General features: G+C 46.8%; 2 protein-coding genes and 1 long non-coding RNA gene across 5 annotated transcripts; 1 reads left to right on the plus strand and 2 right to left on the minus strand.

Moving 5' to 3' along the window:
* Positions 1-3,419: 3,419 nt before the first annotated feature.
* Positions 3,420-14,351, minus strand: SDE2 (SDE2 telomere maintenance homolog). Its single transcript, XM_069484617.1, has 7 exons — positions 14,175-14,351; positions 10,993-11,110; positions 9,519-9,630; positions 9,019-9,188; positions 7,786-7,906; positions 5,544-6,048; positions 3,420-3,817 (listed from the first exon to the last, which is right to left on the minus strand). Exons 1-7 carry the CDS (start codon positions 14,292-14,294, stop codon positions 3,596-3,598), a joined length of 1,368 nt encoding a protein of 455 aa, XP_069340718.1. The 5' UTR covers positions 14,295-14,351; the 3' UTR covers positions 3,420-3,595.
* A 6,239-nt stretch (positions 14,352-20,590) lies between these two features.
* Positions 20,591-39,710, minus strand: LOC138393381 (uncharacterized). The gene is made up of 6 exons (XR_011235176.1): positions 38,752-39,710; positions 32,555-32,719; positions 31,525-31,645; positions 23,340-23,483; positions 22,286-22,923; positions 20,591-21,706 (listed from the first exon to the last, which is right to left on the minus strand). It is a non-coding gene; the product is annotated as an uncharacterized lncRNA (long non-coding RNA).
* Positions 39,711-40,056: 346 nt separating this feature from the next.
* Positions 40,057-49,478, plus strand: H3-3A (H3.3 histone A). Of its 3 annotated transcripts, none has more exons than XM_069484619.1 (5): positions 40,057-40,164; positions 40,514-40,590; positions 42,152-42,297; positions 43,831-43,984; positions 48,823-49,478. In XM_069484619.1, exons 3-5 carry the CDS (start codon positions 42,170-42,172, stop codon positions 48,949-48,951), a joined length of 411 nt encoding a protein of 136 aa, XP_069340720.1. In that variant the 5' UTR covers positions 40,057-40,164; positions 40,514-40,590; positions 42,152-42,169; the 3' UTR covers positions 48,952-49,478. The 3 variants fall into 3 exon arrangements, with proteins under 3 accessions (XP_069340720.1, XP_069340719.1, XP_069340721.1); XM_069484618.1 differs by lacking the exon at positions 40,057-40,164 and adding an exon at positions 40,226-40,268 and having other exon boundaries at positions 42,147-42,297; XM_069484620.1 differs by lacking the exon at positions 40,057-40,164 and having other exon boundaries at positions 40,511-40,590.
* The last annotated feature ends 17,014 nt before the right edge of the window (positions 49,479-66,492 follow it).

Genomic DNA, 66,492 nt, shown 5'->3' on the forward strand with positions numbered 1-66,492 from the left:
TGGGTGTCTCCAAATCAAAACATGTGGGTTAAATGACATGGACCCACAGCAAAAGCCCACTAACATCCCGACGTGCGGACCAGTGAGGGCTGGGAGAGCCACAGCCACACGGGAGAGGGGCAAGACGGGCGGTTTCCATTCATTGCGAAGCTGCTCACTTCTCGTTCTAACGCTCCGAGAGAGGCAATTACAGAATCAGTCTTTCCACTTGGCCAGGGAAGGTCCGTTTGCCTGTGGGAAGCAGGCCAAGGGCTGCTCACATGTCCGTGCTAGATAAAGCGGGGCACAGCCGGAGCTCCGGCAGCCTGAGGAGGACACCCAGGCCGATCAGCACAGGGGCACCAGCCCAGCAACTCCATGCTGCCGCAGAGCAAAGGAATCCTTTCAGCATGGCCGCTCCAGCCTCCCAGAGGTGAACCTCTAATCTTGCAAAGCAAACCTTCGCTGAATCTCAATGCTTCCCTTCTCCCTTCGAGCGTGCTTTTAAAGATCTGAACAGGTATCCACCTAATGTGAAGCAAACTCTTTGCAACTGCCCAAGCTAGAAAGATAAACCTTCCCTAAGCCACCAGGTTGACACCCAGGCCTCACTTTCTGGGGACTCTTTCTAGCCAGCGAGCACAGTGCGGTACAAACGCAGGCCCACTCTGGCGAGATGCTGACTCCTCCAACAGTGACGTCTGGCTTGGGGATTCTCCACTGACCACCTACGTTACAGAAATTATCTCAAGAACAGAGAGAAATGTTTGGAGGGGAAAAAAAAGAGACACAGACTTTGGGACTTAAGAGATTGTACAAAGTAAAGTTTGGCATAGTTGTAAATGAAGTCGCAGGAGAGAAAATATGGGACAGGAAAGAACTGAAGAAATAATGGTCGAGATCTTCCCAAATTTGATTAATGGCATAAATTTGCAGAGCCAAGAAGTTCAAACTCCAAGGTAAATACACAGAAAACCTCCCCTGGGCACCCCAGACAGCAGCCAAAGAAAGAGACACATTATATAAAGCCCCAACCACCATGTGAATCCCACAGACGTGTCATCAGAAACAAGGCAGGCCGGAAGTCACTGGAACAAGATCTTCAAAGAGATGGGGAAAAAAAAAACATAAACAGAATTTGTTGCCAGGGGACCTGTGCTATAAGAAAATGCTAAGGGAAGTTCTTCAGGCTGAAGGGAAATACTAGACCCTCCAGAAGGAATGAAGACTATCAGAAATGGTAAATATGTGGATAAATATAACTATTTTTCCTCTTAATTTCTTTAAAATACATGATTATTTAAAGCAGAAATTATATTATAGAGCTTATAATGTATATAGATTTAATATGTATGACAACTACAGCATAAAAGAAAGAGATAGTAAATGGATAAACACAGTTGTGAGGTTTCTACATTTTATGTGAAGGGGTACATTAACTCTAGATAGACTGAAAAAGAATATATGTTAATCCCTAGAGCATCCACTAAAAAAATTATGCAAAGAGTATAGCTAAAGAGCCAATAAATTAAAATGCAATTCTAAAATAACTAATCCAAACAGAAAAGCAGTAAAATGTTAGAACTAAATCTACCAATAATTAATGTTAATAAACACTCTAATTAAAAAGTAGTGACTGGCCAGGCGCAGCACACCTGTAATCCTAGCACTTTGGAGGGTCAAGGCAGGAGGATCACTGAGCCCAGCAGTTTGAGTTTGCGGAGAGCTATGACGACGCCACTGCACTCCACTACCTGGAGAAAGAGAGCAAGACTCTGCCTCAAAAAAAAAAAAAAAAAAAAAATTAGACAACTTAATTTATCCCATTATATTAAGAACTTTTTCTTTTTAACAGACTATTTTTAAAAAAAGGCAGAGACAGTGAGAATAGATAAAAACGCAAGACCTAAGTATATGCTGTTTGTAAGAAACTCACTTTACATAGAAAGACACAGACAGGTAGAAAGTCACAGTAACAAAAGGAATACTGGCCAGACAGGAGGCAGAGTAAGCATAAGGCCGGAGTGGCTAAATTCACACCAGATAAAGTACACTCTGAACCAACGTGTATTACCAGAGATGGAGGGAAATTTCATCACGATAAAATGGTCAATACATTAGGACGTAACATAACCTTATAACAGAGATTCAAAATATGAAGCAAAAATTGGTAGAATTAAAAAAGAAACGAAAAAAAAAAAAAGAAAAAAAAAAAAAAGAAAAAAGAAACGGACAATTCCACAATCATAATTGAAGATTTTAACACCCTCTCTTACCTGATAGAAATAAACAAAAAATCATTTAAGACACAGATGATCTAAATACTATCAACCACCTAATCTAATTGATATTATAGAACATATTCACCCAGCAATTCAAAATACATATTCTTTTCAACTGTACATGGTACATTCACCAAGACAGACAATATACTGAGTCATAGAATAAGTCTCAATAAAACTAAAAGGATTGAAACCATGAAGAAGGTATTTTCTGATCTCAATGGAAGAAGAAATCAGTAAGATATTTAGGGGAAAAAAACAAAACTTGCTAATTAGACAACATACATCTGATAACTCATGGGTCAAAGAACTCAGAGGAAATCAGAAAATAATTAGAACTGAATGATAATGAAAATATATTAAAATTTTCAAGATGCAGCTAACATAGTACTTAAAAAAGAGTAAATGAAACCCAAACTAAGTAGAAGAAAGGAAATAATATAGAAAATTCAATGAAATAAAAAACAATTGAGAAAAGGTAATAAAGCCAAATGTTAGTTCTTTAAATATCACATCCACAAAATTGATAAACCCCTACTCACACTGAATGGGAAAGAGAGAACAGAAATTACCAGTATCAGAATGAAAAGGAAATTATCACCACAGCTTCAACAGACATTAAAAGGGTAAGATGAGATTATTATTAATAATCATAATAATGTTATTAACCTAGTAACTTGGGTCAAATGGATAAATTTCTTTTTTTTTTTTTTTTTCTTTTTTTTTTTTTTTTTTTGAGACAGAGTGTCGCTTTGTTGCCCTGGCTAGAGTGAGTGCCATGGCGTCAGCCTAGCTCACAGCAACCTCAAACTCCTGGGCTCAAGCAATCCTACTGCCTTAGCCTCCCGAGTAGCTGGGACTACAGGCATGCGCCACCATACCCGGCCAATTTTTTCTATATATATTTTAGTTGTCCATATAATTTCTTTCTATTTTTAGTAGAGACGGGGTCTCGCTCTTGCTCAGGCTGGTCTCGAACTCCTGACCTTGAGTGATCCACCCGCCTCGGCCTCCCAGAGTGCTAGGATTACAGGCGTGAGCCACCGCGCCCGGCCGATAAATTTCTTGAAAATGTAATTTACCTAAATGACACAATAAAACAGAAATCTATATTTATTAAATTAGATTAAGTATAAAAATTCTTCCCAGAAAGAAAACTTCAAGCCCAGATGGTTTCACGCATTAATTCTATAAATGTAATAATGAAAAAAGGGATAGTTAGAATTAGGTTGTTAAAAAGTCAGCTTTTACTATCAACGGGAATACAAGAGTCCACATTATGCAGGTTATAAATACTAGTCTCTAAAGAAACAGGAAATCAGCTGTGATGAAAGTCATTTCTTCTTCCCTTTCACGGGCTTGGCAAACAGAGCGGGGTCGATCTGTTCCCTTGCCAGGCCCCTGACGGAGAAGAGCCGCGCGGCCCGCTCCTGCAGGGTCCCCCCGCACTTCAGCCCCAGGGCCACCAGCTCACACTTGAGCCTCTCCAGACCCAGTGGCTCCAGGTCTTCGGCAGAGTCGAAGGCCAATAAATCTACAGTGTCCTTACTGACAACCTGGGGGAGAAAGAGAAAACATTTAGAACAGGCTACTTCCTCTGAATAAATACTTTAACTGTCAACTACATTCTATTTTTTTAAGGGATTTTCATTTAGTTTACCATAGCTTGCTACTGAATTTTAATAGTCATCTAGATGTTATTCCATGGGTATTCTCAATATACATAATCAATGAACTAATTTTTCATCTATATATTTAGAAACAAGCATTCAAAACAGTAACAGAAGTATGAACAGATGCGTAAAATTACTTTTTTCTGACTTTTCCAAAATTTTAACAGTAAAATATACTCAGCCTGTCCCTACACTATTACCACAGAAAAGACCAGGCACCCTAAAGCTTAATTCTAATGAGATTACCACGCCTCTGAATCTATCAATTCCATAATCTTAATGCTTTCTATTCTAATAACAAAGATTGATTGAGTTCCCACTTACATAACTCAAATTGAAATGATGTTCAACAGATCTGCAACTGTTCTATCCACCAAATGCCTTTACAGATTTTTAGACTAAAATTAAATACTTCTAACAATGCTAAGCAAAGAACCAAAATATTTATGTTTAGGTGATTTTTTTAAAAAAATATATTCAAAGAACAGTAACTTTCTCTCATGCTATTTTTTAAAACAGTAAAGCACTCTGGGGCCAGACTCTTTATCTCTCTAGTCCATCTTTGTTTGAAAAAACTATTTTGTTACATTTCTGGAGTGAACCTTGGCTTCATTATTACGGCCAAATCTAAAACACCAATTATGTGTTTTTGAAGACTCAGGCCTGGTCATTAAGAATACAGCAGAGGGCTGGGCGCCGTGGCTCACGCCTGTAATCCTAGCACTCTGGGAGGCCAAGGCGGGAGGATCGCTCAAGGTCAGGGGTTCGGGACCAGCCTGAGCAAGAGTGAGACCCCGTCTCTACTAAAAAATAGAAAGAACTTAGCTGGACAACTAAAAACACATAGAAAAAATTAGACGGGCATGGTGGCTCATGCCTGTAGTCCCAGCTACTCGGGAGGCTGAGGCAGGAGGATCGCTTGAGCCCAGGAGTTGGAGGTTGCTGTGAGCTAGGCTGATGCCATGGCACTCACTCTAGCCCTGGCAGCAGAGTGAGACTCTGTCCCAAAAAAAAAAAAAAAAAAAAAAATGATCAACTATGGAATCAAGGACACCACCTAGTGGCACTATAGTATAAATTCAAGAGCTTAAAAAAATCTTTTTCGGGGAACAAGGCAAGCTTCCCCATCATCTGTATTTCTTAATATTTTTTTTTTTTTTTTTTTTTTTGAGACAGAGTCTCACTCTGTTGCCCAGGCTAGAGTGAGTGCCGTGGCGTTAGCCTAGCTCACAGCAACCTCAAACTCCTGAGCTCAAGCGATCCTCCTGTCTCAGCCTCCCGAGTAGCTGGGACTACAGGCATACGCCACCATGCCCGGCTAATTTTTTCTATATATATTTTTAGCTGTCCATATAATTTCTTTCTATTTTTAGTAGAGATGGGGTCTCGCTCTTGCTCAGGCTGGTCTCGAACTCCTGAGCTCAAACGATCCGCCCACCTCGGCCTCCCAGAGTGCTAGGATTACAGGCGTGAGCCACCGTGCCCGGCCCTTAATATTAAACAGAGCCTTTCACTAAGCGGCTGATGGGAGAAGGCACATTTTCATTCTGATGACTGACTATGAAGATTAAATTGCCGTGGCTCTAGACATCGACCCCCAATCACTTACTGCGCGTCCTGGCCTGCTCTCCTCCGGTTCGGCGATGGGAACTGTCCCCACGTCTTCTCCGGGTGCTACCTCGGCAGCTCCTTCCCCGTCAGTCATTGCTTTTGTCCCTTTCTCCCTGTTCAGTCCGGCCCCAACTGCCTCCTTGTCTATGGGTTCTGCACTCTCTGCCTTCTTTCTCTCCTGGGTCTCTTCTGTTTCTAAAACCACCTTGTTTTCCGTGCGCTCCTTGGCAGATGTCTCTCCCAGCCCAGCACACGAGTCTTCTGAAATATCCCTTCTGGAGTCAGTCCCTGGGATTGGTAGTTTTTCTGGTGATCCAAACTCCATACTCGCTACTCCTGCCCTCTGAGGACTGCTAGGAAATTCGCCTGCCATCTCGACGCCACCACTGCCACTTTGGGGAGCATGAGAGCTCGTTTCTGAAGTACTAGGAGCTTCTTCACCGTCATCGTCTGAGCTCTCAGAACTGGACCCTTCTGCAGGCCCCAGTCCTTCCATGCCCAACCTGTCAGAGCAACAGAAAGGTTTAACACTATTTACGGCTTCTCTGTAAAGCAAAGACTTCCAGTTTTTCCAGGAAACAGACTCTGAAAAAAAGTCGGTAGCTTGAGTTGGAATGTAGGTAAATTTCAGAAAAAGACATTCATTCCAGAGGTATAAACAAAAGGAAAAAAAAAAATCAATGAGTTTTCCCCTATATTACATTAATTTCAACTGCTGGAAATTAGATAAAATAATCAATAGTTATAAAGAAAAGAAAATCTTATGCTTCATTCATAATTGCTCAAACCTGGAAACTATGCTAATATCTATCAAATGGAGAACGGACAAACTGTGGTACAACTATACCATGCAACGATACTCAGCAATAAAAAGGAATGAACTACTGATACATTGTACTACCATGGATGAATCTTTTTTTTTCTTTTTCTTTTTGAGATAGGGTCTCGCTCTGTCATCCAGGCTGGAGTGCAGTGGCACAATCATAGCCCACTATAACCTTGAACTCCTGGACTCAAGTGATCCTCCCACCTCAGCCTCCCAAGTAGCTGGGACTACAGGTGTGCACTAACAAGCTGGGCTAATTTTAATATTTTGTAGAGAAGGTCTCACTATATTGCCCAGGCTGGTCTTGAATTCCTGGCCTCAAGCTGTCCTCACACCTCAGCCTCCTCAAGTGCTGGGATTATAGGCATGAGCCACCACGCCAGGCACATGGATCTTAAAAGCATTACGAGCATTACACCACATGAAAAAAGCCAGACCCTAAAGGCTATATGACATCCTAGAAAAGACGAAACCATGGGAACAAACATCACATCTGTGATCAATAGTTGCCAAGGTCTGGCGGTGGGGGAAGGGGGTTATCTACAAAGGGGCACATGATAATTATTTAGGGTGATTAAAATACTCTATATCTCAATTGTGGTGGTGGTTACGTGAGTGCTTATTATACATTTTTCAAAACTCACAGAACCAATCAACCAAAAAGGGTGAATTTTACTATATATAAATTATCCTTCAATAAACCCGATTTAAAAAATAAAGGTAGTGCCACTGACTTTTCTCTCAGGAACATTTAATTCCCATTTCAGAAAGAACACAGAATTCTATGCTGAACTCACAGCATTACATGATCTTTGGTTAATAATTATCTTTCTATCCCCAACGGGGAGGCCAACAAGGAAGCAAGATCCATTTGCACTTATTATTTTCTAGAACTTGGCCCAAGGGAACTGAGCCAGCAACCAGACGACCAACCAGGAGGGGCGAGAGAACCATCAGAAGAATGGGCAAGAAAAAGTGCTTTTGTGCTTTTCACCTCCATGCGCAAAAGCGGTGAAGAGAAGTCTGGCAAAGTGACAAAAGATCTCAACAATGACTATGAAAAACCAGAGAAAACAGAACCACCTGGACAGTGTAGCTTGACTTCTGCCTGGAATTTTTGAAAGTTAACTCCTTTAACACCAGAAAAGTAACTCAAATATAAAGCTATTTTATGTGATGTTCACCAAAAAAAAACCCAGTATCCTCTAGATTCTGTTAATGGCATTCACAGCAGAAACCATTCCTAGTACGTACAATGTGACAATCATTCAACCTGAAGACTGAAGCAGTCTGGATATTTTCTGAGCTCCCATCAAACATTACACAAAAATATGTTTATGCCAGACAGACAAGAAGGAAATACATCCTGTCAGTCCTCAAAGATCAATCTGGAATACGAATGAAACACACTTACCATAAGCACTGCCTTTTCCCCGCACTGGCTCCTTGGTCTGGTTTTGATGTGGGAGGCCGGGGCCGCTTCCGACTCTCACTAACTTCTGCCGACACCATCTTGCTGGAGGCAGCCTGCATACCTAGCCAGAAACTTGAACAACTCAGTTTCCACTAGAAGGACTGGGGTTAAAGAAATTATAAGTAATACTGATTGCAAAAAGAGCTGCAATCTAAAGCTCTAGATTTAAATTTCTTTTTTATTTCTGTTCCCCGGACTAGAGTACTATGGTGTCAGCCTAGCTCACAGCAACCTCAAACTCCTGGGCTCAAGCGATCCTCCTGCCTCAGCCTCCCAAGTAGCTAGGAATACAGGCATGCACCACCATGCCTGGCTAATTTTTTTTTATATATATTTTTAGTTGTCCAGCTAATTTCTTTCTATTTTTAGTAGAGATGGGGTCTCGCTCTTGCTGAGGCTGGTCTCGAGCTCCTCAGCTCAAACGATCCACCCGCCTCAGCCTCCCAGAGTGCTAGGATTACAGGCGTGAGCCACCACGCCCGGCCTAAATTTCTTAAGATACCTAAATTTTACATTGTTGAAGTGAAATTAATCTCAAATTTACACAGATTTAAAATAATAAGACGCTGGTTCCGGGACCAGATTTTTAAAGCACCACTGCCCAATTTGTAACTTTGAGGCTGACAGGTTCATACCTAACCCTCCCCAAACCTAATTATTTATCCTCTTGTGCTAGTTATTTGTATACATTTGTCTTTTTCCTGTTATGTCATAACCTTTTAGATGGAAAAAGATCCTTTTATTCAATTGTACTCATAATGGGCCTAGCACAATGCTTTGGATGGTAAAAATAAAAGTTAATGAGAGTCATTCTCATTAAAAACCATTTTTTAAAAAATGACCTAAAACTGGCAGCAAATGCTTGAGGTCTAGACAGCTCCTGAAGACTGAGCTTATTCCTAAACAAAGACACAAAAACTGTTCTCACCTGGAGCCCACAGTCCCATGGAACTCAGGGGTTAAATATGCTGAATGTTGCGTGGGTATGTGTTCCGTTTAAAAACTATACTGTGTTATCTTTTGAGGGGAGAGGTTCCAAGGCTTCCATTAGATGCTTGGACGTCTCTAACCCCCAAAAAGCTTAAGAACTGCTCTCTGTGTGTAGCGCGGAGCAGTCTGGAACAGCTGGCTTGAGGCTGCCTGCTGCCCACACTAAGCAATCCTCACTCTCACCTTTGAGGACAGAATCCTCCAGGCGCTCCGCCATCTCGTGGCACTGCCGCTGGTAGTCGGGGCTGGCGAAGCAGTGCTTGGGCTCCGCCAGCTTCCGCTGCAGGCGCTCCAGCCGCTTCTGCTCCTTCTCAGCCTCGCGCTCTGCTTGCTGTTTTACCCACTCCGCCATTCTGGGGATGAGAGAGGAAGAGAGAAAACTGAACGGATGCATCTTACACACAGATGCTTTTATATATCAAATGCCCCGACAAATTAATGCACTGGTGTTCGCATTGTGATATTCTCAGAAAGGTGAGCCATGCCTATGACCAGCATACAGTAATGGTCTTAACTGAATCCCAGAGATAATTATTAAATTATGGAAAAGGTTAAATCTGATAACAGTAAATTAGAGCATAAATACCTCAAGTTTACATTCCCAACACCCATGGTATTTGCATAATCACTATTGATAAGAAAGTATATCTCAAAAAAAAACCAAAAAAAGGTGGGCATCTTACGCTTTTTCATGATTGACATCTCGGAGTCTCCTTCCGCTGAGATCCCGGCAAGCTTCTCGATTGGTTGTCTTCTCAATCTGAGCACCGAGTGCTCGCAGCATAGACCCAAAACCTGGGCAGATACATTTGGAGAAAGCAGGTTAAAATGCGTTCAAGGATAAATAAAAGCTGAATTTGTGAATACGGTCTATATTACAAGATTAACAATGATCTCTACTTTATACTTTTTAAAGGAGATGGACAGATTGTCATCAAGGTTTTAACCCAGGCAGCAAAGGTAAAAAGACTGATTCAACCTCAGACCTTTCATCCTTCATTTTATATTTCTGAAATATCATGCCTGTACAGCTGGGATTTTTATTTTATTTATTTATTTTTTTTTGAGACAAGGGTCTCACTCTGTTGCCCTGAGTAGAGTGCTATAGCATCAGCCTAGCTCACAACAACCTCAAACTCCTGGGCTCAAGTAATCCTCCTGCCTCAGCCTCTCGAGTAGCTGGGACACCTGCAGCTCATTTTTTTATTTTCAGTAGAGACGGGGTCTCGCTCTTGCTCAGGCTGGTCTCCAACTCCTGAGCCACTGTGCCTGGCCCCAGCTGGGATTTTTAAAGGGCTATGCAATGCCAGAGATCCCAAGATTCCCAGATTAAGTACTTAAAAATTATATGGTAGGCTGGGCACAGAAGCTCATGCCTGTAATCCTAGCACTCTGGCAGGCCAAGGTGGGAGGACTGCTTGAGCTCAAAAGTTGATGACGACACTGTTCTCTAGCCCAGGAGAAAAAGCAAGATTCTGTCAAAAAAAAAAAAAAAAAAAAATTATATGGTGAGAAACTTTCAATGAGTTTAAAAGGAAAGGCAATTTTAAGCTGTCACCTGCTGATATAACATGCTTCATTCTTGATACAGTTTCAAACAGAGGATGATTATACTCTGAGATATCAGCTCTCTGATAAGAAAACCAAATCACTACGGATTTTGAGAAAGCTTAGGGATTACATGTTAGTGCATCAGGAGAAATACCAAGAACTGTTCATATTCTTAAGGTGACTTTAGACTTCTCCTGAATTATAATACAAGACAAAATCTTGATCAAAGCGGGAGACTTTAAAAAAAAACTTTCTTTAGTAAATTGGACAGAATGGTCATTTTTCTTCATCTAACCTCCAAAGTTTTATTTTTTTAAATATATTTTTTAAATTTCCATCTGAGTCTGCTTGCTAGAGAATCTCTCAAAGTTTTAGAGCCTAGGTTCCTTAAGAGCTATCTGGCTGGAGAAGATAACCAATGTATCATATATTTCTTCCTTACAAAGAATAAAAGAGAAAATATTCAAATTTAGCTAAGTAAATAAAAGATTTCGTAAGACAAAACAAGACTGACATACTGCAGACACCAAGGACTTTGTTAATTTAATACTTATGGCTAAAGACTACAAATGTGCTACAACCAAGTAGTCAACTTTCACGTCTTACCTCCTTTTCCACCAAGAAGTCTGGGTTCCAAACTATACACAGCTCCATGCTGCACTGTGTCACTGGTGTTAATGAGTGCGCCATTGCATTTCACAAAGAAGTATTCCACTGGAACGTCCTAGAGACAAGTTTGAGGGTTTTTTTAGTGCCTTTTATGAGACAATACAAGTTCCTTATAGGAAGGGACCTAGCTCATCTTTTTATTATTCTCATTACAAGCAGATAGTATTTGCTCAATTAACATTTGTTGAATTGAAACTGTAAACTACTAAAACAAAAAAAGTCATTAATGTGATGTATTCTGGGTATAATTTTTTCCTTATATTACCTAATCATCATATATAGAAAAAACTTCAGTCTTTTTTTTTTTTTTGGAGACAGAGTCTCACCCTGTTGCTCTGGCTTAGAGTACAGTGGCATCATCATAGCTCACTGCAACCTCAAACTCCTGGGCTCAAGCAATCTTCCTGTCTCAGCCTCCCAAGTAGCTGGGACTACAGGCACGCCTCACGACACCTGGCTAATTTTTCTATTTTTAGTAGAGACAGGTCTTGCTCTTGCTCAGGCTAGTCTCCAACTCCTGACCTCAAGCCAACCTCCCGCCTCAGCCTCCCAGAGTGTTAGGATTATAGACGTGAACCACCAACACCCGGCCCGCTTCAGTCTTTTTGATGAACATAAAAACCGCTTCTCTGTCCTTCTCTAATATGTAATCTGAGTCGAAGCAGAAGATTATAGAGGGCTCAGATCCAATATCTCTGGAAGTCTCATTTCCTGACTTTAACAGGTAAAATCAAGTTGAATATCAAAAGTAGTCAACAAATTTAAAATTGACAATATACATCCTGAAAAGTGTAGGTAGGAATAAGTGGGGAAGGAGACGAGAGTATGGTTTTATACTCCTACGGAAGCTTGAACATTTTTAGGACCCGCTGGCAGCCAGTGCTCGTCTCCTCTGCTCGCATCCCCCTGACTTACAGCCAATCATCGCAAAAGCCGAGGGCCTCCAAAAGCACTCTGTACGTTTCAAAAATTCTCAGACCCAGTAATGAAAAGAAAACATATCCTCTTCACCTTGTTACGGGACAATGAGATTAAAAGAAAAAAAACTGCAAATCTTTCTAAACAAGCTTCTGACGCTATAAAGTAAAACAATAGAGGAGTAGTCTTCAAAGTTATATACAACTAGGGTGTATAAAGTTAAATCTACAGTATCAAGAATGAAGAGACCTAGACACCAATGGTGAAGGAAAAACACATTATTGGCATCTTCCTGAAACAGAAACTACAAACAATTCATTCTGACCATATCACACAGCTATGTCAAAGGGATCTCATTCATCCAACAAATTTTTTTTTTTTTTTTTTTTTTTTGAGACAGAGTCTCACTTTGTTGCCCAGGCTAGAGTGAGTGCCGTGGCGTCAGCCTAGCTCACAGCAACCTCAAACTCCTGGGCTCAAGCGATCCTCCTGTCTCAGCCTCCCGAGTAGCTGGGACTACAGGCATGCACCACCATGCCCGGCTAATTTTTTCTATATATATTTTTAGCTGTCCATATAATTTCTTTCTATTTTTAGAGGTGGGGTCTCGCTCTTGCTCAGGCTGGTCTCGAACTCCTGAGCTCAAACGATCCGCCCACCTCGGCCATCCAACAAATTTTAAGTGCCTACTATTTGCCAAGTACTTTTCAGGTGTTGGTATATTACAGTGAGTAACAGAAAAATTTCCCCTTCATGGGACTTGCTTTCCAGTGGGGGAAGACAAATAATGAACAAATTACATATTACGTCAAGTGGTGGTAAGCAGGATAAAGGGGACAGGATATGTGGACAGCTGTGGTGGTGATTTATTTTATATAGCTAGTCAAGGAAAGCCTCTCTGATTAAGCGACATTTAAGCAGAGAATTAAACAAAGTGAGGAAACAAGCTGTGTGTCTATCTGGGGGAATAGCATTCCAGACAATGACAACAGCAAATGCCAAGACTTGAAGCAGAAATAAGTTTAGAGTATCCAAGACACACCACAACAGCCTATGTGGCTGAATGAAGTAAATACACCAGAGTGATAAGGCCTTAAGATCCTATTTTTTCTGGTCTCACTTTGGATCAATGTGAGTTTGAAAACTGTACTAATGAGATAAGAGTTATTTTCAAAGATATTAAAATGCAACTATTTTGGAAAATATTCATTCAGACGGTCAAAAATAGTTCTGCTGACAATATTTAGACTGTATTACAGAGCAGGAAGAAAACTGGGGAAGGTGAAAAACCACATTATTTGCAAATACACATTGCTTCTTCGTGGAACTGGCCCAAGTCTTTTGAAAATATGGTTTACATTGCAGTGTTAACATTTGTTAAGCTTATAAATAGCAAGCAGAGGTAACAGCTTAGGAGAGCGAGGATGAGGTGTGGTTATAAAGAAAAACAGAATTCCTATCCTGGCTGAATATGACAGCGACTTAAAAAAGACAAAACAGAGCTCTAGATAAAAGGCCAAAATTAAAATTAGATTCAGGGAGATCACTAAATTCTTCAGACAACTGAACAAGTTTAATGTATCAGAGTTGGTAAAAGGTTACTTAGTTGGTAATTAAGTAAAGGCACACAAGTAACTTTAAAAGTCCCTGATAGGTTTTCAAAAACATGCGTGGACGAAGGAGATAACCAAATAATTGGTGAAAACATCTACATAACAGGCCCTAAAAACCCATGCTCTCAACAGGACACATTTGTGAATACTTGGCCCCGAATCCATTTCCCTGCCAACCATCCTTTGGCCTTGGTTTGAATACGACATGCTTCTGTAGGTTGGAGCTAACAAGGCTGCGCGATCAGTGACCAAAATGCACGTCACACAACCCCAGTAAGAAGGTAAGGACGGGAGCCTTAAAGGTCATCTGGCCCAACTGCATATTCACTAATAAAGAAATAGAAACAAAGTGTTTGTCACTGAGGGCTGGACTAAGCGCCTCTAACCGGAGTGAGACAGAGCCACCACCACGAAACAAAGCAAAGGAAGGTCTCAGTGTCAGCGTGAAGCACCTTAAAACTGGGGACCTCTTAGCCTCAAGAACTGAAAACCCCAGAGAACAGACGCACCTTCGACAGACCCACTCCGCACCCAGCCCTGCCCCTTGTCTGCCTTTTTCTCCTTCCTAACCGGCACCGCGATCCTGACCTGATCCTGGCAGTGTCGATGGACAAACTCCCGGACGGAGCACCGAGCCGAGGCACAACGCACCGCTCTGCAACCGAAGCCGGGGCCGCGAATCCACACCAGCGCCGCGGCCTCCGCCATCTCGCCTCGTCCCTGAGCCTGGAGGCTCCCTGACACGATAAGCGCCACGACTAGCCCGACGCATCTCGATGACGTCACTACGGCTCCCAGCGCCCCGCCCCTCACGCTTCTGTTCGCCCCGCCCCTCCCCCGGGGCGGGTCACGTGAGCAGGCCCCGGAGGAGGCGCGGGCGAGGGGGAAGGGAACAGGAAAGGCCTGGCCGGGGCCGATAAGACGGAGAGCGCCCGGGCGAGGCGTTGCTAGGAGACGTTGCTAGGGCGGGGCCCGGGGGACTGGCTATAAAAGGCTGGCGGGGGGTTCGGTTTCGGGCGTCTTGGCTGGGAGCGATAAGGCTGTAACCGAGCACCGCCCTGTGCCGCAGGCCTTGGCCCTTTTCCCTGACATCTGTGTGGTTATTTTTGGGTCTTAGAGAATCGTGGCCTGAGAACGCGCTGCTCCCTGGGGGTGTGAAAAGAGAAGCTGCAGTCCCGGAAGCGTTTTTTGTGGGGGGCCGCTTCCTTCGCCCGGGGGAGCCCCCCCCCCACCCGAGGGGCCAGGGGAAACGACCCTAGGAGGTCCCCAAACAACGGCCCGCGTGGTTTCCCTCCAGGTTTACAGAGCGTTCTCTTCCTGTCCAGAAACTGCTTCCTGCCAGCCACGCTCGGTTTATTCTTATTTCAGCCTGTTTGCGCTCTGCGTTATCTCCACTTTGGCTCTGTTTTCAAAATATTTCACAGCAAGTGAGCCCTTGTGAAGGCAGTGGCAGGAGTGACGTTTATAGTCACGCTGCTTCAAAAAACCCTCCCATAACTTTTATTCTGCACCATGGAAACACGCTCGGGCGGATTTGCATGACATAACTTTAGGCTTGGGGAATCTGAGGGAGTCCCTTAATATTTAATATGCTGAGATGATGGTGTTTCTAAAATGCTGAACAATTTGAAAGCCGCTAGCGTGAAGATAGTTGGGTTATCAGGAGATAGCTGTGGCTCCTAAGCAAATGTATTGGCCCGCTGAATCGCAGTCTCTGCTGTTAAGATGCTTGGCAATTGAAACTCCTTGCTGAGGTGAAAGCAACAAAAAAATTCAGAAATCGTTTAAGTGTGGCAGTATGAGCAAAAATAGAATCTCAAGGCCTGTGAGGTTGGAGCTTCTGTTGTCTTTATTTCACACAGGAGGGAAAGTGAGAGAAAGGACCTCCATTGGGATTCAAGCAGATAAAGAAAAATTACAAAAAATAATAAGGATATGTTGTGCCTAGAAAGCACTATTTTGCAAAGGTGGTGTCACAGTGACCCTAGGTGTGAGGCTGTCTCACCAGGTATATGTAATCAGCGCAAACTGCAGAAACGTGGAGGCCCTCCGTATCCCCCCAGCTCTCCATCCTCAGGGTTCCTGAGCAAGTAATCCAGGGACCTAAGCCCTAAGTCTCTTTGTTTATTCCTGATTTTTTTCTTTCTGGGGATCAAAAATGACTATTTCAAAGGTCCAGAGTCTTCCTCCACTACAAGTAACCATAAAAAGATCAGTTTAGATTTACATAATATTTTTGTGTTGGGATAATGCTTTGTATCCTATAAGATTAATTAGTACTTTCTAATAAGTAAAGTCCACATCATTAATTATTAACATTATTTCTAATCCTCTCAAAATCTGAAGTTTGAATGGAATTGCTCACTTTTTATCCCTCCGTTGCATTTAAATTCCTATTATTTGAAAAACCCCAACCATGGTATAGGCATTTGTCATTTAAAATATGAAATAAATATTGTTATTAGCTTTTCAACGACACAAATTTCCTGAGCAATCTATAATCTGTTGTTAAACCTTCCCAATGAGCACTCAGTACCATGATCCTTTACAGAGTAGACATTAAGTACATATTATTTAGATAGTTGATAAATTCCTAAGGCATTAAGTCAAATTAGTTCTTCCCAATGTATATCAGAAGAAACACAGTTTGTGCCAATATAACACATTCTATCCCAAGGATGCAGAATTCAACTTGGATTGCTCACTGTTAGTTCATTTAAACAATGGGGAAATTGAGGCACCTGAAGTTGGGGCTACAGCCAAGAACGCAGTGCACATGAGTGGGAAAAAAATCTATTAAGACAGCCAATTAGCTGGGTTACTGAGGGTGTGTGGGGGTATCCAGTAGACGGTGCTATGTGGCCAGGCTGGTCAGTGATTATGGAAAAGAGCCCACTGCTGCCCCCTTCTCTACCTCATGGTGTCAGGGAAGGACAGGAAGGCACGTGTACAGTTATGACAAATAAATGGTGAGTGGGAGGGGGGGGCCACTTCCTCTATTGTCAAAATAATGTAGTCCTGCAGCCCTGCTCCTAGGACCATATTTGGTATTTGGTGTACTTTCCAATAAATCACACTGGCTTTGTTCCTACCTATGTTCCCCAAAAGAATGCTGTAGCCATACATTTGCTTTTTGAGGACGGGTTCAGCCACCACGAGAGGGACACTGAGAGCATCCTGAGACAATATGGAATAATTGTTCATTGCCAGGAAATGACAGCACCAGACAATGTTTGTGTGGCAACCCATGACAGAGGCTCAAATGAGCCAAATGTCATGCTGGTCTGCAAAAACCAGCAGCAGAGCTGTATGTCGGCGGTTTTCATAAACAACAGCAAGGCTCCTAAACTAGTCAATCTATATCCATGTGTGACATGCAAGTCACACTTCTGTGTGTTCAGCCATGTTCATGCTCAGAGGAGAGAAAAGGTGGTTGTTAATACCTTCACTTTGTCCCTTCGACAAAAGACAATGGGACAGCCTGACTCCTGTGCCACACAGGCAAAACGGCCGTAAACTCCCAAATTGGCAAGTGTTGCCTTATAGATGGCTGCGGCCCCAGGGACAATGAGGTCAGCTCCTGGGATGGAAAAACAGCTTCTGGGTAGGAGCTGTGTAGTCCACACCAGGTGGGGGACGGTGTGGGGCGGAGCCTGAAGCAAGCCCCAAGATGCCGGGGAAGACACAGTTCCACCCCCCTTCGTTTACTGGGTGGACTTCCACCAATAAATCCTATCACTCCTAATTGCCCTAGTTATTGCCTTATTTGCATTATCATGACAACACTTGTTTACAAAGCTTCATAGATTATCTTTTTAATTTTTTTGAGATGGGGTATCGCTCTGTCACCCAGGTTAGAGTGCAGTGGCATCATGATAGCTCACAGCAACCTCAGACTCCTGGGCTCAATTGATCCTGGGCTCAGTTGATCCTCCTGCCTCAGCCTCCCCAGTAGCTGAGACTACAGGCACATACCACCACGTCCAGCAAATTTTTAATACATTTTTAGAGATGGGGTTTCACTGTGTTGCCCAGGCTGGCCTTGAATTCCTGGCCTAAAGGATTAATTACAAGCATGAGCCACCTCGCCTGGCCCGGTTATCATTATTCTTACCATCACTATCAAATAATGTTTTTTCATTAAAAAATTATAATTTCTGTCATGCTACTCACTGTATCAGAATTGTAAAGCAAAACTAGCATAGTGCCTATCTTCCAAAAATTTAATATCTCAGTACTGGAATTTTTTCAACATTGAATTTGATTTCTCTCCAGTCAATAAAAATCCATGATCCTGTATGAATTCTGCATAGCCAAGCCTTTTAAAAGGAGATTTTCTTGCTAAAGAAGTGGTAGGTGCTTGGGGGTATTGTTCTTTAATTAGCTAACATTGGTGCATGTCTATTGTAGTGGTCAGGGTTTTCCGGAGAAACAGAACGAACAGAATGAGTAAGTAGACGGTTGGATGGATAGATAGCTAAATAGATAATAAGGAATCAGTTCACGTGATTATGGAAGCCGACAAGTCTGAAGATCCGCAGGGTGAGCTGGCAAGCTGGAGACCCAAGAAAAAGTCTATGTTTCAGTTCAAGTACTCAAGTCCAAAGGCAGCAAAAAGCTGATGTCCCAGTTCAAAAGCAGCTGGGCAGAAGGAGTTCTCCTTTACTAGGAGGAGGGTCAGCCGTTTTGTTCTAGTCAAGCCTTCAACTGATTAGATAAGGCCACACACTAGGGAAGGCAATTTGCTTTGTTCAGCCTACTAATTTATTCTTTTTTTTTTTTTTAAGAGACAGAGTCTCGCTCTGTTGCCCAGGCTAGAGTGTAGTGGTGTGATCATGGCTCACTGCAGACTTGAACTCCTGGGCTCAAGTGATTCTCTTGCCTAAGCCTCTTGAGTAGCTAGGACTCCAGGCCTGCACCACTGATTGAAATGTTAATCTTGGGGTCAGACATGGTGGCTCATGCCTCTGATCCTAGCACTTTGGGAGGCGGAGGTGGTAGGATCGCTTGAACCCAGGAGTTGGAGACCAGGCTAGGCAATAGGGAGACACTGTCTCTACCAAAAAAAAAAAAAAATAGCTGGGCGTGGTGGTGGTCACCTATATTCCCAGCTGCTTGGGAGACTGAGGTAGAAGGATCACTTGATCCCAGGAGTGTGAGGTTGCAGTGAGCTATGATCGTGCCACTGAACTCTAGCTTGGGTAACAGAGTGAGACCCTGTCTCAATTAAAAAAAAAAAAAAAAAGTTAACCTCATTCAAAAACACCCTGATAGACACATCCAGAATAACTTTCAACCAAATATCTGGGCACTCCATGGCCCAGTCAAACACATAAAATTAACCATCACAATCACTAACTGGGGTATTTTTGGTAGAGAAATAACCTTCACTATTTTATTTAAATTTAGCTGTGGCAAGCGAAGAGGAAATGTTATTAAGCAAATAGAGAGAAGCTAACCAAAAGTCAGATGTTTCTTGCTACCCAAAGGCTTTGCTGTGTGAGCTCAGAAAACTCATCTCACCATTTTTTACACATTTGTTTCCGAATAGTTGAAGAGCTGTGACTACTACAATTGTGGTTAGAATTTACCTTCCTCCCCACAGGGTGTGGTCAAAGTTCCAAACTTGAATTCTTTGAGATTTCTAAAATAAAAGGTGTTGTACCTTATCAATTAAAAGGTCAGGTGTCATTGAGCAACTGAATTAGGATTCAGCTTTGAATATATTAACTAAATGTATCTTTTTTTTTTTTTTTTGAGACAGAGTCTCACTCTGTTGCCCAGGCTAGAGTGAGTGCCGTGGCGTCAGCCTAGCTCACAGCAACCTCAAACTCCTGAGCTCAAGCGATCCTCCTGTCTCAGCCTCCCGAGTAGCTGGGACCACAGGCATGCGCCACCATGCCCAGCTAATTTTTTCTATATATATTTTTAGCTGTCCATATAATTTCTTTCTATTTTTAGTAGAGGTGGGGTCTCGCTCTTGCTCAGGCTGGTCTCGAACTCCTGAGCTGAAACGATCCGCCCACCTCGGCCTCCCAGAGTGCTAGGATTACAGGCGTGAGCCACCGCGCCCGGCCTAAATGTATCTTAATAACAAAATAAGTGGCCAACTCACCTATTTGGAACACTTTTTTTTTTTTTTTTTTGAGACAGAGTCTCACTGTGTTGCCTGGGCTAGAGTGCCGTGGTGTCAGCCTAGCTTGCAGCAACCTCAAACTCCTGGGCTTAAGCAATCCTCCTGCCTCAGCCTCGAGTAGCTGGGACTACAGGCATGTGCCACCATGCCCAGCTAATTTTTTCTATGTATTTTTAGTTGTCCAGCTAATTTCTTTCTATCTTGTTTTTTTTTTTTTTTTTTTTTTTTTTTTAGTAGAGACAGGGTCTCGCTCTTGCTCAGGCTGGTCTTGAACTCCTGACCTCGAGCGATCCTCCCGCCTTGGCGTCCCAGAGTGTTAGGATTACAGGCGTGAGCCACCGCGCCCGGCCTTATTTTTTTTGAGACAGGATCTTGCTCTATCTCCCAGGCTAGAGTGCAGTGGTGTCATCATAGCTCACTGCAACCTCAAACTCCTGGGCTCAAGTGATCCTCCCCCCTTGGCCTCCCAAAGTGCTAGGATTACAGGTGTGAGCCACTGCGCCTGGCCTCCGTTCATTTTAATTTGTGGACACACACTTTTTTCTCCACACACCATCAAAATTCACTTTACCGTGTGCTTTTTTCTAGTTGTTAGAAGAGATGCTGGTGAGCTCCGTCTTTCTTCTTTCTGCCACTCGGAGGATAAGGTAATAACTGAACACAACGGCGTTACATGTCCTCTCCATGCTCATGGGCAGAGTCAATAACCACAAAGGAATTTACTGTGTAAAGATGAAAGTCTGTATCATCACAGCTCGCACTGAAGATTTAGAGGCCTGCAGTATGAGTGGCTTGTTCAATTCAATTTAACAACCATTTATTTCTTACCTCCTAAGTGCAGGAAAAGAGGGGTGAGAGGGAGGGAACCTGACAGAGAGACCAAGATAAAAAAGATAAGGGCCTACTCTCTAGATGTTCTAAAACCATAATAAATTAAAAATCATTCTTCAAACATCTCAGATCCATAAATGCTATAATAGACACGCAGGCACACACAAGCTGGATCCCAAAGGCACTTAGGGGAGAGAGAGACAAAGAATTGGGGTTTTGAAGGGGTGTGCGTTGGGTAGACGGATTAGGTAAAAGAAAGCATTCGTGCCGCACACAGACGCACAGACACACTATGGAAAGGTGCAGAGGAGGAGAGCACAGGGTTTGTTCAGGGAATGGAAAGAAGCCTGATGTTACTGCAAGAGCGTACGCGGCAGGGGACCGGGGTGGACGCCATAGAAGACAATGGCTGCAGAGGCAGGTTGGGCTTTAGACGCCAGGGTGACACCCCCGGATCTCACTCCATGAGGAAGCAGAGACCACAGCAGGTTTTGAACAGAAAGGAGGTATGGTCAGATGGGAGTGTTGCGACAGAAAAGTACCCCTGGGGAGAGACTGGAGGCGTTAGCAACAACAACGATGACCGCCATTTATTAAGTATTATCTCTATTTTACAAGCAGACCCAGAAAGGTGAGGTCACACAGCAATAAGGTCTCAGAACCAGGACTTCAGCTCAGGTCTGACCGATTCCACAGCATAAAGCCCATGAGGCGACCGCCGAGGTCCAGAGGGTCCTGCGTGCTGTCAGTGGCCGCAAAAAAGAAGTGAACAGGCTGGAGACCCTGAGGAAGCAGAACGGCTAGATGGCTCCGCGTCCACTCACGGTGACTTGGCGTCCTCCGAGAGAAAGCACATCCCAGAGGGTAGACGGCCATGGAAGAGGACACAAGGAGACATCTGGCCAATCTAGAGTGTCGTCTTCCTGCCAGAAACCTGCCAGTACGATCACTACCAGGTACCCAGCAGGGAAACTCAGGTTCCACTGTGTCTTTGTCTTCAGTGTACTTCTTGCCAGGTTCCTTTTCTTTGCCTTTCCCTTTATACATCTGGGTTCCAGGTGCAGCCCGTCAGCGTCTGCGTCATGAATTTGTAATGATATTCTGTATTATCTGCGTGAATCTGGAAAATGCCCGTGTGTTTGTATCATAAAGCCTGTGTGAACAGAAAAACCCGATGAGAAGGACCCACGTGGTTATATTAACGGGATGCAGATGAAGACATCAGGCCTGCACCTGCCCTCCTGAGTTCCGTTCCTTTGTGTGATTCTTGCAAATTTGGAAATATACCTTATTTGTGCATCAAAACTGTCATTTGCAGCTGGGCGCGGTGGCTCACCCCTGTAATCCTAGCACTCTGGGAGGCTGAGGCGGGTGGATCGTTTGAGCCCAGGAATTCGAGACCAGCCTGAGCGAGAGCAAGACCCCCGTCTCTACTAAAAAAATAGAAATTAACTGGATAACTAAAAATATATATAGAAAAATTTAGCTGGGCATGGTGGCGCATGCCTGTAGTCCCAGCTACTTGGGAGGCTGAGGCAGGAGGATCCCTTGAGCCCAGGAGTTTGAGGTTGCTGTGAGGTAGGCTGACACCACGGCACTCTAGCCTGGGCAACAGAGTGAGACTGTCTCAAAAACAAAAAACAAAAAACAAACAAACAAACAAACAAACCCGTCATTTGCTGTCGATGAGGTGAGAGGGACTGTTATAATTTCAGCACTGTCTAGGATTTACCTTAGTGTAGGAGTGGCTTCCTGGAAACACCGATACCTTTCCTTTGAAACTTCAACACCCAGACGATGTAACACATGAAGACGAGATTCCTCCATCAGATATTTTCAAATATTCCGATTCTGCTGGCATCTTTTTCACAGTCTGGTTACATATTTATGTTTCACACGTCTTAAACTTAAAAACCCCCCTCAACCCTGTGCCTTCTGTCACTTCCACTCCAGTTCCCTTCCCTCTTCGCCAGGTTCTTCAGAGGTTTCTCGGGGCTCGCCCTGCCCCTCTCCGTGCACGGCTCCTGGGCATGCCACCGTGGGCCTCTTTCTCAGCTCTCTGCCATCTGGATGTCCCGTGTGTATCTCAAGAATGCCAGGTGCGGTGGCTCACGTCTGTAATCCCAGCACTTTGGGAGGCCAAGGTGGGAGGATCGCTTGAGGCCAGGAGTTCAACACCAGCCTGGGCAACATGGCAAGACCCCACCTCCACAAAAAATTTAAAAATTAGCCAGATGTGGTGGCACATGACTGTAGTCCCAGCTACTAGGGAGGCTGAGGTGGGAGGATTATTGCTTTGAGCCCAGGAGTTCGAGGTGGCAGTGAGCTATGATGACACCATGCACTCTGGCATGAATAACATAAAAGACCCTGTCTCAAAAAAAAGATTAAATAGTTTCCTCCCTAAATTTGCTTTACCTTTTGTATTCCCAAACTCAGCGGGTGGTACCAGCATCTGTCTGCCTGGGCAGCAATTTATAAAATGGAGAGTTGTCCTAGATCCCCAGGCTTTGTCACCCCCAAATCTAATCATCCCCTCGCCTGGCGCTTCCTCCCCCAGTGCTGACACCTGTTTCAGCCATCACGCTCTCAGGCCTGGGTGAACTCCCTGCCACCGTCCTCAAACCCTTCCACCCGTGCTCCCCGCTGCCACCAGAGTGATCTCCCTGAAACCGACTTACTCACGTCACTCCCTTGCTTAACACTCTTCAGTGGCCCCCTGTAGCTCCCGGGGGAACGTCAGACCCCCAGACTGGCCCCGCCTGATGCTGTGTCTTGATCCTCACCTGGCCTCCCCCAGCGCACTCTCGCTGTGCTACCTGTGCTTCCTCGTTCCCCTGGTCACTCACGCCGTCCTGTGCAATTCAGCAGGATCAAACCTGTGTCTCCCATCGCTGTGTCCAGCCTGCACAGGCTCTGACGTTCACGTTCTGTGTGGGAGGGAAAGAGGATTCAGGAAGCAGGAGGGGCACACTTGTTCAAGGTGAACCAGGTCAAGCGAAGGAGGTGATTGGGCTCCAATAACATCATTGCAATTTGGGGGAAAGAATGGTTCTCTGTAAGTATGGAGTCAGTTGCAATTTTATTTATGTTCCAATCTAATCTCAAGTTATAAAAAGTTTATCGCTGGGGAGTGGTTAAGAGCAGCAGAGTGATCTGTAGTCCTGGAGATTTGTTTACATAAAATCTATGGGCAACCAAATGCTCTTACTTCTAATATAGTCAAAGTTACCAGTCTTTCCTTTTTAGCTCAGTATTTTCGTGTCTTATTTAAGAAGTCTTTTCCAACTTCAAGGTCTGAGAGATTTACCTATATTTTATCATTAGAGTTTTTGTGTTTTGCTTTGATATTGAAGGTCTTAATCCATTTGGTGTTGATTTTTTATTTATAGTTGGAGGTAGGGATCCAATTTCATCCTTCTTCCTATGGATAATAATTGTACGCAACCCCATTTATTGAACAGTCCCTCCTTTCCCTACTGGTCTTAAACACCACCTCTGATATACACAGCAGTTCCGTACCATTCCGTCCGATTCCACTGGTCAGTTTGCCAACCCCTGGGCCAGAACGGCACTGCTTTGATTACTATATTTCATAATAGGTTCTGTTATCAATAGGATAAGTTGCTCCTGACTTTTTTCCAGATAAGAGCATCCTGTCTTCTATTCACAGTAGCAAAACCCCCAAACAACCCAAATGCCTACCAAGAAGAGAGCAGATGGATAAGTTGTGTTTTAGCCCTACAATGGAATATGATTCAGCAATTAAAACAAATGAACTACAGATACATATAACAACATGGCTGAATCCTAGCAACAGACTATTAAGTGAGGTGATGGCCCCTTCTTCAGGAACTCCTAGTTGAATTTGTGCAAGGCAGAAAGACAAACAGTAAAAAGTCACCCACATGTAATAAACACACATGGCCATCCGTGAATAGTCTTCATACGATGCCTGTCTCTGAAATGGCTCTGAGCCCTCTGGGTGCCCCCTGCATTGCCATTTGTTCTGACAGCAGCGCAGGGAGAGTTATCGAGGACGTTTGTCCTTGCTTTGCGAGGCCCCAGCCCTCAGCTCTCCTGGCCGTATGTGGAGGGACCTACCAGGTGTTTCCCAAGCTGGCGGGCTCCCCGAGAGGACCAGACGGGACTCCGGAGCGTACAAGCAGATCTTGTCCCTGTCAGGTGATAGCCAAGCTGTCACGTCCCTGACCTCAGCTTGCCTGGCTGCCTCTGAACGGTGTGGGAAAGCACCTTGCCTGGTGACCTCCGGGGCGGACAGGCCTGGTGCTGGCAGGAGCACCTTCTCTGGGCAGAATCTTGGCTCCATCGTGAGATCAGAGAAAGGCAGAGAGAGAGCGCGTTCGGCTACTACCTTGTCGGCCTGCTCTTGCTGAAGAGGGCAAAATGAAGTAATATCTGCTTTTCTGGGTTGCAAAGAAGGGACAGAAATGGCTATTCACGCAAATACCAAGCACCTTCAAGGGTGACAACAAAGTGATCCCCTCCAACACTTTCCCTCTATAAACATGTTTTTCCTCCAGACCAGTGATTCCCAAACTTCAGCACCACGCAGAGGAGTTGTTAAAACAGACTGCTGGCTCCCACCCCCAGAGTTTCTGACTCTGGAGTGAGGCCTGAGCATTTGCATTTCTAAGTTACCGAGGGATGCTGTTGCCGCCAGATGGCCGGGGGCCACGCGCGAAGAACATGTTGCCGCCCAGGAGCAACACTGTTGCGACACACGCTTTGATCCTGTACCTGGGAGCCTCCTAAAGGAAGGCGTTAGACAATCTGGGGTTCGACTGTATTATCTCTAAGGTCCCTCCCACATCCTGCGATGAGGACACACAGCCAGCCGTTTACTGAGGGATCTGCAGTCCAGGAAGCATTTTCCTACAAAACTGATGTTACAGGTGGTGGTTGGGGGTCCCAGGCCGAAGCACAGAAAATCTTTTTAGCCCACAGTTTACCTCAATTAACCCGACTGTGACAACTACAACTCCCTCTGGTCAGCGCGTCTCCTCGTGCAGCTCAGCAGGCTGCTGACACGGCCACCGCGTGTGCTGGGGACGGGCTTGGGGAGGAGGCATCATCAAGTTGTCACTCGTATATGTTTGCCCAGCAAAGAGACTTCCTTCCACGGAAGCATATCCTGAATTGGGCTCAAAGGGCAGTTAGAGACTGAGAGTCGGGGCCTCCTTGGTACGTGTTCGCTTGTTTCCCTGAGGTCTGGGTTGGGAATCAAGGGCTGCCCACGTCAACGTCCCTGTGCAGGGCCCAACACCAACAACCAGCCTCTGAGGCCAGAGCCAGGTGCCATGAGGTCACAGTGCTTGGTTAGTTGATGGCAGATCAAGGTTCAAATCCTGTATCTTCTCATTGAGGGCCTGGAATGGAGTCCTTTTATGTGATGTTGTTGTTGTTTTAATTAAATTGTAGGTTTTCTTGGCATGCCAGTCATAGAGGTTTGGGACTTTTAATCTCACAATTAGTCTAATCAAAGTCGCCCCTTGCAAACCAGGAAATGGTTTGACCTGATCTAAGGAGGAAATTAGCATGTGGTGTGTAATATAACCCTAGCTTTTTGTTCACTGGATCCTTCATTCCTGAAAACACAAGCTGGGAGTGGCTTTATGGTCACACTGAGTACAAGCCCTGTCTGGTTAAGCTTGGCTGGGCTTTTCTTTTTTTTTTTCTTTCCTACTGGCAAGTGAGGACATTCAACTTTTCCCAACACATCTGAGGCATGTTCTAACAGCGTCTTGTAATTTACTGCTTAATCGTAACTGTATCCATGTCTGCAACCTGCAGAAGTATTGGGGCACTTTTCTTTCCATCTAACATAGGCAGTTGTAACTACAGATTCAGAGAGGACATTTTTTACGGTTAGGGAATTATTGCTAAAGTGGTACCAATGCAAGTCAAGCAAAACAAGGATGCAGGAAGAAAGCAAACAACAGAGAGAGGAAACTTGTTCTCAAGGAAAACGGAGGCTGGAGAAAACCTGAAGTTAGACGTTGAAGCAATATTCTCTAGTTTAGGTGACAACTGGTAATCAAGAGATCACTTGAGGCGGTGGCTCACACCTGCAATCCCAGCGCTCTGGGGGGCTGAGGCAGGAGAGTCGCTTGAGGTCAGGAGGAGTTTGAGACCAGCCTGAGCAAGAGCGAGATCCCCATCTCTACTAAAAATAGAAAAATTAGACAGGTGTGGTGGCAAGTGCCTATAGTCCCTGCTACTCAGGAGGCTGAGGCAGGAGGATGGCTTGAGCCCAGGAGTTTGAGTTTGCTGTGAACTAGGCTGACCTCATTGCACTCTAGCCTGGGCGATAAAGTGAGACTCTGTCTCAAATAAAAAAAAAAAAAAAAAGATAAGAAACTGGCCCATATAAACAGCTGAAGCTCATGCTTGACATGAAATAATAAAAGAATGGAACTGGTTGCAGGAAAAAAAAAAAACAACAACAAAAAAATGCAACACCAAACACGAAGCGGGCTGGTTTGGAAGAGATGGTTTAGCGAGAGCAGCAGCTCTCACAGTGCGTCCCCGGCCCCGGCAGCATCAACGTCAACTGGGAATTGTTGGCCATGCGAATTCCCAGGCCCCTGCGCAGACCTACTGAATCAGAAACTCTGGGGTGGGAACCGGCAATCTAAGGTGTTTTTTTTTTTTCTGATCAAGTCTCATTTATTGTGTGTGGCAATCTGAGTTTTAACCAGGCTTCTGAGGGACTCTAGGCCCAATAGAGCAGAATTCTCTCCAGAATTCATGCTCTGCATATGCAAAAAAAACAAAAACAAAAACAAACAAACAAACAAAAAAACCCTGTTAAACCAATTATTTTAAGTATTTTGAAAACCATTTTTATTGACCAGGCGTGGTGGCTCACGCCTGTAATCCTAGCACTCTGGGAGGCCAAGGCGGGAGGATCGCTCGAGGTCAGGAGTTCGAGACCAGCCTGAGCAAGAGCGAGAGCCCCGTCTCTACTAAAAATAGAAAGAAATGATCTGGACAGCTAAAAATATATAGAGAAAAAAATTAGCCGGGCATGGTGGTGCATGCCTGTAGTCCCAGCTACTGGGGAGGCTGAGGCAGAAGGATTGCTTAAGCCCAGGAGTTTGAGGTTGCTGTGAGCTTGACGCCACGGCACTCTAGCCCGGGCAACAGAGCGAGACTCTGTCTCAAGAAAAAAAAAAGAAAATTATTTTTATTATGTAAAACTTTAAGTTTACACTGCCCTGGAATACTTGGGCTGTTATTATCCTAATATGATGTATTATAAATATAGTAAGATGCTCTCAGCACTTTCAAAATATTCTTAGCTCTGTTAATTTCCAGAGTCAGAAGTAATAAATAATAATAATTGTATATACTTACGTAGTGCTTTTAAGCACTTTACCTATGTTAACTCATTTAATTTGTTTAGAAAGCCATTAAGAATGTGTTAAATGATGCAAAAACAGCAGGATAAAAACAGACAAATGAAATCGTAAGAAGACAGTTGACCAAATGTTTAAGTATTGGGAAATGGACTTTTTAAACTTAATTCTTTCAGCAAGTCATGTTTTCTGATTGTGGACAGATAGATACTGTTATGTATGACTTGCCATATATAAAACAGTAAACTGTGACATTTCTAAAGAAATTTCATTAGCATGTGCTCCAGATATGTACATATTGTATGTATAATTTATAGTCTTGCGATTATACTTTGAGTTGGAAGATATAACAAAACACAAAGAGTAGAGTTGGCACAAAATTAACTGTACTGCCTCTTAAAATGTGATGCAAAGACTATGGACTTTAATTGTTTTAATTTGTTCCTTAACCTTTTTGAGGGGGGAGAGGCGGTCTCTCTCTCTCTCTCTTGTTCTTATCACCTCTTCTGCCTGCTTCCTCCCTGCTTCTCCCCAGGCCATTTCACCAATGTGTCATTACACGATGTTTCATTTAGATTGATTTGTAAGGTTGGGAATACTGTAAACAAGTAGATAATGTATCGAATAGATTGTACTGAAGATAAGAACAACTCCAAAAATAGTTGTCTGCCTCTCTGCGTTTTTGTTCTCCCAGTAACAAAGCTCACTGCCTTAAATTATGGTTTGAGACACTGTGTTGAAATGTTTAATCTCTGAGTAATGACTGGATTTTAGTTTCCTAATTGGCATCTGTGGGTTTAGCATCTCTGCCAAAGCCCAAATCTGCGAATGAATGCACAGTACGAGATATGGACTGTATGTACAACACTTCTGATACCTGCCACCTTAGCTCCAGGGCAAAAATGTCATAACAAACAAGGGAAGGATAAATATTATATATCTTATGATTCCACGTATTTTTAAATGCCTGCCAACAACTCGCTAGGGCTTACAAGTCAAACTAAAAATCCATGTGTGACTGGCGCACAGTGAAGTATAATTGTAGTCCAAAGAAGCCCCTGACCTTGGGAACAAACATGTCTTGCTTATTTTCAGATGGTATTTCAGGTCCCTGGGAGTAGTTCTAAGATAATGCTCCACCCACAACTGGGTGACTTCTTTAAAACCTTGCGAAACCAGCTTGAAAGAACTAAAAGAATAGTTTCGGTAGAGAAGTTACCGGCTTGACCTCCAACCACCAAAATTTCTTTGTGTTTTCCTAGGTGGAGAATCCAGAGAAGTGTCATTTGGACACCTTCCCTCATTACTATCAGCTTCATATTGTTTGGAACAAGATGCCACTGGCCATTTGCAACATGCCTCTTTGGTGAGTCCATGACACTCACCGTGGGCGTGGGGCCTACAAGCTGGCATTCCCTGAATGATAATGTATGTGTCCTCGGGTAGGTGTTTGTCCAGCCTGATGTTGCACATGCGTGACGGTGGTGCAAGAGGTGGAATTACACAAGCCCACTGTTCCACCCATCGGGAATGTTCCCAAGATGAGAGGCCAAACCATAGCCTGATGAGAGGCTCTGTAGGCAGGAGGACAGAACTGCTCTTTCAGATGTGGAGAGGGAGAAGACATTCTGCTTGTCCAGTTTAGCCAATAAGGGGCAACAGACCCCCTATACCTCTCACAGCAGTGTCTTCAGCCTTAAGTAAGAACTCAGGACAGGGGACAGCCGGCTACATCAGAAGTTTTGGAGCTACATAGTCACCTGGAGGCCATGTTACTCTGAAAATGAAAACCACTCTCCTTCCTAACATGAATAACACTGTGTGGGACCGAGACTGGAACCTTTCTGTGCCAGGGTGACGCAGTGAGTGACTAAAGGAGGCCACTCCCAAGCACCAAGCCACCACGTGGCTTAGGAACAGGAGCAGAGCCACGCCGACTCTCACCGGGGCAGGCCTCTACCAGCCACGAGGCCATGCCACGGCCTGCAGCCCCTGGTCACTCGTGTCGCCGCCTGGATCTGATCTTCACATCACATCTGTCTTTTCCAGAGGAACTTTTACTCTCTCCAAATCCAGATGAGGAGATCCAGTTATGCTTTCACCGAATTCTCTCTGCTGCTCTGTAAAATGGGGATTTTCTGAAGCTCAGAAAGCTCAAGTCACCCGCAGCAGGTTGGAGGCCAGCAGAGGAACCCAGGTCTGTCCTACTCCAAAGGTCACGTTCTCACTTCCTCCTTTTCCACCAAGGAAAAGTACCAGCTTTACAGAGAAACACACGCGGTTGTCTAGGCACGCCTCGGCACAAGCGGGTTCTAAGACTCGCTGTGATGGGGCTCACTGGGTCCAGCTGGGTCTAGCTCGAGGCGGCGAGTACGTTGATGACACGAGGCCATAGATTCCCTCGCCCCTTAAGAACCAATAACTTCATCGCTGGCCAGAGACGCTGAGTTGACTGTGTTCTTTGGACCTTCTGTCATGGCAAGGTGCAGTTCTCAATCTGGAGCAGACAGACTGGCTGGCACTGGCACTGGGAAAGGAGTTCACTTCCCTTTCACGCCCTCCCTGGTACATGGAAGCGACCAATCTGAAGTTTATTGAGCCACAGCCTGTGTACCAGACTGCAGGACAAGGGGGAAGCGTCCCGGAGAAGGCCTCAGGCGTCTGCTCACCCTCGTTAATTCTGTGCTAACAGCTCAGACGCACTTTGAGCCTCTTAACCCAAAGCTTCAGGCATCCCCAGGTGGAGCCTGTAGCAGCAGGGCCTCACGGCCCGAGGGGGCCCGGAGCAGACCTTAGCACCGCACCATGTCTCCAGGACCAGGTGGGCACAGGAACCTGAGGCCATCTGTTCACCCACTGTATCTTTAAAAATTATTTTTAAACTCTCAGGGCTGGGGTTAGATGTTTACGATGCCAGCAGGTGAGCCCGTGGGTGCCAAAGCATCACATACTTCTGCTTTGATATTCTCTGGTCGGTACTGCTGTCCCCGTTCTCCCCCCAGGCACTTGGAGGGAGAGAGAAGCGAGCTGAGGTGAGTGCTCTTGTTGCTCGTTCTCCACAACAAGGCAGAATGAAAATTTCTCTCTAGTTCCCTCCTGAATCCACTACTTAAGGACCAAGATGTCCTTGATTTGAAAGAAATCAAAGTGGTTTAAATAAAAGCTAATGCTGTCTGGTTTTGGAAACTCTAGGGATAGAAGTCCCCGCTTTAGAATAGTAAAGGTAGATTTTATTCGCTCAAACAACAAATGTATATTGAGAATCTCCCACAGGTCAAGCATCATGGCAGGCGGTGTCAATTCACCAGTGAGAAACACACTTGGATTCTGTTCTTGTGGGCTTCCAGTCAAGTGGGAGAGAGAGACATTAAGCAAATAGTAACACAAATGAGTGTGCAGGTATAACTTGATGATACAATGTCAATTTATCATCAGGTGTGGTGGCTCTCGCCTGTAATCCCAGCACTTTGGGAAGCCAAGGCAGGAGGACCACTTGAGGCCAGGAGTTTGAGACCAACCTGAGCACCATAGGGAGATCCTCTGTCTACAAAAAAAATAGAAAAATTTAGCTAGATGTGGTGGTACGCACCTATAATCCTAGCTCCTCAGGAGGCTGAGGCAGGAGGATTGCTTAAGCCCAGGAATTTGAGGCTGCAGTGAGCTATGGTGACACCACGCACTCTAGTCCAGACAACAGAGCAACACCCCATCTGAAAAAAAAAAAGAAACACAATCACTGGTTTTTAAAAGACATTATATATTAAAAGCATAAAAACATGAATGGGAAAGACATACAATGGCATTCTTGAGGCTAGGTCCCCTGAAGACAGAGAGAAGGTGGCCGGCAGCGGGGAGGAGACTGTTCAAATGGATTTTAGCCATATCTGTTTTATGTTTGATTTATTTTAAAATTAAAGGGAAATAGTTAAAATAAATATGGCAGCTCCTGTCCTGGCGGTTGGTCATGTGGCGGGCAGCAGGGGAAGGTTGGTCACACCCCCGTGTCTGTGATGCCCCCACCAGAGAATCCACTAGGATCGGTTTGTGAGAGCTTCAAGAGCTCAATATACTGTTGGTTTCCCTCTGCTACCCAAAATTAATATTGACTCCTACCATCTTGGGTTAGGTTGTTCTAGAATCAGATCTTAAGGCAGTATTTGAGTGTGACTAGTTTTGTTCTGTATGTTTTGTTTTGTCTCCATTTTTTTATTGTGGTGAAATACACATAGCATATAATTTACCACCTTAATCATTTTTTAAGGGTGCACTTCGGTGGTATTAATATTAAATATTCACAATGTCGTACAGCCGTCACCACCACCCATCTCCATAGGAATTTTCATCTTGTGAAACTGAAACTCTACCCCTTAAATAATACGGCTCCGTTTCCTTCTCTGTCCAGCCCCTAGCAACCACTTTAGTTTCTGTTTCTGTGATTCAACTAGTTTCTCTGGGAGGTGATTCCAGGAAGACTTAGAGAGGAAGTAAGGCAGGAAAGGGAAGGAAGCCACGCCAGGTGACATTAAGCAAGGTACTGCTGTGTAGCTGCGACTGGGGCTCAAGCCTGCTGCCAACTCAGGAAGACAGTGCAGCCCGTGCCTCTGAGTTTTCCTACTCACAGGGCGAGGGAGGTAGGGAGCCTCCAGGCCCCGTCCGCCATTGGCCGCAGCCTGCTCCCAGGGCATTAACCCTCCAGCACGTCCACACGGCAGGTGGAAGGAAAGCTGTCCGGTGGAGAACGGCAGGTGCTTTCAGTAGGATGGCCACTGGAATGTACTGGAATTCTGAGTGAAGAGGGGATATGGATCCCTGAGATTGCTTCGAATACACTCCCGTATCCTGTGGCCTCCAAAGTGAGAAGGTGGCCTCAGTTTCCCTGCTTTCTTATAACCTTTAAGCCATGTCTACTGAACAGCAACTCTTATAAAATAAATGTATTGTTTTTCTTATTACAAAGACATATTCATTGTAAAATATGTTAAATGATATATAAGCAAAAGAAGCTAAGGATATTCACCCCCAACGTTTTCTCAGGTTAAGTTTGAACTTTTTCCTGGGGAGCTCTGTCTTTTGAGTTCTATAATTTATCTTTTTCAGCCCTGCTATGGAAGAAACTTTACCCAAATATAAATTTATACTTGGAAAAGACTGGGCTGGGTGCGGTGGCTCACCCCTGTAATCCTAGCACTCTGGGAGGCTGAGGCAGGAGGATTGCTTGAGCTCAGGAGTTCGAGGCCAGCCTGAGCTACAGTGAGACCCCATCCCTAATAAAAATAGAAAAAATTAGCCAGGCATGGAGGCATGCACCTGTAGTCCCAGCTACTTGGGAGGCTGAGGCAAGAGGATCCCTTGAGCCCAGAAGTTTGAGGTTGCTGGGAGCTAGGTTGACACCATGGCACTCTAGCCCAGGGAACAGAGCAAGACTCTGCCTCCAAAAAAAAAAAGAAGAAGAAAACTCCCTTAGGTACACCCTGGGGTGTTCCATTCATAAGAAATTTAAAGACGTTCATCAATGACGACAGAAAAGAATTTTATTTATTATTTATTTATTTTAGAGACAGGGCTCACTCTGTTACCCAGGCTGGAGTACAGTTGTGTGATCACAGCTCACTGTAACTTCAAACTCCTGGGCTCAAGTGATCCTCTCACCTCAGCCTCCCAAGTATTTTTTTTTTAATTTATTTAATAAAAATTTCTCTCTCTCTTTTTTTTTTTTTATAAAAAATTATCTCTTTCCCTCTCATGCTCAGCCAAGCAACCTCCCAAGTATTAATAGCTGGGACTACAGGCATGCGCCACCATGCTTGGCTATTTTTTTTTTTTTTTGGTAGAGACAGGGTCTTGCTATGTTACCCAGACTGGTCTCAGATTCCTGGCCTCAAACCATCTTCCCACCATGGCCTCCAAAAATGCTGGGATTACAGGCCTGAGCCACTGCACCTGGCCAGGAAGAATTTTAAATGTATAACTTCAACTAGTATATTTATATATATGTTATGTTTATACTATACTATAGTCCATTGAGTACAATATCATCATGTCTAAAAAAACAATGTACATACCTTAATTTAAAATTACTATATTGCCAAAAAATGCTAACGATCATCTGAGCCTTCAACAAGTCATAATAGTTTTGCTGGTGGAGGGTCCCGCCTTGATGTTGACGGCTGCTGACTGATGAGGGTGGTAGTTGGTGAAAGCTGGGGTGGCTGTGGCAATTTCTTAAAATTAGACAACAATCAAGTATGTTGCATCGACCGACTCTTCCTTTTATGAAAGATTGCTCTGCAGCACGCAGACGCTGTCTGACAGCACTTTACCCACAGTACAACTTCTTTCAAAATTGGAGCCAATCTTCAATTTTTTGAAGAACGGTGCCAGCTGCTTTATCAGCTATGTTCATGTAATATTCTAAATCCTTTGTTGTCATTGCAACAATGTTCACAGCATCTTCACTAGGAGATTTCATCTCAATAAACCACTTTCTTTGGTTCTCCATAAGAAGCAACTCCTCAAACATTATTTACAGCAATTCAGATTGCAGCAAAGATTACAGCAATTCAGTCACATCTTCAGGCTCCACTTCTAATTCTATTGCTCTTGCTATTTCCACATCAGCAGTCACTTCCTCCACTAAAGTCTTGAACCTCTCAAAGTAATTCATACAGGTTGGAATCAACTGTTTCCAAACTCCTGTTATTGCTGATAGTTTGACCTCCTCCCATGAATCACAAATGTTTTTACTGGCACCTAGAATGCTGAATCCTTTCCAGGTTTTCGACACACTTTGCCCAGATCCATCAGAGGAATCACTATCTATAGCAGCTACACCCTTACAAAATGTATTTCTTAAATAATGTGACTTGAAAGTAGAAATTACTCCTTGATCCACGGACTGCAGAATGGATGTTGTTAACGCACATGAAAAAAAACATTAATCTTGTACATCCATGGATGTAAAGAGGCTAAAAACAACACCACCACCACCAAAAAGAAACCAAAACTCCTGTACATCTCCCTGAGGGCTCTTGGATGACCAGGGGCATTGCCAATGAGCAGCAATATTTGGGACGGAATCTTTTTTTCTGAGCAGTAGGTCTCAACAGTGGGCTTAAAATATTTAGTAAACCATGCTGTAAACAGATATGCTATCCTTCAGACTTTGTCGTTCCATTTACAGAGCACAGGCAGAGTAGATTTAGCATAATTCTTAAGGGGCCTAGGATTTCAGAACGGTAAATGAACATTGGCTTCTGACTTAAAGTCACCAGCTGCACTGCCCTGTAACAAAAGAGTCGGCCTGTACTTTGAAGCATTGAAGGCAGGCGTTGACTGCTCTACTGATTTGAGTCCTAGATGGCATCTTCTAATAGAAAGCTGTTTCATCTACAATGAAGACCTGTTGGTTGTCGAAGTCACCTCCATCAGTTATCTTAGCCAGATCTTCTGGATAATTCGCTGCAGCTTCTCCACCAGCTCTTGCTGCTTCACCTTGCACTTTTATGTTATAGAGATGGCTTCTTTCTTCAATTTGCATGAACCAATCTCTGCTAGATTCCAACTTTTCTTCTGTAGCTTCCTCACCTCTCAGCCTTCACAGAATTGAAGAAAGTTAGCACCTAGCTCTGGATTAGGCTTTGGCTTAAGAGAATGTTGTGGCCTGTCTGATCTTCTATCCAGATCACTCAAACTTTTTCCACATCAGTAATAAAGCCGTTTGCTTTCTTACCATTCACGTGCTCACTGGAGTAGCACTTTTAATTTTCTTCAAGGACTTTTCTTACTTGGCTAACTGGTGCAAGAAGCCTAGCCTTCGGCCTATCTTGGCTTTGGACATGTCTTCCTTCCTAAGTTTAATCATTTCTAACTTTTTTTTTTTTTAGCGATAGAGTCTTGCTCTGTCACTCAGGCTGTAGTGCCATCATAGCTCACTGTAACCTGCAACTCTGGGGTGCAAGTGATCTTCCTGCCTCAGCCACTCGAGTAGTGGGGACTACAAGCATGCATCCATCACATCTGGCTAAGTTGTTCTTTTTAAATTTTTTGTAGAGACAGGTTCTTGCTATGCTGCCAAGGCTGGTCTCAAACTCCTTGCCTCAGATGGTCAAGTTACACCTAATAGCACACCCTAGGATTAGCACTCACGGAAGTCTGAGATTGCGGTATGGAACCATAGGTTAACTCTAGTGTTTCTAAACAAAAAACCAAAGATGTTGACCACAAACACACTGCCTTTGATTCCTCAGAGTATTATGGACTTCATTCAGTTCATTTTATTTTTGGGCCAGGGTCTCACTCTGTCACCCAGGCTAGAGTGTAGTGGCACGATCAGAGCTCACTAAAACCTCGAACTCCTGGGCTCAAACAATCCTCCTGCCTCGGCCTCCCAAAGTGCTGGGATTACAGACATGAGCCACCATACCTGGCCCATTTCTAGCTTTTGATTTAAAGTGAGAGACTTGTGACTCTTCCTTTCACTTGAACACTAAGAGGCCGTTGCAGAGTGAGACCCTGTCTCAAAAAAAAAAACCAGAACAAAAAAAAAATTACAAGAGTAGTATCAAAGATCACTGACCACAGATCACCATAAGAGATGCAATAACGATGAAAAAGTTTGAAACATTGTGAGAATTACCAAAATGTGACAAAGACAGGAAATGAGCACATGCTGTCGGAAAAATGACATCAACAGACCTGCTTGACACAGAATTGCCACAAACCTTCAATTTGTAAACTATGCGGTATCTGTGAAGCACAATACGGTGAAGCACAATGAGGTATGCCTGTAATGAACTTTTACATCAGGTTCCATATGGATGCCTCCAAATCCCTTCCACCATTCCTTAGTGTACTTTACAAACGTGAGCATTTTTCTAAGAATAAGATGACGTGGGAACGGAGAGAAATGCTGCCTTAGAAGATAGCGAGCGGGTCCTAGTAAAAGCTGGGGGAAGAACATTCAAGCCTCAGAAAGGGCAAGTGCAGTGACCCTGAGGCAGGGGAGGACTGGATGGACAGAGGTGGCTGGTCTGTGGCACCCTGCGAGGGGAGGGAGGGGGTAACGCCAGGGCCCACACACATGCAGTTCAACCAAGAGCAGCAGGAGGTCACTGAAAGGATTTAAGCAAGAATGTGGCCTAATCTGATTTACATGCTGTAAATCTGACCTGTGTATGCTATGGAACGAACAGGACACAGCGGTGCGAACGTGGAAAGAGAAAGGTCATTTAGGAAGTCACTGTGGGAGGCCAGGTGAGAGGTGAGGAGCAAGGAGAGAGGAGGTTCTTCTGAGAAGCATTTCAGAGGCAGGACCAATAGCACTGGCCATGGGGGTGGAAGGAAAGGAGGCTCAAGGAAGATATACTTTTTGGTTTGAACCGCTGAGTAAGTGGTGATGCCATTTACTGGGCAAGACTGAGGACAGAGACAGTTATAGAAACGGGCTTGGGATCCAGAGCCGCAGGACAAATGATCCATATTTTCCAACAAAGTGCAAATAATAGAGAATCTGCAGATTTAGAGATTTAAGAGGCACATACAGAAATATTTACAGATGAAATGATGTAGTCTGGGATTTGCTTCAAAATAATTCAAGGGGGAGAGGTAGGAGGAGTAAGTAGATGTATAGATGGAACACAAGATTGGTCACTAGTCAACTATTTTTGAAGCTGAGTGATGGGTACAAGGGGTTCATTACACCGTTCTCCCTACTTTTGTGTATGGTAATTTCCATGGAACTGGATGAGATCACCTAATAACGAGGTACAGCAAATGGGGAAAGGCCCCAAACTGTGGGCTGGGGAGGCGGGCAGTGCCAGGCTAGTAGAAGGACACAGATAAGACCACAGCTGTCCCAGAGTTTACATTCTTCAGGGAGGAAACAGACAACAAGCAAGTGAGCAACTGGTCGATTTTTAAACCAAGGTGATAAAGGGTGATGTGATAAAGTGTGCGTGGAGATAGCAAGAGAGTGGCCAGAAACAGTTTCCTCTCTGTGAGGCAGTAATCTTGGCAGCTGACTGACAGGAGCCAAGTGGATGGGAACAGTGGTGCTTTTAAAATCCTTTCCATTCCAGTTTTTTTTTTTTTTTTTTACTTTCACTTATAAACAAATCTAAATTTGTGGCCATAAGTATTCTATCCTACAGAAAATAACTTATAAGGGTTTGCTCCTCTCCTCCCATTCCCCATTTTTTTTAAACTCCAAATGTTGAGGCCATTGTTAGCTCAAGAGTTCTAGAAGTAGGGCCAATTCAGACTGACCCCTGGGGCCTCTCCAGGATCCCCTCTTGCACTGGCAGCTCTCCGACCCCATTATCTTGACTCTATAGTCCCCTTCTCCCCTTACCTAAGTTTTTGCAACTCTGGGGGCTCCAAAGCCCCTCCTGCCTTCCCCTGCTCCAGGTGCTATTTCCCTGCACAAGGCGATGCTTTCAGAAATCACAAACTCCATCAGGGCAGGAACGTTGCTTGTGTTGTTCACTGTTGCATTCCCAGCACCCAGAACCGTGCCCAGCACACAGCTGGCACTCAATAAATACTCGTTCACTGAGAGAACTTCCTGAAGCCAACATGAGGGTAAGCAGTCACCTCTCCAGGTGGTTAAGTACTCAAACCTACAACTAGGAAGAATGCGTGGCCTACCATCATACAGATAAACATTATTACTTCCATTTTACAAAACAGACTGCTGAGTTGGTTCAAATAATCCAAGATTTCACCTAAAATGGTCTTTTCTTTCCCTCTGTTAGAAAAATTTTTTTAAAACCAAGAAGTCGGAGCTATGAAAAAACCCGGCATACAAAGGGGACATTACCCATGTCATTTAACATTTCTTGAAGATGTGATGAATTTAACCGATGTAGAACAGCCTTCCTGGATAAATCCAACAATAAATATTTTGGTCTCCTGAAAACAAAACGAACAAGCAAAATAACTCTTCTTGGCTCAAATTATAGGAATTCTTTGCTGGCAGCTCAGCCAAAGCTTTTTGCATATGTGCTTGTAGAACAAGATTGTAGATTGCATGTGTTCTGCACAGCAACCACGGACACTTAACAGTCATTAAATAATAATGAAACAGGAGGCCTGGATATTTTTTTTGTTGTTGTTTCTCCTGGGTCTGTTCCTCACTTAAGTGACCTTGGACAAATCCATTCCTCCCCCTCATATCTGATTTCCATATATCTGTTTCAGGATAATGTTTATGACTAAGACGCTTTGTGAGATCTTCAGATTACAAACAGCAGTTAGTGCCCTTCATCTATGAAATTTATCTCCTTCACTCTCCTATGGGATGTCCGCATGACGCTTCTGTCGCAAACCTTCACACATTGGCGTTGTCAATACCATCTAAGGATGGTTCGGAGGTTCTAAGGCCAATCAACTGACAAGTAACAAGGATAACTTAAGCCACGAAAAGTCTGTTTCTTATGCTACTCAGATTTGGAAAATGGGGAAATGTAACAATCCCCAAACCACGTTTTCTTTCTTTCTGTGGTTTTCAGCCTTCTCTGCCCCATGCAGAAGCTGCTGGCGACATCTGACTACCCCCACATTCTGCAACTGCCTTTGCAAAGCCACCCTTCCGAACGCTGAGAGGGCTCCAAGGCCCACGCTGGGGACAGGACAAACTGCCAGGACTGGCGGTCCGGCCCTGGTGCGGTTGCCGCGTAGTCCACACACTGTTTCAGGGGCTGACAAAACACAGCCATCTTGCATAGGCACCCTGGCCCGGGAAGCGGGCGAGCCCCGTCCCTCGGCCCGGAGACCGCCACCTGCGCGGGGCCGCCCGCCCCGCCGTCCCGCCCGCAGCCCGCGCCCCGGCGGCCGCCCCGGCCCGGCCGGAGTCTGAGCGGCTCAAGTTGGCCGCGGCGGACGCGGGCCTGAGCCGCGGGGCCCGGCCGCACTTGGCCCCGGGCGCAAGCGGGAGGAAAGCCGTCGGTGCGCCCGCCAGCCGCCGCCGCGGCCCCGTCAGAAAACGGGCGCGGGACGCCAGGCTCCTACTCGCGAGCTTCCTGTCGGGGAGTGTTTTCCATTGGGGCGCGGCGACCGGCCGGCCGCGTCCTCCTCCCCACCCCCACGCGCCCGGGGCCCCGCGGGGGCGGCCCTCACCCCTCCCCGCCGCGGCCCGAGACGCCCGCAGGCCGGGCGTTCACCCGCCGCGCCGCCCTCCCCGCCCCCACTTCCCTCTCGGCGCCCCAAACCCGGGCTTCGGGGGTTCTGTGACGTATGCGCTTGGAGCAGGGTGGGAGTGCAGGCCGGGGGCGGGGGCCAGACGGGGGCGAGCGGCCGTCTCGGCGGGAGCCGGCGGCCCCTCGGCGTGTCTTTTGTGTTTGTACACACACGGCGCGAGGCGGCCGAGAGGAGGGAGCGGGCGGCGCGCGGGGGAGGGGCGAGCGCGCGCCAGCAAACGGGCGCGCGGGGGGAGGGGCGGGGGCGGGGCGCGAGCGGGGGGGACGGGGCGGAGCCGAGCCTTCCCTCCATTGTGTGTGATTGGCTGGCGCGCGGCGCGGGGGCGGGGCGGCGTGTGTTGGGGGATAGCCTCGGTGTCAGCCATCTTTCAATTGTGTTCGCAGCCGCCGCCGCGCCGCCGTCGCTCGCAAACGCCAGCGCCGCCTCTCGCTCGCCGAGATCCAGCCGAAGGAGAAGGGGGGTAAGTTTCCCCGTCTGCCCGCTTCCCCGGAACCGAGCCCCGCTTGCCGTCAGCCCGAAGCCGGGCCCTGGCGGCGCCGGGAGGGGACCCACGGCCCCTCCGGCTTAGCCCACAAACTTTTTGGCCCAGAAATGGAGGTGAGGAGCGAGTTTCCCTCTTCCCTCAGGCGGCGGCGGCGGCTCCCACGTCTCTCGCCGCCTCAGCCCAGCAGCAGCCACCGCCGCGGCGCCGAGCCTGCTCTCCCTCCTTCTCCCTGCGCCCCTGCTCCTCTTTCTTCGGTCAAATCCCGCCCGCCGCCCCTTCCCCGGACCCCAGACCTTCACCAGGACCCGCGCGGGCCCCTTAACTACCGCCCCCGGGTCCCGGGCCCCAGTTTTCGGGCGGGAAAGGGGTGGAAATCGCCGCCGCTTCCCACCCTGGGGTAACTCGCTTTTCGCTGCCTCCCCACAGTTGTTGCTAAGCTTCACCATCTTGTCTCTCTTCTCTGGTCACCGACCATATTTTCTCCCCCGTTTCTCTCTTCCCCATTTCTAAAAAGGAGGAAAAAAATTTTAAAAGAGGGACATTTTTTTCCCTTTTTTGGAGAAGCGGAAACTTGATGCATTTGAAATGCAAAAAAAACTTTTGCATTTTGGAGGGCGGCACGTGGCAGGGGATCGGGGTATTTTCGAGCGATCTGGTGTTTTTGTCTCTTTGGAAGGGAATCGGATACGTTTCGCGATTGTTTCCATTTTGTTCTGGTCTGGGAGCCGAGTTGGTGCCAGCGCCAGGCGCTGGGAGCGAGGCGGGCAGGTTGGGGGACCCTGTGCCGAGGGACCCGGAGGAGGCAAAACCAAAAGTTTATGTGGTGCTTGGAGTGGACCGGTCGGCGGATGTCGTGCGTTAATTAAAGCCTGGGTGCGGGGCACTTTGTATCTCATTGCGAAGCCCGTGAGGACTGGACGGGAGGACGGCGCTTTGTAGAATGCTCGTTGGTGGTAGCTGTTGTTCCTCTCTTGTTTTTCGAGACGCCTTTTTGTCAACATAACCGTAACGATGCAAAACCAAGAATGTTTTCAGATATTTAACAGCAATCCATCAACTGCCAGACACGGGGCGGGGGCGACGAAAGGGGGGGGCGGCGGGTAAAACCTTTTTTTTTTTTTTTTTTTTTTTGCTGTAATTTGATTCGACCTTTCTGTGGTTTGTGGCTTCGTTCCCTCGACTTGTTTGTGAATCAAATGTTTACAGACATTTCTAATTTCTACTTTAATTAAAGAAATTGGATCGAAGACTGTCAGGGGGTCTTTATGTTTTGCCGTTTGTCGCTCAGAATTGGCATTTTGGGAGATGGTTGATATTGATGCTAACAAATTTTCTAGTACTATAGTTTGTTTCAAGAAGTCATATTTGGGTGGTAGACGTAATGTGCACCCTTTCAAATTATATAACAATATACGGATTTTTTTTTTTATAGCGATGAAATTTTCCAAATTTGGGGAGGGGGTTATAGTGGCAGGAAAATTTGTATGTTCGGTTGTTGCATATGGTGATTTTTGGTTTTTTAATGCTGGTAGGTAAGTAAGGAGGTCTTGCTACCATGGCTCGTACAAAGCAGACTGCCCGCAAATCGACCGGTGGTAAAGCACCCAGGAAGCAACTGGCTACAAAAGCCGCTCGCAAGAGTGCGCCCTCTACTGGAGGGGTGAAGAAACCTCATCGCTACAGGTATTAAAACGGAAAAGGGAAAAAATGGGACCAAGTCTCCTGTAGTGTCCATATTATTTAACAAATAGATGGATAACAGGAAAACTTTTTGCTTTTGGGAAATTGATTTTTTTCCCCTTTTGAATATTTACTGCCTTTTGAATATATATACATGCACACTGTATATTCATTTCTATGTACAATTTTTTTTTATTGGACACATGTTAATTTTGAAGACATAATCTGACCCAGAAGCCTATGGAGACCTATCATAATATGTCACTGATAAAGTTAATGGGGTAGATTGACTTTTTATTTTTAGTTGGCTATTAAGTTAGTAATTTTTAAAAATAGTAAAGTGTTATTTTTTAAAATACATTTTTGAGGATATCATTCCCAGCTTTGGGCAAAATAATAATTTAATCAAGATTGGGCATTTTGTTTTAGTAAAGTTTCTATCCCTTTTACTTGATTGGTTTGTTTCTGTCTGTATTAGCTCGTTTGATTTTCAACTACCTGAGCAGTGTTGTTAAGGGAATCTGCCATTAGAGGGCAGAAGTTGTCCAGACTTGGGTAGCCTCTGCAAATTATACAATTAACCTAAAATAAAAGCCCATACAGTGGAAGAAATAATTAAGAATTAGAGGTAAATTTCTTACTTTTCCATGTGGAACACAGCACAATCAGGCATATTTAAATTTAATAATGCATGAGGGATGAACAGTAGTCAAAGAGTAAAGGTATTCTGGGAAATCCAACTTAAATACCACAGTGTATTTTTTAATGAAGTTCATTGACTAGTGTTGGTCTTTAAGGGCTATGAAAAATTGAGGGTGCAGGTGGGAAGAAGGAGAGTGCTGCTAAACTGAGAAGAGTCAACTTCTTTATTAGTGGTGTGACAACCAGTGCCTTCCCAAGTTGTAATTCTTAACAGAAGTTGATGATTTTTATATGCGTGTATATGTACAAGTTAAAAAATGAAAATAAATAGGGCTTTGATAAACTCCTTGCTAAGAATCTACTTTAATTTCATGCTTTTTGTTTTAAAGGTATTGTTGTTACTCTTTTTTTTTTTTTTTTTTTTGAGACAGAGTCTCACTCTGTTGCCCAGGCTAGAGTGAGTGCCGTGGCGTCAGCCTAGCTCACAGCAACCTCAAACTCCTGAGCTCAAGCGATCCTCCTGTCTCAGCCTCCCGAGTAGCTGGGACTACAGGCATGCGCCACCATGTCCGGCTAATTTTTTCTATATATATTTTTAGCTGTCCATATAATTTCTTTCTATTTTTAGTAGAGGTGGGGTCTCGCTCTTGCTCAGGCTGGTCTCGAACTCCTGAGCTCAAACGATCCGCCCACCTCGGCCTCCCAGAGTGCTAGGAGTTGTTACTCTTAATAGACTTGAATGTTCAGGTCATGCATTGACCAATGAAATTTCATGAAGGAGAAGAATGGTTGGGTGGTTTGTTTAATTTTTTTAATTCATATTCTTTAACGCTGACCACTTATCTTTTTGTGTGCTGTATTTAGTAACAGTTTCTTTATTAATTTTTTTTAAAGGCCTGGTACAGTGGCACTCCGTGAAATTAGACGTTACCAGAAGTCCACTGAACTTCTGATTCGCAAACTTCCTTTCCAGCGTCTGGTGCGAGAAATTGCTCAGGACTTCAAAACAGACCTGCGCTTCCAGAGCGCAGCTATTGGTGCTTTGCAGGTAAAATGGGGGGCGCCGAGCATTTGTGTATCTGCTGCATGCCAAGAACAATTCTAAATCTTTGTGTATGCTTATAGAATTTAGTCATCACAAGCCTGTGAGGTAGTTTGATATGATTATTTCACTGAAGAGACTTATAGAAAGGTTAAGTTGCTCAAGGTCATACGCAGGTAATGGCAGGATCATAATTTGAACCTATTTAACTCCAAAGCCTGGTTATACCATTGTCATAACATTTTAAACATTGCACCAAAAACAGTGTTTAAAGAAAACCCTCTAGTTTGGTTTATGGATGCTGCAGGACATTGAGAAGATGGGACTAGAGGTCTATATTTGTAGTCAGTTCTGAGTGTCCTGGACTTGAAGAGGCAGCTATAGGTGGAGAGAGCTTAATACCTAGGATGAGAATAGGCAGCGTTAAAGAATTATGTATTAAGGTGAAAGGAGCAGTGAGTGGTGATTAGGATTGGATTGACAAGATAGGAAAGGTCCTTGAAGATGATGCTGGACATATGAAAGGATAGGAATTTGACGACTTACAGTTTGCTGAAAGGGATTAGGGATTTCAGTTTAAATGGGGAGTGTATTGAATTTAATCTAAATCTCTATCGTGTCAGGACTTTGAGAAATACTGTTCTAAAAATGTTTATTTGAACTATTTGTGGTTTATACCAAGATAAAACTTGAAGTTCCCACAAGATATTTGATAAGATAGATCCGTGTAATTAATTAACATCAGTTGCTTAATGACCTTTGTTATATTATGTGGTTGGATTCTTCAGATTCAAGTATCTCAAAATATGGTTAAGACCACCACGTCTGTCAGAAGCATGGGGTTAGTGGTGGTTAAAAATGTTGATTGTTAGGCACCATTGCAGATCTGAATCAGAATCTCTTGGAGAGGGGGGCTAGAATCTCCATACACTCCATTGGAAGATTTTCAAGGCTGCTGTTGCTGTGCCGGGCTTTTGCTTTATATGTGAGAAAGATTTGATAGGTGGATTCTACCCTGAAATGTAATTGGTCGAGCTGTTTCTATGGTTAGTTGAAACTTCATTTGATTGGTGAATTCCAGGAGTAGACATCCATTAAATTATCAGTGAGTTGAAATTTCAGCTACTAAAATCTTTCCATGCTATTACTTAAAACTTTTTCTGTTTTAATAATTATCTTCAGTTTCCATTTCATTTATTACCTAATACAGAGATTATTACTAAGATTCCCAAGCACTACTGACAGAAATGTGCTAATTTTGTTTTCTAATTAGCAGGACTATGCTTAAAGAACACAATGCTGTACTTGAAAGTCCAGCATTTTTTAGCTTAAATGTCAGTAATACAACCTTGTAAATCAAAACATTTCTTAAACAATCTGGGTAAAGGACTCTAATCTTTTAAAAACTATCGTATATAAACTTCCATTGTTGCGATTTTTAAGTTATATGTCATTAAGTGGTTCTATTGGTCTTGAGCAAAATGTTCACCTCCGTTGCCTATAGTTAGTTCTCTTAGCATTAGATAGCTGTTGCCTTTATTGGAAGGAATAATCTTTGTTACGAGGATTGTTTTGTGGGGGTTGGTTTTTTTTTTTTTCCCCTGCTTTGTAAAAGGTTTCGCTCTTAAAGGCTAAAGGGAGGATTTGCTAGTGGACGTAAGGTAACAGATTGGGCACAGTGGCTCACACTTGTAATCCCTCCACTTTGAAGAGACTGAGGTGGGAGGGTTGCTTGAGTTGAGGCGTTCTAGAACAGCCTGGGCAACATAGTAAGACCCCGTCTCTACCCAAAAAAAATGGTTTTTTTTTTCTTTTTAACTGGGTGCTGTGGCAGGCACTTGCACGCCTAGCTAGCTACTCAGGAGACTGAGGCAGAGGAGGATCCCTTGAGCCCAGGAGTTTGAGGCTGCAGTGAGCAATGATTGTGCCCCTACCCTCCAGCCCAGGTGACAGAGCAAGACCCTGTCTCTTTTAAAAAAAAGGGGGGGGGGAGTAATAGATGATACCAGTTAAATTCCAAGTCACTATTTTTGGCTTTAGAATTACACAATTTACAACTAAAGGACGAGAGTTAGTGCAGTGATAGTAGTAGAGAAGTTAGTCTGAGTCTGCCACAGATAAACAAGAATTAACTAGCTTAAAATTTAGCCTTTGCCTTTAATGTGTGAGAACTTGAATTTGAATATCCTTGTGTTAAAAATGAACAGTGGAGCTGGGTGTGCTGGCCTGCCCTTGTAGTCCCAGCTACTCGAGTGGCTGAGGCAGGAGGATCAGTTGAGCCTAGGAGTTTGAGACCAGCTTGAGCAACATAGTGAGACCTGTCTCTTAAAAAATAAATAAATCTTTAAATGAGCAGTGGTATTTTGAAATGGTGGAAGAGCCAGACATTGAATATACTCAGTATTCTAAATGACATTTTCCTCTAGTAAGATGTTTTTTTCTTCTGCCGTTATTATATTCATTAGGTCATAAATTTATATGGCAGTCGTTAATTCCCATTACAGCCTTTAATGTTTAAGGGACTTTAGGATACTGGTAATAGAATTGAAAATGTATGGGTCATGGTCAAACCCCCTCTCAAATCCCTGGGCACTGACTCTTTTCCCAGAGGTGATCAGACCCAGAACAGCCAAGTTTTGAGACAGCAGTGAGATCTCCAGCTGTCACTTGCCATATCTGAGTCGTCCTGGGTGAGCCAGTAGATGGTACTGCTCTAAACTGTCTCAGCCATGGGACCTGATGGCTTGTCCACACTGCAGCTTGTAACGCTGCATGTCGCAAAAGCATTATAGATTTGCATAATCCTGAGGTGCTGGGTTAAACAAAAGTGAACTTTCTTTGCTGAGAAACTTTAGTTCTAGTATCTGGTGTGTATTATGAGTCCCAAAGAGGAGACTAAAATACGCCAGTGTTGTAGACTTTTCGGCCCACTTCTTAAATATCCCAAGAATGAATCCCTGAATATTATGGACTTTTGCTTTTAATACCTTTGAAATAGGTAACATATGACGGGTTAATTGCATAGAATAGAAACTTTTAAATTTGGCTTAGAGATAAAAAACTAGCAAATATTGAACATCTACTTGAGGGCAAGGCATTGTGAGTATTAAATGAGATTTCTCTTATCAAGTAACTTAAGGGCATTAAAAGATGGCTGCAATACAAGGTCAGTCAGTATGAGTTAGGAATTAGGAGTTCAAGGTTACCCGCACTGGGGACAGGAACAAGTAGAATATTTCCTTTCTCCTTTGTGGAATATAGTCTTGAACTAAACCTTAAAGGGTAGGTAAACAAGACTTAGTTCTTGATAACAAGTACTAGAGAAAGACGTTTTATGGAGGACTAAAAAGGATGAGGTGTAAATGTGAATAAAATATTTTTTCCATAAAATGAAATAATGTGTAAAACATTTGGATTAGTTGCTGTGTTAATGCTTTTTATTTGGATAAAGGTAGCAACTATAAAATCTTTTTTCTCCCCAAATGTACTTTGAACAGAGAGATAACTTTTCCTTTTAGAGGAGAGAAAGACAACTGCTCATTTAATGCTCCAAATCTAAAACAGTTGGGTTGATAACTATTAAAACAATGGTAATTTCTTCACAAAATAAGTAAGCAGATGTTTTATTTAGACTAAAAGATTCATCAACTTTTCAGACAGCCATAAGATGCACTAACAATTTGATTTATGATTTAATTTTTTGTGGAAATGCCCCCTTTTCACTTCACATGCCAGTTGTCAATGGCTGACGCATAGAGTGGCAGTTTTGAGTGGTGGTGGGCTTAAGAAGATGCCTTGGAAAAGGATCTGACAATCAAGTGGGAAAAACCAGAGGGATGATCTTAGTACTAGAGGGCAGGAAATGTCAGATTGGGGAAGGTGCTAAGGTAAGGGCCAGGGCACACCTCCTAGGCATAATAGATCAAAGTATATAAATAAGGGACTAATTTATGATGTGTTCTGGGACCTGTAAGTACCCTTGTGGTAAAACTGAGGTGTAAAGCGGAAAGTAGCTGGGGACCATGTGGTGACACCAGTTGTCAGCTGTATTGCACTACTTGGCAAGGCAAGGTTCAGATGCTGGAGGGGGAGTGGGATTTAGAGGAATGGGGAGACTGGCCTGCGGGGGGATGTTTGGATTGGATTCCATTTATCTTCGTAAGGATGAGAATGTTAGAATTTTAAGTTGGATTTCATACTTTGTTCAAGACATTTCAGTTTATTAGAAATCAATTAACATGAGAAAAATTAACATTTTCTAGTAATTTGACTTGTGTAATTTGATAAAGATTTACAGACTTGAGCTTTTGATTTTCATAAGCTGCCTTCTGAGTTTTATCCCATAGGTTTTTTTTTATTATTAATTAATTAATTCATTAATTTTTGAGACAGAGTCTCACTCTGTTGCTGAGGCTAGAGTGCCCTGGCATCAGCCTAGCTCACAGCAACCTGAAACTCCTGGGCTCAAGCAATCCTCCTGCCTCAGCCTCCCGAATAGCTGAGACTACAGGCATGTGCCACCATGCCCAGCTAATTTTTTACTGTATATTTTTAGCTGTCCAAATAATTTCTTTCTATTTTTAGTAGAGATGGGGTCTCGCTCTTGTTCAGGCTGGTCTCGAACTCCTGACTTCGAGCGAATCCTCCCAGAGTGCTAGGATTACAGGTGTGAGCCACCATGCCAGGCCGTCCCATAGGTTTTAAAATGTAATGTTTTTTAAAATAGTCAACATCTTGTGAAGTGGGTTTTTAAAGGGTTCAAAAACATTGTTTTAATTCACATATGTGTGTCTTAACTGTTGTAAATAACACCATTAATAATTTTTTCTTCATTACTATTGCAGGAGGCAAGTGAGGCCTATCTGGTTGGCCTCTTTGAAGACACCAATCTGTGTGCTATCCATGCCAAACGTGTAACAATTATGCCAAAAGACATCCAGCTAGCACGCCGCATACGTGGAGAACGTGCTTAAGAATCCACTATGATGGGAAAACATTTCATTCTCAAAAAAAAAAAAAAAAAAATTCTCTTCTTCCTGTTATTGGTAGTTCTGAACGTTAGATTTTTTTTTTTTTCCATGGGGTCAAAAGGTACCTAAGTATATGATTGCGAGTGGAAAAATAGGGGACAGGAATCAGGTATTGGCAGTTTTTCCATTTTCATTTGTGTGTGAATTTTTAATATAAATGCGGGGATGTGAAGCATTAATGCAAGTCAAATGTTTCAGTGAACAAGTTTCAGCAGTTCAACTTTATAACAATTATAAATAAACCTGTTAAATTTTTCTGGACAATGCCAGCATTTGGATTTTTTTAAAACAAGTAAATTTCTTATTGACGGCAACTAAATGGTGTTTGTAGCATTTTTATCATACAGTAGATTCCATCCATTCACTATACTTTTCTAACTGAGTTGTTCTACATGCAAGTACATGTTTTTAATGTTGTCTGTCTTCTGTGCTGTTCCTGTAAGTTTGCTATTAAAATACATTAAACTATACCTGCTTTTGGTCTTTATTATCAACCTTACCCATATAATTCACATTCAAAATAATTTGAGTATCAAATGCTTTGTCACCTTATATCTGAGAAAGACGACATTTGAGAGATTCAGAAAGTATAAGCTTGGTATGGAAAGGAAACAAGGCTACGGGCATTATTTCTAATGTTTTAGAACTTGCAGATAGTAAAATGATTTTGCCAAAACCAGATGATCTTAACTCTTTGGATACGTTGTATTCTAAACTGATAATTTTCAAACCTAGCTAGTCAACAGGGTCACCTGGAAACACTTAGTAGAATCTGTATAAGTCAAATCAACTTTAAATGTTTATTTTTAAAAATTTTTTAAAATTTCAGCATATTACTGGGGTACAAGTGTTTATGTATATTGCCTTTGCCCCACTGGAGTCAGAGCTTTGAGCATGTCCATCCCCCAGACGGTGCACAGCACCCTTAGGGGTGCGTATACCCATCTCCGCCGCCTCCCATCTGCCTGACGCCCAGTGAAAAAACTTTAAAGGTAACAAATGAAAACATGTAATAATCTTTAGCTAAAAACTGCATTGGAGATGTGGCTATTTTAAGATGCTATTTGTTAACCCTGAAATTCAAGCATCCATGATTGATTCTTAGCCCTCTTTTATTTGGCATCATAATGATTAATGTGAAATGGGGCTAATGAGCATTTTAAGACCTGTAACACGCTGGGCGCGGTGGCTCACACCTATAGTCCTAGCACTCTGGGAGGCTGACGCGGGAGGATCACTCAAGGTCAGGAGTTCAAGACCAGCCTGAGCAAGAGCGAGACCCCCATCTCTACTAAAAATAGAAATTAACCAAACAACTAAAAATATATATAGAAAAAATTAGCTAGGCATGCTGGCGCATGCCTGTAGTCCCAGCTACTCGGGAGGCTGAGGCAGGAGGATCCCTTGAGCCGAGGAGTTGGAGGTTGCTGTGAGCTAGGCTGACGGCACTCTAACACATCCCTCATGTGTTGACATTAGTTCTCACATTTGAGGGTTTGAAACTTTCCTGGACTCTGCAAAATGTTAATCGGTAGGCTAAGAACAGACTCATTTTAAGAGCCTGATTCTGATATTCAACATGGCATCCTAGTTTTTAGTGTGATCCCCTTTATATAAGCTTCTGCTGGCGAGCACTGGTATTGCTCAGTATTTCATCAATACTGGTCCCTAAAAGCCAGTAGCAGTTGTTCAGTGTTCCCTGTTTAGTCCAGTTTTTGCAGTGCAAAGGGACAAAGGTAGGCCCATTCCTGAAAAACACTCTAGAAAGGAGGAAGTTATGTTACCTTTTAGAATCTGATGTAGGCCAATTATTTACAAGTGGACTATACCATCCTTTGAGTTCTTGGGATCGGTCCTGCATTTCGCTCTGAGAGTTTTAGTGTACTAAAAGTATTGTTTTCCTGCTTCATGAACTGGTTATGTTAGCAGTTAATTTTGTTTAAACAAATATTTAGTGGTATATGCTCATTGTCCAGGTACAATACAATGAATCGTACTACATTGTAAAATTAGCCAGTTAGGAAAAAGGTAGCACAAAGTAGATGAGCTTGGTGTTCTGTCTGCACATGTTTGTGTCAAAGCATGGTATGACATGTATTCCCATAAATTGCCTATGAAGTAGATAACTTGTTACTATTTACAAATCCAATAGAATTTGGGAAGACTGTTTTAGTTGAGTAGGATCTGACCAACATGCATGGTAGTTTTGAAGTCAGGGCTATCCTTTGACTCAAGTATGGGTACGATCTGTCAGCCCTTTGATCCCTAGGTTAATGCTCAGTAACTGTTAGGCTGATAATCCTCTTCCCTATTACGCTTTGGAGTGGCCATGGGACAGCCCTACCCACAGTGAACTGCAGGTGGGCCCAAAATGTGTGGGGACTATAGCTGGTGCCACTTTTTTTTTTTTTTTTTTGAGACTGGGGTCTTGCTGTGTTACCCAGGCAGTACTCCCGAGCTCCAGTGATCCTGCCACCTCAGCCTCCCCAGTAGCTGGGGTTACAGGCGTTCCTGGCTCTGAAATCACTCAAGTTTCAGCTTGTGAATAGTAAAAGTAACTTACAGAAAATAGTCAAAATAGTACCTGTTAAGAATCCGGAGAGGCTGGGCATGGTGGCTCCGCCTATAGTCCTAGCACTCTGGGAGGCCCAGAGGGAAGGATCGCCTTGAGCTCCGGAGTTCGAGACCAGCCTCAGCAAGAGCGAGACACCATCTCTACTAAAAATAGACAGAAATTATATGGGCAACTAAAAATATATATAGAAAAAATTAGCTGGGCATGGTGGCACATGCCTGTAGTCCCAGCTACTCGGGAGGCTGAGACAGGAGGATCGCTTGAGCCCAGGAGTTTCAGGTTGCTGTGAGCTAGGCTGACTCCAGGGCACTCTAGCCTGGGCGACAGAGCAAGACTGTCTCAAAAATATATATGTACTGTAATATATTAACTAGTAAAATAAACATCACACAGCAAACCTATGATTTGAGGTAGCATCTTTAAGTTTAAAATTTGAGTCAATTTAAACACTTTAATAATAATAATAGCTCAGTTTTACAGGTAGTGCTGGCCAGGCAAAAAAAAAAGAGCTGTAGGAGAAGCTGTGGGGATTACAAGAGAGAAGGCTGGAAAAATGCTCAGCGCAGAGCCGGACGCACACAGCGAGGGCTCCGCTCGCGGTGGGGTTTATTTGGCCATCATCATTTGGACCTGAAATGAACAGTTCTGATTCCAAGTGCAGGGGAGGGAGGTGGAGTGTGTGGGAGGGGGGTGGCCAGGATTCCTGCTGAAATGTCACCAGCCTGGAATGTCCTCAAGACACGCATTCCGGGCCTCGCCGGGCGAGGGGCCCGTGCAGCCTGGTGGCTCGTCGCGGAGCTCTGTGGCTCCACTGCCAGCACGGCCGCGGCGACCTCGCGGGCTCCAGGCCGGTCAGCAGATGGCCGCGCGTCAGGTCCTCCCTGCGTCGCGGGCCACGCGGGCTGGCGGGGCCGGAAGCGGCCGCGGGGACGGACTCCCGAAGGTGCGGCGCGCAGTCTGGGGAAACGGGGGTGGGACGAGGCTGCCCCGCAGCCCTCCCGGGAGCAGCCTGCGGGAGGGGCCCGGAGAATCGAAGGCTCGGGGTCTCTGCCCTGGGTCCCCTTCGTCCCTGCGAGCCGCAGCGCCTGCCCATCCCGTCCCCGCGGTCGTCCCGGCGCCCCCAGGTGCCAGAGAGACCTTCCTAAAACGCGGAACTCACCCCCGCCACTGCCGGGTCCCCCAGCACCCCCGCATCCCACCCCGTTGTCACGTGACGCGCCCCCAGGTCACGCCCCCAGAGCCCGCCACGCCCCTCCGCGCAGCGCCCCCCCTCGCGCGCCACCCCGGGGTCCCCTCCGTGACCCCGGGTCCCCTGCCGGGCCGCCCGCGGCGAGGCCTGCTCCTGAGGCCTCAGCCCGGCCTGGGGCGGGCCCGCGCGCCGTCCCGCAGCGCCCTCGGCCCCCGCGGCGTGGGGTCCCTTCCCCAGGTGGGGCCGCACGTTCTGCGGGAGGGTCGCGTGTGGCCCTCTGGAAAACAAAGCTGCTTAGCGCTCAGCTGCCCCCCGGGCGGGTGGAGGGAAATGTGGTATTTATGAACGGAGAAACCATCAGCACGAACACACCGCGTAGACGCTGGCCGGGAGCGAGAGTGCCTGGCCCCGCCGCGCCCGCCCTGTGCCCCCGCAGCCCGCGCGCTCCTGCCCCGCGAAAGTGGGCTTCGGCCCGGAAACCGCCGGGGCCTGCGTGCAACGGACCAGGAAACAGCTGTCGAGGCCAGGTCGCTCGCGCCTCCGAGGGACAGTCCCCGCGCCCCCCACCGTCCCCGCGGCGGAGGAAACCGCGCCCCCGCTGGCACCGGCGACCCCAGGCCTCTGGGTTAGGCTCTGCTGGTACCTGCGGCCTCAGTCTGACTCTGGCGCCCGGCTAAGAGCTGGGGGGAGGACGACCAGCCACTGTCCCGGCCTCGAGAAGGCCCGTCCATAGGGGACACTCAGGAGAGGGGGGCCAGGGATTGAGTCCTGGACCTGGCGCTGAGGAAGGAGGCTGGGGACGGGGCACTCGGCCAGGCTAACGTTCACTACGGCCTGGAGGATGAGCGGGACTTTCACCGCTCGGGTCCAGAGACAGGCGACACGGCTTCAAGATCGGTTTTTACTTAGGAGCCAGTCACATGGGATTTTCGCAAAGTGACCAACGATGAGGTCACTGCAAGGCCTGAAGAGCTGTCCCTGTGGAAGAGGGAATCCTAAGGAAGCCCCGGAGGAGCTGGGTCTTGGGGACATCAAAGGTGGAGGGTATTTAAATGACCTTCAACAACTGTGTCCTAACTTGTCAGCACCCTGGAAGGGGCCCTGCTCAGTTTCTCCCGTTGGCTGGGGACAGCCCTAAGGACACACACCACCTTCCAGGCAGCATTGCGCAGGCCCTCTGCCTCTCCCCGGCCCCTGCCCGGGAAGTTTCAACGGGACCATTTTATAAATCTGAGGCTCTTTCCGCCACCTCCCAGAGTGGGGCACTTAGCGGTGCGTCCTAGAGACCCAGCGGATTAGAAGTCCCAAGGGAAGGGTGGTCCCGAGAGTGGAGCGCACCGCCTCACCCTTGGGGACCTCGGGGGAGATCCCCCCAGGGCCTCGCTTCCCCTCTGCTGGGGTTGGGGCTCAGGGAGCACCGCAGACCTCTCATGCCCACTCTTGGGAAATAAAGGACAATAGCTTAGCCCAAAAGATTTCCAGGGACCCTGGAACTTATTAATATTGAAAACGGTTGACAAACAGTTTACAGGGGGCTATTTGGCTGCACGCTCCGGGTGAACAGATGTTTTTGAATATCTTCTCCATTATGTGCCAGGCACCACGCTAAGCTTTCATTCTCAAATCCTCGCTGCAGCCCTGTGGAATAAGTATTGTTTTCCCTATTTTGGAAAAATACGGAAACTGAACCTCATAGCAATGAAATGACAGGCCCCAGTCACACAACTATTAAGTGGCAGAGTCAGAATCATAAGACAGATCTTGACTTCAATCTCGGTAGAAGAATGAATTCAGATCGTTAAGATGTGTACGACACATTCGGTAGGTTTTGCAGGGCACGGTAGGACAAGGATGGACTCACCTTCGGGTTTGGTGACCGGTGTTTTTTCCAAACGTGACATCAGGGTCCCGTCTCACAGTCTTGGCCATGTCTGCGAATTGCCGGGGGCCAGTTGTGGGTTTTGGTGCTGGGGCCGGGCCTCTGCTTCCCAGCTGGCTCCCTAGCAGGCGCCCCGGGTAGAGAACCACAGCAGGAGACTGCGTGGCTGCAGGAGGGCAGGGGACACGCTCCTTCCTGGTGGCTTCCCATGGGTGTCCTCCTGGGAACCTGTCGGCTGCCAGTTCCCGGGAGCGTCACTGCAGCCTCAGTCCTTCAACCCGGCAGCTCAATCCAGTGAGCAGCTGCGCTAGAAATACTAGTTAACAATCGTTTACCTCCTTTTATTAAATGTTCTCTGTTAGAACAACTGCTGTGGCTTCTGTCTCTTGACTGGACCTTGACTGATGCGGAAATCAGGATGAGGGAGGCACCCTGTGATAACTGTGGGCGGAGCTACTCCCCGCCTGGATCCCCAGGCCCCTGCATTGTGGCTCAGCAGAGGACAGCGCCATAAACAGTCTCTGATCCAAAGCATCTACTGTATCCTGCCCGATGGAACCCCATCCCTTCGAAATGTGGACCCCCAATGGGCATGGCGCCCCGCACCCATGCCATCTTTCTGTTAGGCCTGCTGCTTCTGAGTGGTGGGGTGTGGGGTTAAAGCAGTTGACTCCACAGGCAGCCGGCCACTGCTGCCACTTCTGACCAGAAGTGGTGGCCTGTGGACTGTTAGGACCCTGAGTGGGGCATTCTGTAAACGCAGACATGGTGGTGCTGGCTGAAACATTCTGAGCGGGGAAGGCAAACCCACGTCCAGAATACGTGTATAATCCCCTAAACACCAATCTCTGCCCCTTCCGTGATGGAAACAATCCAGTGTAGGCCAGGTGCAGTGGCTCACGCCTGTAATCCCAGCACTTTGGGAAGCCGAGGCGGGAGGATCGCTTGAGGCCAAGAATGCAAGACCAGCCTGGACAACATAGTGAGACCCCATCTCTTAAAAAAAAAAAAATTAGCCAGGCATGGTGGTGCGTGCCTGTAGTCCCAGCTACTTGGAGGCTGAGGCAGGAGGATCGCTTGAACTCAGCAGTGCAAAGCTGTAGTGAGCTATGATGACGCCACTGCACTCCAACCTGGGTGACAGAGTGGGACCCCATCTCTTAAAAAAAAAAAAAAGTGTCCACGTAACTTGCGGGAGGTGGCTGTCTGGGTCCCCCATGTGGCCACGATAGGAGCTCAGTTTGGGTCTCTGCTGTTTCAGATGGGCCCAGTAGATGGCTGAGTCAGCCTGGGTGAGGGAGGTCGTGCTGTTGAGTTCGTGCGCGGCCTCCAGCCCTGCCACCGTGGCCGCTCTGTTACAGGGGCCCATTGTACAAACACTGGGGTGGCTGGAAGAGAGGCAGACTCACCTCCACAGAACATGCTCGTTCGCCTGATTGTCAAGCGCCCTTTTGCAGGGACGCCCTTTGGGGCGCACTCGCAGGAGGCCCAGATCCGAGGACAGTCTCGTTCCATGCCCGTTGGGAGACACGGCCCCAGACCTGCTCGTTGCCGGTCTTCCAAGTGTGTCCTTCCACGTCCCTGCCAGCGAATCTACGCAGACCCCGCGCTGGCTGTCTCAGTCCAAAGTGGGCAGAGGCACGCGCCCGTTGTAGTTCTGCCCCCAGGAAGATTTTCTCTCACCGGCTGTCCTCCTGGGCCACCTGGAACGGGCCATAGCACTGCAGCTGTCCACGTTCTGTTGCTGCCAGCATTTTGTGCAGGGCCATCTGCAAACCAGGCCTGAATTTTTGCCTCCTCAGTCAATTCATCACAAGGAACTTTCCGGGAGGTCCTAGAACGAAAGGAGAAGAGGCGAGCAAGCCAGAGTCGCCGCCGCCCGCTCGCACGGCCCACCTGTGCCCGGTGGCTCACGCGCCGATTCCACGTGGCGAGGGGTCGCTGCTGCGCGTGCGCACTCCCGCGGTGGGGCGTGAGCGGCCGTGCGGTACACGTGCGGCCACTTCCGGACCCGGGCCAGGTGTTCCGTTTCCAGCAGGGGCCAGCAGCAAGCCAGAACGGTTCCCTGCAGAACAGGCCGTGCATTTGCTCCCAAACCCCAGGTCCCCGCGTAGCACCCACGGCCACGGGCGCCCGGGACGCCGGGTCGGAAGCGCCAGGTGAGAGAGCAGCTTGCACGGCGCTTGGACGTGCTGCACAGGCTTGTCTGCAAAATTGTTTCCTTCGTACATTTCTGTACATTGACTCCCGATTTTTCACCTAAATAAATTCACACTGCTCCTGAGCAGTGGTATCTGTGCTGGGCTGATTATTTTTTCTTATACAGGTATAAAGAAACCAAATACGATTTTTTTTATTGATTTATTGATTGATTTATTTATTTTTTGAGACAGAGTCTCACTCTCTTGCCCAGGCTAGAGTGCCGTGCCGTCAGCCTCGCTCACAGCAACCTCAGACTCCTGGGCTCAAGCAATCCTCCTGCCTCAGCCTCCCGAATAGCTGGGACTACAGGCATGTGCCACCATGCCCGGCTAATTTTTTCTATATATATTTTTAGCTGTCCAGATCATTTCTTTCTCTTTTTAGTAGAGACGGGGTCTCGCTCTTGCTCAGGCTGGTCTCGAACTCCTGAGCTCAAATGATCCACCTGCCTCGGCCTCCCAGAGTGCTAGGATTACAGGCGTGAGCCACCGCGCCCAGCCCAATACTTACGATTTAAAATCAAACGCTTTCATCCAAACCCTACCTAAATCATCCTGGCTCCCACTCGTGACACCTGGCCCACCCTCTGTGAAACACCTTCCCGGGGAGGAAAACATAACAAAACCCAGACCGGGGCCGGCACAGCTAAGCCCACGGTAGACTATATGGTATTGCTTACTTTTTTTTTTCCCTTGAAATCAATTTAAATCTGACTGTGAGCCCTTGACCACCAAGCTGGGAGGAAATTTAATTTCAGCCTTTCTTAGGGATTACAGCGGCTCTGCCATCCGTACGCTTTTCTAGAACCATGCCTCTCTCCAGGCTGGGTGTGCTCTCCTTGCATCTGGATGGGCTTGTGGCTCCCCGGTGGCCAGTAGGAAGCAGAAGTGACGCTGCCCCAGGAAAGGCGAGTTCTCCACCCTGTGTGAGCTGGAGCCCCGAGCGGCTGCAGGGAGGCTGACTGCCCTGGGGGCTTGTACTGTGAGCAGCTGAGCTGCAGGGCGAGGCCATGGGCAGGCACCGGCTCACTGCCCAGTCTTCCTGTTTTCCCGGCCCTGGTACCAGGCACGTGCGTGACAGAGGCTCAGATGATTCCAGCCCCCAGCTAAAGAGTCACCCCCAGCCTGCAAGTCTTCCCGGGTAACGCCCCGGACATCCTAGGGTAGAAACAAACTGTCCCCAGCGTTCCTTTTCACAACTCCTGACTCACAGAAACTGTGAACATTAACAAAGAGAGTTGCTTTACGCCACCAAGTTTGAGGTGGCTTATTACGCAGCAACAGGTATAGCAGACCTTTGTAGGTGGGCTTCTTTAGTCTCCGTGTGGTCACTTCCTCAGTCTCCGTCCTCCCTTGCCATCGTGTCTGGCCCAAGTTTGGATCCAACTCTTCCCCGGGCAGCCGTGTGCTTGGGCTCTCGGGGTGGGCAGTGTGGCTTAGGACTGAGGCTGGCCACACGATTCCCTCATCTGGACACAGTCATTGGCTCGGGGAAGGAGCACATATGACTCATTTTGAGCTAGTGAGACTAGAGAAGACATTTGATAGGAATCTTTAGGGAAAATATAAAGATTTCTCTATCTTCTGACAGATTCCAAAAGCCACGCACTCACACGCACACAGACCACCCACCATGGCTGAGGAAGTATGATGTCCCTAGGGGCCACAGCAGCCACTTTAGGACCATGAGTAGGAGCCAGCCTTTAGGTGAAAGCTGAGACTACGGAAATGAGATTAGAGGTAGAAAAACAAACCAAACAGGGCTCAGAGACTTGAGCCACCCAATCAAAATCAAACCAACACTGAAGCCCCCTCTACGTGACTCTAGGCTAAGCCAGTTGGCACATTCTCTTCCCTTACCCACAGGGAATGGTTCAGGACTAGGTGTTTAAGCAGGTCCAGTAAGAAAAGAATGTCAACACTTTTGTTTTGTTAGGATAAAAACATTCTTTCTCCATCAAGATGGCATCGAGGACAAATGTGAGGCCCGACAGGCGTGGCAGCCATTTTTGCCTAAGGGACATCAGGGTGGGAACAAAACCGCCCCACAGAAATGGGAAGAGCCAAAAGAATGGCAGAGAAAAGTAGCCAGAGCCCTGGTGACATCGTGAACCTCTGGATGCCTGCTCCACCTCTGCCCTGCTCAGTTATTAAGTCAGTAAATTGCCCACCATTTTATTTTTTATTTTTTTACTTTTTAAAAATAGACTTTATTTTTAAGAGAAGTTTTAGGTTCACGGGAAAGTTAAGAGGAAGGTACAGAGAGTTCCGTACACCTCCTGCCCCCAAGCTGACAGCCTCTGCCACCATCAGAACCTCCCAGCAGAGGGTACCTCTGTAACAGCTGGACCCACAATGACACATCATTCCCTCCCAGGGCCCAGAGATGACATTAGGGTTCATGCTTGGTGTTGTATACACTACGGGTTTGCATAAATTTATAATGACATGTCTCCATGATTACACTACCATACAAAATATTTTTACCGGCTTCTTTAACTGAATACAGTGCCTTTGAGACTCGTCCATGTCATTGCAGGTACCAAGAATTCATTTCCGCTGGGCGCCGTGGCTCATACCTGTAATCCCACCTATTCAGGAGGCCGAAGTGGAAAGATTACTTGAGGCCAGGAGTTTAAGACAAGCCTGGGCAACATAGCAAGACCCCATCTCTGAAAATTTTTTTAAAAATCAGCTGGCCACAGTGGCTCATACCCATGGTCCCAGCTACTCAGGAGGCTGAGGCAGGAGGATCCCTTAAGCCCAGGAGTTGGAGGCTGCAGTGCACTATGATCGTGCCTACGAACAGCCGCTGCACTCCAGCCCTCCAGCCTGGGCAATATAGTGAGACCACATCTCTAAAAAAAAGAAAGAAAGAAAGAGCCGGATGTGGTGGTTCGCACCTGTAGTCCCAGCTACTCGGGAGGCTGAGGTGGGATGGATTGGGAGGATTGCTTGAGCCCAGTTCTGGGCTGTAGTGTGCTATGGCGATCGGGTGTTCACACTAAGTTTGGCATCAATATGGCGACCTCCTGGGAGCCGGGGACCACCAGGTTGCCTAAGGAGGGGTGAACCCACCCAGGTGGGAAACGGAGCAGGTCAAAACTCCCTCGATGACCGATAGTAGGATTGTGCCTGTGAATAGCCACTGCATTTGAGCCTGGACAACATAGTGAGACCTCATCTCTAAAGGAAAAAAAAAAAAGAAAACAAAACAAAAGGAAAAGAAAAAAGCAGAGTCTAATTTGCCTCCCCTTCAACCTGGGCCATCCTTGGCAAATGTGGTCAAAAGTGATGCTGCATGACCTCCGAGGCTAGGTTCAAAAAGACAATAAGCTTCTTCTCGGTGCGCGCTCTCTCTCTCTCTCTCTCTCTAATTGTTCTCGGATGCTTCCTCTTGAACCCAAGCCCCGTGCTGTGAGAACACCGTGCAGCCACACAGAAAGGCCGTGTGTAGGTGTTTTGGCCACAAGTCCAACAGGAGACCCAGGCAACATCCAATACGGACGAGACCTGTGACTGAGAGCGCTCAGCTGTCCCAGCCTCTGAGACGCCCGGGCTGACGCCGCGTGGAGCAGAGACAAGCTGTCTCCACCAAACGCTGCCCGGACAGCAGATCTGTGAGCAAGACAGATGTTGCCAATGTTTAACACCAATATGTTTTGGGGTGTCTTGTTATGCAGCGATAGATCACTGGAACAGGACTCCTCTCCTCTCCCCAGGCTCTCTCTTGCGAGTCTTACTGCGTCACGCCATTCCCCCTGTCCCCGGAGCACCCAGTACAATCTCTTCAATGACATCAGCTTTGGGAAAACTAAAGCCAACAAGGAAAATGTAGTAAGCTGCTACTTATGCCTCAAAATATCTCCTCCCCTCCTTCTGTAGTAACAGAGTGTTAGATAGGATGGATGTGGGTCCTGCTGGAGACCACATTTCCCAGCACTCCTTGCAGCCAGATGTAGCCATATGATGTCATTCCAGACAACGGAGTGTGAGTGGAAGTGATGGGCGCTATTTCCAAGCTTTGGCCAGAAAACACTGGGCATGTGCTTTTCTAAACTCTTGGCCCTTTTCACGGGCTGGAACACAAATGGAATGAGGACAACACCCTAGGAGATACAGGGACAAGAGAGAAGGAAACCTGGGTGCCCGTATAACCACGTGGAGCTGAGCAGCTTACCCATCTCGAGCCACTGCTGCCCACTCCAGACTGGTACAAGAGAGAGAATAAACTTCTTTTTTTTTTGAGACAGAGTCTTGCTCTGTTGCCCAGGCTAGAGTGCCGTGGCGTCAGCCTAGCTCACAGCAACCTCAAACTCCTGGGCTCAAATAATCCTCCTGCCTCAGCCTCCCCAGTAGCTGAGACTACAGGCATGCACCATGCCCGGCTAATTTTTTCTATATATTTTTAGTTGTCCAGCTAATTTCTTTCTATTTTTAGTAGAGACGGGGTCTTGCTTTTGCTCAGGCTGGTCTCGAACTCCTGACCTCAATTGATCCTCCCGCCTCGGCCTCCCAGAGCGCTAAGATTACAGGCGTGAGCCACCGCGTCCGGGAGAATAAACTTCTGTCTTGCTTGAATGGCTGTTTTGGGGTCGCTGTCAGAGCAGCTTTCTCTCTTCCTGAATGACACTGGATGTGTCTCAATGCCACGCCTTAACCTTCCCCGCGGCAGAGGCAAGAGCCTGAGTAATTCCCTAAAATGAGAAAATGAAAACACAGGGAGGAAAACCCAACCAATGCTCAGAAAGTTATCCTGCTATACGATCTTCTCTCGTAAGCGCCACATAACTGGTCCCGGCAAGGGGGCTGTGCGACCCCAGAAGGGGGAGAAGCTGCCTTCAGATGGCGCCATTTTAGGGAGACTCCCGCAGAGACAGTGACATTAAACCGAAGGTAGAATTTGAATAGATGGAAAAGGCAATTCAGAGGAAGGGAACCCAGCAAAAGGGTGGAGGTGAGAAGGTGCCAGGTCATTTTGGGGGATGCAGAAGACAAATGACAGTTTAAAGCCAGTTCAATACAAGGCAATACTTTGAGGCCTAAATGCAACACGGCAAATGCACAGGTTTAGTTCCTAAAAGGTTTTTCATGTTTCTGGGAGAGAACTGTCTGCAAACAAATCTTTACTTGAGGAGAAGTTTAAACATAATTACCTCTAGTATATTACATGCATATTTCATTGCTTTATTAAGTCCTTCCAACGACATCGTTTTTAGAGGTATAATTAACCACTTTAGAACACTACCTCACAACAGAATGAACGCACCATCAGCTTCAGATATTCCCTCTAGAGACCCCCTTAGTCTGTCCTGTCTGCAGTGACAATGAATGAGGCCCCGTGACAGCGACCTGAGGACAGAACGGTTCTGGCCTGTGGTAGGAGCTCCTTTACTCCTACGACCATGCGGGTCACAGATTTTCTGGCCACGAGGAAGGGCACTTCAGCCAGGGCTGGACCCTTGTGGGACCCCTTCCCCAAGCCACCGTGATTGGGCAGAGAGAGGCATGTGACCCCAGCAGGGGCCAATCAGAATTTTCCTTGGGTTTCTAGCACTTCTCTGCTCAAGGCAGCCTTAAATGGCTCCCTGGGGACTTTCTCCTTAGGGGTGAGAGACTGCAGTTTCCAAAGTATATTCATGGCCTTGGGTGTTGTTTTCAGGCATTCTGGTTTCCAAAGGGTCCCGGGTCCTAATCCCCAGTTAAGGCCCCGTGAGTGGCGCGTGCTCAGCATCCTCAGCATCGCCCCTGGGGGCCTGTGGATCACGCTCGGGAAAATGGTAGGTCCCCAACTTTTGGGCACCAGGGACCAGCTTCCTGGCAGACAATTTTTCCACGGGCTGGCGGGGAGGTGGGGCTCAGGTGGTGATGCCAGTGACGGGGAGCGGCTGCAGCCCTGTGAATAGACATGAATGAAGCTTCGCTCGCCCTCGCCTGCTGCTCACCTCCTGCCCTGCCGTCCGGTTCCTAAGTGTCAGGGAAGACAATTTTTCCATGGATGGGTGGAGTGGGGAGCTCAGTTCCTAACCGTGCATGGACCAGTACCAGGCTGCGGCCTGGGGCTTGGGGACCGCAGGATTAAGCCACCACTTCTTCCAAAGATCCAACTTCATTTGTTACAGACCACCAGGCGCTGTGCTGGGCTCTGGGGGAAGGAGGGGAAGCAACTTTGGTTCAACAACACACCTGTCTGGTTTTCCCCCTACCTCTCTGCTCCTTTCCAGGCTGTTCTACCGGTTCCTCCCCATCCCCCTGGCCTCTATGCAATGGAGCAGCCCACCTGGCCTGACGCTGGGACCTCTTCTCCTCTCTGTCCACACTCCTCCCGACGTCAGCACCATGGAGAAGAAATTTAATGCGTAACATGAAATTATCTAGTAGGCACATTTAAAAAAAAAGAAATAGGTAAAACTAATTTTAATAACTTTTAATTTAACCCAATAGAGCCAATTAGTATCATTTAAACATGTAATCAAATATAAAATTATTCATGAACGTTTACATTTTTTGTACTAAATCTTCCAATTCCAGCGTGAATTTTACACTTGAGCACATCCCACATTGATGCTAAAGTTTCATCAGAAATCCTGGATGTGAATCGCGATCTCATAAACTCTGCAGGTGAGGAAGATCTGTGTACCCCAGTTATTCCAAACACGCTTCACAATATTCTAACAACTGAGTCAAGTATCAGTTTTTAAATTTTAAATTAATTAAAATGAAAATTTTAGTTCTTCCGTCGCTCTTCCACTAATTTCAAGTGCTCAAGAGCCACGTGTGGCTAGCAGCCACCGCAGTGGGCAGCACAGAGCTGGACAACCTGGGGAAATTGTGGCTTTGAGCCCCAGCAGGTCTGTGTGACAACTCCCGTGTTTATCTGCAGCCCACACGCTTCCTCTGCCCTGGAGACCTGCCTGACCGGTGTCCCCTGGGCGTCGCCAGCCCCGCCTGTCCAGAGCTGCGCTTCCCAGAGACCCCGCACCCACCAAACTAGCCGGGCCAGTTTGCTCCACCAGGCCAAAGCCTTGCGACTCTCCTTGATCTCTCTTTCTCTCTCCTACCTCGTACCTGGCGGGGCAACACATCCCGTCAGCCTTCCCTTCAAAGTGTGGCCACAATGCCACCCTTCCCGTCACTTCCGCAGCCACCACCCCAGCCAGCCCCTGGGAGGGCTGCAGGAGCCTCCCGACTGCTCGCTCTCCCGCTTCTGTTCTGCCTCCCGCGGTCTGTCTGCCCCACGGTCTGCGCTTCAAAGTCAAGGTGTCCCTCCTCTGCTCAGAACCCTTCCATGGCTCCCCAGCTCCCCGGGCCGTGAAGCCCAGGTCCTTACAATGGCTGGCTCGCTCCGCGACCTGAGCCCTCCCCTCTGGCCCCTCCGGCCCCAGCGTCTGCTGGCCACCTCCTCTTCACGCCGCTCCGGCCACGCCGGCCTGGCTGTCCCTGCAACGCAGAGGGCCACACGGTGAGCGCGGCTGGCTCGCTCAGTTCCCTCTGGCCTTTCCTCAAAAGTCGCTCTTGCCTGCCCAGCGAGGCCCTCCCAGGCGCCCCGTCCAAAACTTCACTTCTCCCCTCGCATTCCGTCCCCCCCTTCCCTGCCCTCTGTCCCTTGGCCTTTCTCACTAACACGTTACATCACGTATGTCGCTGTCTGTCCCCGTACACTAGAAGCTCCAAGAGGGCAGGGATTTGTGCGTTTGCTACTGTAGCTCCGGCTACAGTAGGTCCCAGTAGGACCCAGTAGGTCCCAGGCGATCGATCAACATGTGAAATGGACGAATGACGACTCCTGGGCAGGGAGCAAAGTTGCAGCCAACGCTCCCTCCGGAGAAGCCCGAAGGCGGAGCTGGGGCGCCGAGGCCGCTCCCTGGGGCGCGGGGACCCCGGGACCTCCCCGCCCGGGACCTGTGCTCTCTGCGGGGTGGGCGAGGCGCGGGAACCGCGGCGCCCCTGGAAGGCGGCGGTGGCGCGGGCCCTCCCCGCCGCGGTCACCTCCCGGGCGGCGGGGAGCGGCGAGGCGGGCCGGCCCCCCTGGCACCGCCGCCTGCGGCCCGGGGAATCCCGGGCGCCGCGAGTGTCGAAGAACTCGGAAAAGCGAATCGCATCTCCACGCGCCAGGTGGGGATTTGCTCGGAGGAGCCGCAGTGACAGATGTCCCGGAGCGCGCGGGGCGGGCCGGGCTTTGTCCCGGGAGGAGGCGCCGCGGCGGGGTGGGGGTGGCGGGTGCGGGTCACGTGGGCGCGGGAAGGGCGCGCGGCCGGGCGGGGGGCTCCGCGAGCGCAGGGACAGGGGCGCGCGCGCGCCCGGCCCCGCGTACAAAGGCGACCCCCTGGCCCCGCGCCCCTGCGCCCGCCGGGCGCCCCAGAGCCCGCCGCGACTGTCCCCGGTCCCGGCCGCCGGGCCCCGGAGCTGCCATTTATTTATTTCAGTGCACAAGTCGGGGTCATCTGTCGCAAAGACGCAAATCTTTCCAGGAAGTTTGTACCTATTAATATTTCGGTTCCTGGCAGCTGCTTTAAGTGCCGGGCGGGGGACGGGGCGGGAGCGAAGCGCTGGCAGGAGCGGGAGGAACCTGCAGCTGCTGCTGTCCTCGGCCGGCCTCGCGCGGCGGGCCCGGGGACAGCCCCTGGGCCTGCAGACATACCCCCCACCGGGGCCACCGCCGCGTGGGGACAGGACCTCCCGGGACTCCCGGGGGCGCAGGCGCGAGGCCGGCGGCTGCCTCGGGGGCGACGCGCCCAGGCACAGAGGCGACCCCGAGGCTGCGACGAGTCCCGCGGGTCGCCAGGTGCCCGCGCGGCGCGGGGAGGCGGGGACGTGGAGGCCCAGGCCCCGAAGAAGAGGTCGGGACGCCGGTTCTGACCTTGCTCCAGCCACACGACGGGATGACACTGGCCACTTTGAAGCTCCTCTGCTCCTCAGTCACCTTGCAGGTTGTGTGGTCATCTCCAGTCTGCAGAAGGGGAAGTCTGAGTCTAGAGAAGTTAAATAAATAGCCTGCTAGAGGTCACAGTGCTGCTGCTCGAAGGCGGGAGCCCCAATTTTTGACGTGTATCTTGCAAGAAAGGGTCCCTTGGAAGCAAACGCAACTGTATTCTTCCTGTAGTGTCAGCCACCAGAATCCTCCCCTAAAGGGACGCACAGGTACAAATGGAACTGTGGCCCGAGGGTGCGAGCCTGCAGATTTTCATAGCGCCTGCTCGGTCTCTCTGGCCATGGCGTCTGGAACACCAATCATCTTGCTAAAGAAACTATTTATAACACCCCTCAGGTACTTGTTTAGATAAAGACATCTGAAGTGTTGACAAAGCCACCTCTAGAGTGTGGGGTCCTAACAAATGCTAACTGTCCCCAAGGTATTGACCAAAGTCATCTTGCACACGGGGACATCACACTGTCTCTTCCCCAGGATTCTCAAATCTCTCGTAGACACGATGGCAACCTTCCTGCTCCGGATTCTCAGCCCCGCTCTTCTCAGGGACTCGGGCCAGCTCTGCATGGAGGTCACTGGCACGAGGTCACTGGCACCAGGGCCAAGACTTGGACACGTCTGGGCAAAGGGAAAGTCTGACTCATACTTCTCACTCCAGCCTCCAGGGTCCCCTCTCCTTGGCTCCTGTCCCCTTCTACCCTTTTACCCGTC

The sequence above is a fragment of the Eulemur rufifrons genome, chromosome 11 (assembly GCF_041146395.1).
Source record: "Eulemur rufifrons isolate Redbay chromosome 11, OSU_ERuf_1, whole genome shotgun sequence".
Classification (NCBI taxonomy): domain Eukaryota; kingdom Metazoa; phylum Chordata; class Mammalia; order Primates; family Lemuridae; genus Eulemur; species Eulemur rufifrons.

Bases quoted from the DNA above. Each gene is read 5' to 3' on its own strand.
- SDE2 (XM_069484617.1), bottom strand. From the start codon at position 14,294: ATGGCGGAGGCCGCGGCGCTGGTGTGGATTCGCGGCCCCGGCTTCGGT. The intron at 9,189-9,518 runs GTAAGATGCCCA...TCTCATCCCCAG, and splicing joins GATGTCAATCATGAAAAAGC to AATGGCGGAGTGGGTAAAAC. The intron at 7,907-9,018 runs GTGAGAGTGAGG...GTTTCTGGCTAG, and splicing joins GGAGGATTCTGTCCTCAAAG to GTATGCAGGCTGCCTCCAGC.
- H3-3A (XM_069484619.1), top strand. From the start codon at position 42,170: ATGGCTCGTACAAAGCAGACTGCCCGCAAATCGACCGGTGGTAAAGCA. The intron at 42,298-43,830 runs GTATTAAAACGG...TTTTTTTTAAAG, and splicing joins AAGAAACCTCATCGCTACAG to GCCTGGTACAGTGGCACTCC. The intron at 43,985-48,822 runs GTAAAATGGGGG...TTACTATTGCAG, and splicing joins CAGCTATTGGTGCTTTGCAG to GAGGCAAGTGAGGCCTATCT.